Source organism: Anguilla anguilla, chromosome 1 (assembly GCF_013347855.1).
Source record: "Anguilla anguilla isolate fAngAng1 chromosome 1, fAngAng1.pri, whole genome shotgun sequence".
Taxonomy (NCBI): Eukaryota; Metazoa; Chordata; class Actinopteri; order Anguilliformes; family Anguillidae; genus Anguilla; species Anguilla anguilla.
Genome location: NC_049201.1, coordinates 17016918 through 17089006, shown reverse-complemented (window position 1 = coordinate 17089006; position 72089 = coordinate 17016918). Strand labels below are relative to the sequence as shown.

Sequence of the window (72089 nt, the reverse complement as noted above, 5' to 3'; positions counted from 1 at the left end):
CGGGATTAGTGTGCACATAATACTGCCAGCTGTGCGCTCATGAAATGTGCGCCTACCGCGATCGCGGAAGGAGAAACTTAAGATATGTTGACGGAGATTTTCTGTGTTGGATTATGCCAGTCCACGAGCAGAGCAGAAATGCCAGCTGAAGATCTGTCAGCACTCTGTCTGGAAGGAAGCTGAAGAAAACAGCCAGGGATTCGTCAGTGCCCATAATCCCCTTAGTGGGGCTGCAATAACAAACTATGGACACTATTTTTAGTGGAGCGCAAGCTAAGAAAAACAGGATATCCCATACACTGTTTTTTTCGAGTGAGTTTGTGTGAGTGAGATTGTGAGACTACAATGAAACCTTGCCCCAGTTAGATACAGAAATGTGCATCATTTTGCTTGCATTATTGTACTCTATGCAATACTGTACATCATTTTTAAACAAACTCAAAAACAGTTTGGGTCTCATGTGGATCTAAACAGATGACAATTGTTGTCAGTGTATTCATGTAATATACAAACCTTTATCACATGTCTACAAAATATTCTAACACACACAAATCCCCACACACACAGGCACATCCAATAAGAGTACCTACGTGTTGCGAATCATCTGCACCATGGCGAGGTTTAGCGTGGGGGAGGTGGGGTGAGGTGATGGGCCATGAGGTCAGGGCTGTGGTTGCAGCGAGCACAGTCTGTATCGACGCCACACCTCCCCCACATTGTCCCAGCTCTGCGTATGACATTTGGAGGTTTATGTTGAGATACTGCACACAGTGGGTAAATGCTCTTTCTCACCCTCATCCTCTCTCTCTCATTTTCTCCTGCCCTCACACTGCACGATGAGTGAATTGTTATTCTTGGCACGGGGGGGTCATCAGAGAATTCTCAATGCACTTTGAGTTATTGTTTTTGTAGCCCTGTTTTTCAGGGGGGGGGGGGGGGGGGGGGGCGCACTTTACTTCTCCACAGTTTGGCTATCAAGTTACCAGCCCTGAGGAATCAAGTTGAAAAGGGGATCCCCACTGAGACCTGGAGCTGGTGAGAGAGCCACAGCTGGCTCTCCTGAGGTCTGCAAGTGTCCCTTCAATTATACTGGACTCTCGGTGTGTGTGGAGTTTAATCAGACATACATTATTGAAGCTCAGCCCCCAATGTGTCAGTGCCTTTATTGTCCACAGTCAAATGTTCCAGTACAGTGCAGAAAAGTGAGAATATGAGTCCACTGAGTGGTATTGGTTAAGAGAATGTCTGTTTTTATGAGTGGGAAGTGTAACTACATATGTGCTCCCTCACTTTCAACCCCTCCCCCGGCACCCACAATAACCCCCAAGCCCTGCTGTTCACATGACTTCATGACAGATAGTGTTGACAACATTATCTTTCTGACTGTCTTTTCCAACTCTCCCACCTCACTTTCTCATTCTCTTGCAAGTTCTTGAGAGGGCCTGGCTCCACACCTCGCTACCCACCAAGGCTAGTGGCTATCATGCCAGAGTCCCAGGGAACAGCTGATTGAGAAGAGATATCATTCAGTGATGCTGAAACCCTGGCTCCTGTGGCCCCATGATTAAAGATGCCTTGTTTATTTCCCTTCCTGCAATGACATGCTATAGTACCACACTGGAAATACAGAGAAAATAATGTAATTCACAGAACAAACTACCTCCTTGTCAAAACCATGGCCAGACAACCTCAGACTGCAGTCTCTCTTCACAGTTACCAGCCAGCCATGATTTCTTATGCAGAAGGGCTGAAGCTGTAGACTTATCCAGCCAACCTCCCCCTCATCTCCCAACATCCCCCCACACACCTGCCCCCCTCGTGTGCTTATTTTAGAGAGCGGTCCAGGCAGCTGGTTGTCATTACTCATATTTGTGTATGTGTGCCTTTGCTCCTTCTTTGGCTCTTTGTAATTGTTTCTGAGCCATCCAGTATCTCGATATGCGTGGCTGAACCCCCTGGAACTGCACTGTTTACAGGTTTCAACCACAGAGGTTATGGAAGAGCTGTGACTCCCTGTCACATTACCCAGCTGTGACCGTGTATTGAGTGTGCGGTTAAGACCGCTAGGCATTATAGATTTTTACTAGTATGACAAAGGAAAACATTAGACCTAGAGTATGTCCCAGCATTTTCTCTTTTTTGTTATCAGAGGTTATGTTTCATGTTGAGGTAATGTTGCTGACGATGTTTGCTCCCTGCCATAAATGCATACATTACATTTTAATAACCATTGTATCAACCTTTAGTGCAAAGAAAATTGCACAGAATTGTAACACATTCAGTTAACCAAGCAACTGTATAACTGATGCTGTTCTGTCTCATTAAGAAGAAAATAAATTAGACACATAACAGCTGAGAGAATGGCCAGTAAAAGATTTTGTTTAAAAGGGAAGATGAACATATGTCATGTGGTCTTATGGATGCTCTATACCTGCACGCTACACTAAATGGCTTACCATATTGACTAAGCTTGGTTTGCAAAAGAAGTCTGACAAAGAGAGAACTTAAAGCCAAAACACAAGTCAAGCAATTGCACAGCCACAAATTCATTGCCATTTGCTAGGGTCACATTAATTGATTTCCTCTAGGCACTTGCATAAACAATCTTTCCTTTTACAGGGTGTAATTATCCTGATAGCATGATTATTTCAGATAGTGACTCAAGGAGCTGCATCCTCCACACATAATAGGGGTGCAGGGCACCATCAGCTTGTTTACTGTAACTCGGAAAATGAGAGCCAGAATCACAAGAGCGATTACTGAGAAAAAAATATCACTACTTCCTTCTATGACAGACGGCATATCACCCTGACAGAAAGGGAACTGATAGGCATTGAGGTCTATGTGGGCAGTTGAGAGTTCAACAGCTCTGCACTCATCCTTCTGCTGTAAAAGCACAACCACTTGAAGTAAACAAGACTGCCAATGTGAAACACTGTCCCAGTTCCACTTCTACCAAAGTGAAGTGACATGTTTCAGAAATTACTGCTGAATGGTAAACATCCCAGGTTCTCCAGAGAGAAAGAAAAAAGCAGACAAAAAAACAAGTTCTTCAGAGATCTCAGAACACCACACAAATCGCTACACATGGTAGAAAATGACACTAACAAGATTTTTTTTTTTAATGATAAAAATACAGTAAGTATACAAGAAGGTCAAAAACAACTCTCAAGCCGTAAGTACTGCTCTAGAGAGTGTTTCCATGGAAACCGTCTTGATGAGCTGGACTTCACAATAAATTCCAATAATCCAGTCCAGTGAGTATTAAGGCCTCTCGCTGATGCCCAGGTAAGACGTCCACTTTAATTACTTCCATCACAGGTCTCTTGCTGCTCGAAGGAGCTTCTTATCTGGGAAAAAGGTAAAGCTCATAAACAGTCACCCCTGCCACCCCTGGAGGGACTGTGCCTTGAAGCTCAGTCATACTGGGCTGTTTGTTGCATTAGCCTCCTCGCCTGGGGGCAAGCTTACCAGCTGAAGGGCTGCGGTGTGTAGGGGATTTCCAGTCATGGTTTATATTGCCTTCAGAGAGGGTGATGTTGTTAACCCCTTGCTAATGGGTCACAGCATTGTGGCCCTCAGGCCTCAACAACAGTGCATTAAAGTTCTCTGCTGATTGACCATTTGCACCAGCATGATATTTCCTGTGTAATTCTGCCACATACACAACAAATTATCAGTTACCAGGCACCTTACCACAACTACCTCTTTCCCGTAATGAATGACGGTTATTCCCCTGTTTTGGTTTTAAAACACTTGCAACACTCAAACACGGGGAGATGACTTTCAACGGTGGGCAAGCATGCTTTTTGGGAAAGCACCCCCATCTTTGCATCGGGCTCAGAATGACTAATTTCCTATCAGTGATGCGGTGCAAAGGATCAATGGCGGTGCAGCAGCATTGTAGTTCTGTGGGTCACATGGTCTGATTGAGAGCGCGAGGTGTCAGGGCGCGAGAAGCACGTGAGCAGAGACACTGCCGCTGCTGTGTGCGCCCAGAGGCCTGGAAGAGAGAGACTTTTGTTTTCGGGGGGTGCAGCTGCTGCTTCAAACTTTCATTGTTTAACTGCCGCAGCGCGGTCCGCACTTAATGCAGCCAAAACGTAGAGAAGAAAGCAGCAGTATCACTGCCCCCCAATCAGGCTAGCAGTTCCTTCAGCAGCATTGTACTGCCTGCTTGGAAACCATTTTGAAAAAATAACTTGATTAGTATTGAATGCAAACGGAGAGTAAATTCGATTAGCAGTGTCACAGTGTCTCTTTCAGCTGACTTCTATTCTCAGCAGAGAGATTTGTGGTGGGAGTAGGGGAAAGGGGGAGGGAGGACTCTGAAAACACATGCTTACAGACTGTTTGAATTCAATAAATAAGACAAATACTTGGACAGTGGTAGATATTTATGGTTAACAGTCTCGGTTCTTACTTAACCTTTAGTGGTCAGACAATTGTGCACTAAGTTGCTCTGTTATGCACCAAAACACATGGTGCAGAGGCAGGCATCAACAATCAACAGGGCTGAGCCTAACTCAAAATGCTCAAGTGAATAAAAAATGGGTACCTCTCTCTGTGCCTTATACATTTTTCCAGAGTAACCTGGAAATACCAAATCCATACAACTGTTGACTGCAACAAGGCAGTCAGGTAATTACAGGGAGTTACAGACCCACAGTTACAAATACAACAGCTGTACACTTGCCTAAACACGATGCTACTTCATAGTACTGACCTAAAAATAAAATAATAAAACCGCCACTTTAAAAACACCAAAAGCAGTGTAGATACAAGCAAAGCCTATAGCAGCTTATAAGCTACTACATTAAAGACAGTTATTTCAGTGCTTCAGTACCATTAGTCCAAAAACGGAATGAATGCATAAATACATGAATAATAACAGAACCTCTGGCTGGCTTTTGCTCATAACTGTTCTATTGTGGTTGTGGCGTGGGGTTTATTTGGCAGGGTTACACACTGTAATTGATTTGTTGGTGAAGTGATTCTGCGAGGCACTGCTTTCATGGTTTTTTAAAATTATTATTCTGTGACCCTCACTCACTTCTCACTGACTGAAACAGTCACATGAGAGATTGAAACCGGTGATATCTTAAAGCGTTTGCCTCGTGACAAAGGAAACAGCACCTGAAACGTGATCGGCTGCAGTTTGACAGAGAAAATGCGCTCCAGCTGTTGTATCCACTTTTACACTGCGCTGAGATAGATCACGGTCATGGCTTTGACTGCTTGTACAAAATTTGTCCATGTGTTTATTATGTCAATTTCAGTTAGGTCAAATACATTGCATTACTAATTCTGGGGTTTCAGGGTTTATGGGCAACCAATCCAGCTGTAATGCAGAAATAGGAGGGGCTATGAAGGGTTTGGACAAGGACACTGAAAAATACAATATGGGAAAGTCAAGTGTGGGATATAAAAAAGCTGAAGTAGATCTTATTACTATTTGATTATTGGTTATTAGCTTAAACAAAGATAAATTAAACTACAGAGAGAGAGAGAGAGTAGTCCTTTAAAAAATAAGTGTGTATCTTACGTATCAAAAAATATTAGTTTTATCTATTTAAATAGTTGTTTATGCCACTGTCAAAGTTAAAAAGATTTAGCAGTTCTGAGCAACCTTCATTTCAAATGAATTCTTGGAGAACAAGCATAATATGATGACACGGCTGAGCACTGTTGCAGCATAGCTCCAGTTGCTATAGCATTTTGTTTAAATTGTGTCAACAGCACTCAAGTTGTGATGCCATGAAAAATTTGATCTAAGGAAAACCACCAATGACCTGCAGGATAAAGGCAAAAATCACTCTACTGCCAGAAATAGGATGTTCAATACATGGATTATTTCAACAGTTTCACTTGGGCTTTTCTGTTCTCAATTAAAAAGGACAAAAATAGCCATGATGTCATATTGGTTTCTGATAGTCATAGTTATTAAAGGCCACACTTCAGGTTACATATCCAACATCATTTAACAAATTCAAAAGTGCAGTGAATAATGTCTCTTCAAGCATCTTCGTCAATCTGCACTCCTGACTGCATTTGAACACTTGTCTCTTTAAGTCCTGGGTCTTGCTGTGTGTATTTTTCCACCTGCATTGTGAGGACACATTCAGAAAAAAACAGGAGCTATCTGTTATGATTCTAACTTAAGTATCAGGGGGGCAAAGGCTGACCCCTCTACTACCTCCACTACCTATTTACCATTTCAGATTACACACAGGAGTACTAGGAAACTCAGTGTTCCTCAGATGTCCCCCAGAGTGGAAGCCCAGTTGTTGCTAATAAACCCTAGGACGACATTCTTGCTGACTTACTACTATTTACATATCATCCAAGTGAGTCATGGGAACATCACATTTTGTTTTGATCACCTGTAAATCATGTAGCCCTTATAGTTAGCTTTGTTCTCATATTGTAATGCAAGAATAATGGATATATTTCAGGTAAGTAATTGTGCCCTTGAACTTCAAATCAGGTATCTTTAATCAGAAATACAAAATTATAAAGAGATTTTCACTTTGTTTTTCATGTAGACTGGATTCATATTTTGTACAGCTAACAAAATTTTAGACACCTTTAGCATAATGAAACATACGGGAAAGCCATTTGTCTGCCTGATAACCACCATGCCAACAATGGTCACAAAGAAGAAGGTGACCTTTGAGGTCAACTAGAGACTGGGGGAGCATTTATCTGGGATCTGGAGAGACTTTTTTCCATGGCTAGTTGTGAATCAATATCCATGTTCTCAAGGGTGAAAGGGAGGGAAAGGGCCTGGGATGGATGCTTTCAGTGAACTGCCATGATCCCCCTGAAGGGAGGGCACTCTAAAAAGGTCAAGGAGACACACACAGCTCAGTTTGACCTCTGACCTTCAGAGCTCAGCTGCTACGGTGCCCCCAATGGATGAACACAGCTGGGACTTGGAGGAGGGGAGTGTGACAATGGAGAGCACATGTGGCTCACAGGTGCGTGGGAGAACGTTAATGAGCCTTTCCAAACATGTGGAGATAACAGCAGGGGAGAAGGAAGCTGTAATAAACAGTAATTGCATTGTGGCACCATTCCGAACCATCCGACCGCGAAGAGCACTAATCTTGCAAAACTATACCTGATTTCATGATGAATGAATTACATCAATATACACAAAGCATATGCAATATTTTTGTTATTAGTAAAGCTTGTTCCATTCATTAGTACAAACCATACAACCAGGCCAAGGAAACAATGTGGATTATCCTCATCTCATAGACCTTATACACATATCTAAGCCACTGCTTTCACCAGCTAAACCCCAGAATTCTCAAAAACATTCACATAAGCGCTAGAGGAGTCAAAATGACTTCTACTGGAAACATCTTTGTTTAGGTGTTCCGTCTTCATCTTTACCTTCAACCTAATGCATTAAATTATGCATTGACCACTACCACAGCTGCTTACTTTTGAACACTTAAAAACAAACATACTCATGAAAATGTAAAATACATCATGGAAGTTGTTTTATGAACCGACTATAACTGGTTTTTCTTTCATCTGTGTGTGTATTTGTCTTTGTGTCACTGCAATTTCATAACAAGTAAGTATCTAACCAAGTCAACGTGTTTCTTTCTTATATGTATCACATGTGAAAAATAGTCTTGCAGGGTTCATATGCAGACAGGTGACAATTGGAGTGCTGATATTGTAGTCATGCCAGTTGCCAAATGAATTCCTGCTAGTAAATATGGCGAGGGTCAAAGGTTCTGCTGAAGCTCCCTCTTTGACTCCTCATACAAAGTCTTGAGGTAGTAATGCAAAAACATCATGTTCTTAAAAAGTATGAAAGAGTTATGAAGTTAACATTTATTGGGGTCACAAAACAACATATTTCAGGAATTCATGGAATATTAAAAGATGAAATGTGTTCTTTTTAATAAAGTTTTTCAAAACAACCACCATGGGTGGTCATTTCGACCCCTCTCATGCCTTCTAGGGTTAAATCATTTTGACAATAATACATTGCTAAAGCACTTCATAAACAACAATCCATTAAAATAAGCTTCATATTTAGGATTTGTTTGACAGTTATCATATATACTGTGTGTTTAAAAAATAAAAACTGTAAAAACACCATTGGATACAGACTGCTGATAATGTGTTGTGAATTACAGAAGAAAAGGATTCGGAGTCTTGACAAATATAACAATGAAAAAACTCAAGGGACCTATATTTGCAGTTTATTTTCGAATATTCAAATAAATAATTTTGCACTGATGAGACAAGGCAATTGATCCACCTTGATTTATCATTTGCCAACTGTATATCTGAAATAGCAACCATATATACTGTATGCATATGCTTGCGTTAGACATAAAAACGTCATAATTAATATTGAAGTTGTACACACAGTCCCCAGTACTACCTTCATACACTTAAAATCATCTAAATGAGTTCAGTAGATTCTTAAATCTAGTATTTCACTGGAAGCCAGTTATGCAGCAGTGTGTTTTTCCAGGTGCTGGATTTCTGATAAAAGAAGAAAAAAGCAACCATGGGATAACTTTGATTCTGTTAAGGGTGGCTGCCATCTTTAAGGAAACTTGTTACAATTTGAATGTATTTTAATGCTTGGACCTTTCTCTACTCAGGCTATGGAACCTAATGATGTTTGATACAAAAGCCAGATGTCTCACTCCTTGGAGGTAGGCCAGTTTTCCTTGGGCCAAGGAGTGAGAATAAAATGGGATATCGCAGCTTTCCATGGAGTTCTAAGCAAAACATCACCACTTATATTTGCAACTGGGTTGAGAGTTCATGGTCATACCCGTGTAGTTCACTATGTTGTTAACTACATGACGCCACTTTGCCAACCACCTCTGGTTTGGGGTGACTGACCATGATACGTTCACCATAAAACTGAAGGCCTCAGGCAGTTCAGCCCAAGTTCACGGGCTGTATTCCTAAGAAGGGGTATGATGTGTAGTAACACAGAGAACCTTCAGAACCTGCCAAACCAATCTGTGAAAACTAAGTTCAAGTTGTCGAAGGTCCAAGTTGTTAAGATTTCATTATTATAAACATCCCCTCTCTTCAAACTATGGAGGAAGCACTAAAGAGCTAGCCACAGGTTGTGTTTTTCATGACGTTTAGAGTCATAAAACATTAACAAATAAAAACACAAAATATAACAAAACTTGTAAAGCTGGGCAAATGTTGTACTGTATATTGGGATCATTTACTTATAGAAATGTAATCTGTAGCAAAAATGTTTCCGTACATGCCATCACATGTGCAATTTGACACTGTGATGGTAATTGAGTTGGCTTTTTATTTACTGCCAGATGAAAAAAGTGTGACACCACTAAAACTCAGCTCTTCTAACATTTAATGATGTATTGGAATGATGCAATTTGTTTTAAAGCACTTATTCATAACAGCATTAGGGCAGGGCTTGTAGATCTTGAGTTCACTTCACAAGTGTATACTTTGCACTGTATATACTTTTATACTGAATGAAGAGTAGCATGGTAAACAATCTCTCATCATAAGGGACTGAAAATGTGTGAGATATTCAAGCATTCTGTATATCGAAAGCATATGTGAATGTCAGGTAACCCACAAGAAGGCAAGAGATTTTGAGATAGAAGCAGTTTGCACGGGTGATATGCTGACCACATGCAGACATTGCATGAGTCTGGCATATGACAAGAGTCTGGCGTATGGAACAGATACAATGCAGATCTTAAACTTTAGCAATGCCTGTTTCCCTTAGAGGTGACAATTTATTGGCCTTCGTTCTAAATGGTGGAAGAAAATATGAACCAGATCTACAGGGGGTCAGTGGCACATTTTGGTACTGATACGGTACGTATATAGACATAATCTGCTAACTAACCATTCATTTGTAGATATATGCTCTGGCATGTTTGAGACTTAAAAAATAAAGAAATGAGTTATCCACCCTGAAAGAATATCTTAGGAAGAAGCAATTGAATTACTCAATTGAAAGATTCCCACCATGTACAACATATTTTGGGGGAAAAAACAATGCAGACCATATTCAACTCTTGTTGGCTGCATTATGCAAACATTCACCAAAATCTGTCATTGACAACGTTATATTTGGGGATGTTTAAGGAGACTCTTTGGGTGCTTGTCAGGTCTCCATCTTTACCCTGTCTTGTATAAGTGCTACTCCTAAATAAACATAACATTTGGGCTTTATATAGCAATCTGTTAGTGATGCTTGGGTGGAACACAGTCTCATGCTATAAGTATAATCACATTACATGCAGACCAGTGGCTAGCTGCCCACCCAGCCGAAAGAATGCAACAGTTTGTACAGAAAGCAGGCAATAAAACCTTCCTTCATCAAAGTTGACCTACTGTACACACAACTTGCTACGACATATAGTTTTATTATATTAGAAGTAACATTCCTCTCAGAAACAAAGGTTCAATGGTCCTCAGGTCATAAATGAGCAATCATTCTCATTAATGTTCCATGTTGGGGTTTTTTTTTCATGTCATTACCTATTTCCAAACAATCATCTTAGTTTTATGTGGACCATCTTTCAGTCATCTCAGGCTAGGAGAGATAACTTATACTATATGTATGAGTATTGCCGCACAAGTTTAATTGGCTAGTTTTCCCACTCTGAAAACAATTAAATATCCTGCCATGTATTCAGCACCATTCTCAATTTAAGTCCATGAGAGCTCTGTTGAGTCATACAAAAGGGCATGCATCCATGAAGAGACGGCCTCTTCAGCAAGCATTTTGCCCCTGATCTCAGACTGCCTTGGTCCCTCCCCCAGCTCCATTAATCACATCTCAGATGGTGTCAAGATGGTGCCCAACAAGAGCCCTTATCAGGGCACAGTACATAGCCTGCCACCCGAGCGGAGATGCACCCATGAAAATCTCTTTGTTGTAGCGGCATGGCCTGCACTGGCCTCTGAACAGAGGGCCAGACACCGGCTCAACAGGTAAGTCTTGTTCAGGCAACCCTCCCATTTATATGCCCGTAAGGTTACACAATTCTCAGAAAGGCAAGGCCATACTGTAAAGAGCTGGTTTGGCTGGTTTTTTGCTTTGACGATGTTGTTACACTTCCAGTAATGGTGAAAGAATATACCAGTCAATACAGCTCTATCACCATCACATAATAAGCCAGTAGGGTAATACTTTCGGTCAAAGGCTTTTTTTTTTTTACAAATATAATTACCTTGGTTAAGTGTCATATGTAATTGCTAGTTCTTACAAGAATTTAGTCTAATTGCTTCAAGTGTCTAGGATGTCACAATTTGAGATACATTTGTTTTCCTGCTCTTTTTATTGAGACAATCTTGTTATTTCTTACAAAGTTAAAATTTCTGAATTTTAAATGTACTGTAAATGCAAATGAAAATAACCTGTCACCCAATCTATGCATGTATTTCCTGCGTGTTACTGGAAAGGTCAGTGGTGATATTTAAACAAATATAACAGCAAACCCTATGGCCAGTCTTGGGGGAGTATTTTTAGCAGTTGTTGTGTCCCTTAGCCCTGCAAGCTTCTAGCCCTAGCAGTCAGCCAGTCTGAAAAAGCTTTCGCAACTACCACCAAATTATTTAACATTGAATGATTCCCCCCCCCCCACTCTTTTATCATTGTTCACAGAGAAGTTTAAATGTTTCAGAGAGCAGTTGAAGTCGTTTTTTAAACCAAAAATGCTCAGCCAAGGGGTGGGAAATAGGGTCCACAAACTATTGTTGCCTGATCAGCATAAACAATGATTGTGCACATGTTCTAATGTTCTAACAGGTGGAAAGAGCTACTTTTGGTCCGGTAGAAATACACATTATTACTAATGATGCTGTGATATATTTTCCAACTCTTTTTAAAAGCAGGACTTGTAATTCAGAGTAAGAGCAGTGCAATAAACCTTTCAGTGATTATCGCTGTGCAACAATCTGCAAGCCATTTGTCTGTGCTGTAACTGAACAGCCAGGGGATATAGTGGCTGTCGCCAGGGCTCTGGCAGTTCATTCCACGGCTGCCTCCGGACAGCTTCGTCTGGGAACAGCCTTGGTGACCTGTCTCTGTCCACCAGAGAGCTGTGCATTTGAAAGCCAGTGGCATGTTATTTCGGTCCTTTAGCCATGTGGTTGGAACCGTAATGATGGCCTTGCCTCTACAAAACGGCTGCCACTGGGTAAGCTTCGGGTTGCGATTTCTCTGGGCCTCTGCCACCGCTTGGCCAGTGGTGTAGGCTGCTGTAATCAGACCTGGGGTCAAGTATAATTCAAGCCACCACACAATTACTGGAGCTTTTAGGGGCTGAGTTACATTTACAATTAATGGGGCTAAATCCTCACCGCATGGTGCTGGTAAGTGATTCGCAATTAGACAGTTACTCCGATTACCATTTGTACAGGTGCACAGAGATCTGGCTGTGAGGCTAGCGAAAAGATAGGCGCATTCACATGCAAAAAGAATGATTGGCTTTAAGCACACCTGGTGTAATATCTCATCAAATGCTGTCAGTGTTAATGGCCCGAAGACTCCCACAGTGAGTGCTCATGCATGTGCTGGCATAAAGTTTCCACTCAACTGTCCCAAACGTGTGAAGGAGAACATTGTTGGCACACACTGGATCTGCACATAAACAAGCATGCCATGTGACACACAGTCATCTCCTAGGTCCCTCCCTCTCAATTGTGTGTCACTGTTGTCATGATTATCTAAAAATACTACCAAGTAGCAAAGGCCTGTCACCCAGAATGAGAAGCATGAAGGCACAAATCAATAACTAAAAAAAGTTTGTGTAGTGGTTTGAACAGACTTTATTCCATCTTAGTTTTTTGGGTCCACAGGAGCATGGTGGAGAGGTCATGTTAGTTGAGGACATTAGAAGCTCATTAGGATGTTGTAGGAACATACAACATCACCGCGTCCCTTTCTCTTTAATCTTGAAACTCTGCCAGGGCAGCATGCCAAGGACAGTCACACTCTATTAATCAGACTCCCTGCTCCAGTAAACCCAATGTAAGGGCTATTGTCTGGAGTTTTGAAAGAGTAGTTCATTTCACATGTGCCCTGAATTTACAATTTAGAATTTCAGTTAGTTTGTTTGTTTGTTTCAGGTTTTTTTAAAAAGTACTGGTTTAGGGAGTAGCTCAGTGTGGCCTCCCTAAATTATCCTGGGACTAATGGAGGGATCAGTGAGTTCAGTCAGTTATCAGCAGAGCAGGTAATGGGAGCCAGTAGTACAGTGCTATGGACTCAGGCTGTGGACACTGCACATGGTGCAGACCCTGGTGTTTACACAAGACTTTATCACTCCACTAGAGAGTAGGTTTTTTGATTTTCCAACCTTCTGCGCTTTGGCATAGATCGCTATGGAGACCATCTGCTATAACACTATACTTCTGCTCCTTGCCAGGACTTTTTGGTAAAAGGTTTTACACTCACAGTGGTGGAGAAAATTAAGTCCCTCTGCCAAGACAAACTGTCCACAGTAAACATTACTCCCCACCCTAACCATTCCCTGTCTGTTTGAGACAAAAGTCAAGCTTAGGACATACAGTAGGATTGTAAGCTTTTTTTGTAAGTTTAGCTGTCACATTTTGAGTTATACTCTGTGGAATCCCTGGAGTTATCATGGGTTATACTCTGTAGAATCCCTGGAGTTATCGTGGGTTATACTCTGTCAAATCATTGGAGTTATCATGGGTTATACTCTGTGGAATCCCTGGAGTTATCATGGGTTATACTCTGTTGAATCCTTGGAGTTATCATGGGTTATACTCTGTGGAGTCCCTGAAGTTGTGGGAATAAACTATTAAAGTTTCGCTGATTACCTTTTTAACTATGTCTGTTTTTAAGATATTTGAGTGTATCCAGACACCAGATTTCAGAGATGGAAAACCACAATGACTACATTGCACTGTGCTGTAAAAAAGAAGAAAAAAAGACTCAACTGGTGACACCTGTGATGCTTCTTGAATAAAATACAAACCAAAAACAAAATCATATGTGGAGGGAGAGAGCTCTTCCTGTTTCCTATCACAAGCTAACACGTCTGATGTGATTTCATGTGATTTTCTTCAAGACTGACTCCCTTTGTCAACACCTGAATTAATGCTCCAGAGAATTCTTTCTCAGAGCCTAGAGATTTAGAGTTCAAACTAAGTGTTTGTTGTTGTTGTGTTCATAAGGGACAGTCCGTAATCTCCTTTACTTGAAATGTGCTTTGTATATACTATATACCGCAGCCAGCAGGGAGGAAGTGTGTAAAGAAAGTATTATCATACCAGGAGTAAATGCAACAAAGGTATTATTTTAATGATCAGTAATTACATGTATGTGGTTATCAGAGTCTCTCTCATCTGTCTCATAGGAATTGCCAGGAACAGTAAAACTGTCTGTATAGTAGACCATCGTGGCAGCTGGTAAACTGAAAACAGAATAGAATCCTTCCCTTTGAGCCAACAATCTGCTTCCTTTTACTTTTTCTGATTAATCGAGCAATTTATTAGCAAAATCACCAAACCCAATAGGTATGGCCGATTATTTCCAATTTTTGTTGTTTTTGTTTACATCACAAAATAAAATATCTTCCCACAGATTATGTGAAAATAATGATGGATACACAATTGATAGTATTTTCCAAAATACAAGGAATATTTACTGTATGGATATATGTTAATCTGATATATATGAACACAGCAATTTAAATGCTCATGTAAAAGCACAAAGTTTTCACCAAACTGAAGTTTATGTGTGAGCATTTATTGCACATTGCAGTCGAAGCAATAATTATCTACAGTTTACAGATTTATGTTAAAAGTACATTCTTTAGAATTGTTTGGTTCATTTTACCAAATCAAACCTCTCTTTCTTACATTCTTTAAAGAAACTCTAATATGAGAAAGAAAAAGTATTTTATAATGGATTATTGAGATGATTTTGTATCAGGCAAAATAAATTAAAACAGGTTAACCGGTTTAAAGATAAGGTTTCTGCTTCCCGTCTCAAGCTCACAAGGTCAGGCTTTTCTGACACTGCTTCAATCTTAGTTTTGAATAGGATTTTTATTAAGGATTTTTGCAATGTAAAGAGGAAAATCCATATTATGTTCCCTATGCACCATAAATGTATATAATGTTTTTTGACATAACGCAAGCGCGACAATAACATGTTGTAGTAAAAATATTTTCAAGAATGCTATTTATTTTATTGTATTTTTATTGAATGTCCCTTGCAGCGTAGGTTTCAGCATAGTAGACCATATGGTTCTTCCAATTAACACCAGAGCCTCATGTCAAAAATGAATTGTTGGGTCTTAAGAGGATATGACCTTTCAGGCCCAGTGTACTAAAATGAGATAATACAGCATGGATCGCATTTCCCTCATGTCTAATGGAATACGATTTTGAGGTTGTTGGAGGTAGGTATCCGGTGCAAACATTGTCCTTTCTATAATTTTTCGGCAATGGATGAGATGCCCCACTCTTATATATGTCTATATATTCACAGGTAAAAGAGCATGCATGTTGTATACATTTTATGAGTATCATCTACATACAAATTTCAGCAAAGCGATTTCTCACACATACAAAGGCTCTGCAGGTCTGTGCAAACACAATTCCTTTTATACATGGAATTTGTAATGTACTTGTTATAGACATTGACAGTGTGACAGTCAGGTGCAAGGTCATTAATCATTAGTTGCCCATTGCTCGCTTGCATACTAGTTGAAAACATCTGAAAGGCTCAGTTATACAGCGTACCAGATCATCTCGATTTAATGTACTGATTGTGGTAATGTTATAGGAGGCTGTTCTTACTGACTGAGATTATTGCTGGTGATTTACCATGTGTTTGTATATGTATTTGGTTTAAGGGCAATTGAAATAAGCTTGTGAGCTGCTTTTGTTTGAAAGGAATGTTAACCTCTGTGGATATTGCAGTCCTTGAATAGTATGATAATTTCACTTTCATTAAAAATGGAGTAAGCTTTAAGAATGAATGACAATTGGCCTGGAAAAATCAAACAGGAATATAACAAGATAAAGAACAAACGCAAAATAAATGAATATGTTTTTGGCTTGTGAAGTATCTGAGTTCTGTCTTTTTACATGTGTCCTGTCCTGTTACTCTGCTTGTACTGTAGCAGGTATCCTCACATATTGGGATGGCAGATGGTATACCTGCCATCCCAATATGTGAGGATACGTGCCACAAGCAGAGTAACAGCCAGGCCTCAGTATACTATAATACTGTACTTTAATATACACCTTTGAGAGTTTTTTTCTGTTCAAGATGTTTTCTGCACAAGCAAATACATTCAAGATTTTCATAACAAACTCTATATATACTCTCTATATATATATACTCTAATATAGCATATATTTAAAATGGAAAAACTTTTTTTAGCCACTAGTGAATAAAAAGAGACAAGAACACCAGAGAAAGGGAGAGAAAAACTAATGCATCAGTATCTGCAGATAGGCAATTCTGACCCCCTGAGTTACATTCCAGTGGAGATTTATATCCCTTCCTAATCCCTACAGAATATAGTGAACACGTGGTCATTTGGAGTAATCAAGCCTTATAATAGACCTGATAAAGTAATTAAGGCATTCAATTAAACAGAGCTGAAATGATGAAGGAGCTCATTTTAGTGGTCTCCTGATGCTCTTGTGATTCATGTGGGTTTCAGTCACCCACCTATGACAAATAAACTCCCAGACCCCATAGCTCTCTCCCCAGCCTCACAGGGACCAGGAGAGAGCCACACCCCTCTGGCCTAGCTAGCTTCACACCACCACTTGCAAAGACAGACAGTTTTGCAATGGGTTGCAGACAGAAATGGCATTAAGTGAATTTTAAATGCTTTATTTCCTGAGTTTGAAAGGTATTGTGAATCGGTTATGATTTTAACTAAGGAGGAAGCAAACGGAAGAAGTGAAAACAATCTGAGTGCACTGTTTATAGCCCACGTTCCCCAGGCACCATTCTGCTTCCTCTGTTTAATTGTTATTAGTTTTGTTGTGGTTAAAATAATGGAACAAAATGCCTTTCGTGCAGAAAAACTGAATGATGAACATATGTGTGCGAGAGTTCAGTGGTGGAACACATGACAGGTATTCCCAACTGGAGTACTAACACACTGGATCAAACAAGAATGAAAACAAAAACAAATGATAAAACAATAAACTGGGAATCAACCCCTAAAAAAATTCTGTCAGGCTGTCTAAATTCTAAACATCCTGAAACTAAATTCTAAAGGCCCTGAAACTTTCTCTTCCACCACCTCTAACCACTTTAAAATTATGTTGTCTTATCCTATTTTTGGTGGGGTTCCTTTAACTGAGTAAGAGGCACTACCCTGCTATGTTAAGGGTATTTTTACATTTTGGTTTTACCATGTAAAACTCTCTTTAAAAATAGACCCCCCCTATTTTAGAGAACCATAATGTTTGGGACAAAGAGCTTCACACGTGCTTCTGATTAGTCAGGTGTGTTACGTTGCTTCCTTAGAGCAGGCGTAAGAGAGCTTTCAGAATCTAGCCTTGATTCTAGGATTTTGGTTGTCTTTGGAGTCTAATTGGTGTTTGTCAATTTGAGGACCAGAGTTGTGCCAATGAAAGCCAACAAAGCCATTTTGAGGCTGAGAAATAAGAAAAAAACTGTCAGCGACATAGGCTAAACCTTAAGCTTACCAAAATCAACTGTTTGGAACATAATTAAGAAGAAAGAGAGTGCTGGTGAGTGCAGTAATTACAAAGGGCCTGGCAGGCCAAGGAAGAACTCTATAGTTGATGTCTGAAAAAGTCTTGTCATAATGAATAAACACCCCCAAACACAGATGTGTGCAGATCAGAAAAAACTATTCAGGAGGCAGGCGTGGATGTGTCACTGACTCCACAGAAGACAAACAGAACTACAGAAGCTACACTGCAAGATGCATACTAATAGTTTTGCTGCAAAAACAGGATGGTTAGGTTACAGTCTGCCAAGAAGTACCTAAAAGAGTGTGCAGAGTTTTGGAAAAAGGTCTTGCGAACAGATGAGACCAAGATTCACTTGTTTCAGAGTGATGGCAAGAACAAAGTTTGGAGGCTAAGAGGAACAGCCCAAGCTCCAAATCTGCTCCATCACCTGTGAAACACGGTGGTGGGAGTGGTATGTTTTTGGCATGTATGACTACCACAGTTATTAGCTGACTTGTCTTCAGTGATGATGTAATTGCTGATAGCTCAAGTTCAACCAAATGCCACCAAACCCATTGGATGGCACTTCATCCTACAACAAGACAATGATCCTCAAAACATACTGTTAAAGCAACAAAAGAGTTTTTCAAAGCCAAAAACTAGAAAATTCTTAACAGGCTAAGTCTTTCACCCAATCTGAATCTAACTGAACATGTGTTTCACAGGTTGAAGAGAAAACTTGGAGGCAACCAGCCTCCAAAACAAGCAAGAGCTGAAGATGGCTGCAGTACAGGCCTGGCAGAGCATCACAGAGAAGATACTCAGCACCTGGTGATGTCTATGGGTCAGAGGCTTCAAGCAGTCTTTGCATGAAAAATGGTACATGACAAAGTACTAAACAACTTTTATTTACATAACATTAATATGTCCCAAACATTATGGTTCCCTGAAATGAGTGGGGATGATATATGGTATATGATGGTATAAGCAGTGCTGTAATTTCCACATGGTGAAACCAGTGTATAGAAATGCCCTTAAAGAAAAGTAAAAGAGTACAGAACCAAAAATATGCCTTCGTCCCAAAGGTTATTGAGCTCACTGCATGTATATGTAAAAAGTTAAGGACCCTAAATGTGGACTTGAAAGGTATAGGTGATCCTAACAACTGTAAATGCTGTTGACTCTGCAGCTCTCTCTAGGTGCTTTACCTCACCTTTAATGTGAAATTTATATGTAAACCACTGAACTTCACAGAAACCACGATCAGACCAGAGCTGAGATCAGAGAGAGTGAGAGAGGGGTGAGAAAGTTCATACAGTTTCATATTGTGTATTCTCATTAAAAACTCAACAGGTTATTTTGCCTGTTTTGTAATAGCAAGGGGCTTTAAACCCCACTATCCCCCCATGGATTATGTCCTTGGTTTGTATGATAAATCAAATAATTTCTCCCTGGATTCATCAGATTTATTTCTTTTGGAATTTTCATTGCTATTTTGTATTGCTTTGGTAATCCCAGATTTGGTCTCTGCACATCAAGCTGTCTATAGGTGTCGAGACAGCTCGTAAGATTTGCTCAGTGTACCGTATCAATTGATACGGACCATACATAGCCTGAAGTCGTTCCTAGAGATTCCACGTGTTTAATCTTGGTCAGCTTTCCGCAGAGGGCAGGAGGGTGCACCTTGAGGATCATTTCAGCCTCTATATGATGTAAACTCTGGCAGAAAGAGTCACAGGCAGAGCTGCCACCATTCATTACCTAAAAATACAAGGAAACAAATGTGAGCCATTCTATCTTGACAAAAATTTGTTTAAACTTATTCGTAAACACTCAAATATAATTATGTGCAGATGGTTAATGGCTCATATTTTAAATGATGCGAGTATTTCAAAAACTAAACTGTATTTGAAATTATACCAATAAATTGTTCCTGCTAATTTTTTTAAAATTCCCTGCACCATTTGGCCTTCCCCAAAATTGAAGTTACATATTTTTTTTGTAGAATATGTTTAAACACAGCCTTTTTTATTTAATTCTTGATTGTGAAGCTGATATCAAAAATACTATTTCATTGCTGCTAAAGTTGCCCCTCCAATGTGTCCTGGCTTGTCTTATTCCATAAGAAATGGTAAGTAGTCCTGAGAAATCCCCCATTCTGGCAAGATGCCTTGAAGCATTGATGCTATAAAACTGATGTTAAGTTGGATCTTGATTAGGATCCAACTTAACATATTGGCTCAGCTCACTCAATTTCACACCTCAACATGGATCCCCACCGACTTACTGCTGACCTAGGTCAAAACGCCTTTGGGACAGGGTCATCAGAGGGATGTATTCCAGTTTATGTTTACCTGTCCTTACAGGGGAGAGCTGACCCAGGTCAATCCAAGTCAAAACTAATACTTTCAAAATGTTTCATAGATTGCTGATTTAAAATTAATTGAACAGTCATATAAATCAGCAATGAGTCAGTAGTTGATGTCTCCAGATAAGACTCATGACATGTGGTTGATAAACAGAAACCAAAGTGGTTTTCTGATGTTCACCTCATAATCTTCAGGTTTTGGCTAAGATGACTGCAAAATTTTTAAATCATTGAATAAATGTTACCCCTGTTCATCTGTATTCAGTGTTGAGCTCATGCTCCAGCAATGACCGGACATTTTTAAAAGAACAATGCGAGGCTTGATAATGTAATAGAGAAAGTTCATTACCTTTCACTAACTTGGCCATAAGACTCAGAGGCCTATTCCTCAGCATGTGAGTGACAGTGTGCAACCCATAGTTTAACCAAACCTTGTCCTGGCAGTGTTCCCTGGATCTCTCCAGGGCTTGAGAGATTTCCAGAGCCAGATAATTCCTGATTTATTTGCTCAATACATCAAGTAAATTAATATTTAACTTATTGCTTTGTGCAGAGCCTGTTTGCGATTGGAACCGGCAGTGAGTTGGTGAGTTGTGTCAGCTTTTGATTGCTTTTTGAAAGGAGTTCAAGAGCCATTTCCTGGATCTGTACCTTTCCAAATAACTAATGCAAGGCTGTTTTATGAACAACAGTTACAATTAACATGTTTTCAGGTGGTATTGACAAAGCTTTGCTAATGCTGAGGCTGTATCAGCATTGACTTGGTGCAACCCAGTATAGTATTCCATATCCTTGAAATGATAACCATTATGCTTGAAACGTGATACACAACAATCAACTATCCAAGCAGCCAGATAGATGGATGCCTTTCCCGAAAGTTTTAATGAGACACAATTGTTCTTTTTTTTTGAGGAGCATATTAATGTCTTCCCATGGTGCAATGGTACCACAAGATTAAACACAAAAGACAATTTTGTGTTGATGAGGCTGGCTTTGATTGGGTCAGGGCCCTTGTGGTTTTGTAGCCAGATGTCTTTGTATGTTAACTTTAGAGAAGCCAGGGTTCAGAAGCTTACTCTGGGTCCATTGGGTAATGAAGTTAACTGTCTGCCTTTAAGACTTGTGACAGGTGGTGGGGGAGTGAGAGGAGGTCAGACTGATGGGCTTGAATGGTGCAGTGACTGGAGGAGTGATCTCAGCAAGTTAATGACAACGGAGGCAAGCTCATCAGCACCCACTAATAGTCAGCGACACAACTGAACCTTGAGCGAACCCTATAAAAACTACATCCTTAATTTATGCTTTCAAATCAGCCCATCAACTTGCACACTGCAGTAAGAGGAAAAGGTTATGTCATGTGCCCTGCCTGTCTGTCATGCAAGCCATTATGCAGTAGACCTAACATTACATGGCGTGAGAGACAGCCTAATAAGATTAGCTGATTGCATCGGTATGTCACATCATAATTATTTGGTTCTTCATAAAGCACAGTAATTAATTATGCTGCAAATAAATCGGAGGTAACTTATTTTAAGGAGTGCTTGCAGTCTAACCCATGTGTAGACTATGGGCATGGTTATGCCAGGGATAAAGTCATTGTAGTAATGACAACAAATAAATAGCAACCAGAATAAAGAGCAGTGATTTTGCACCACGAACACTGGAACCTTAAGGGTTAAGAGTGCAGAGCCTACTATTTTGTTTATTGCTGTCGAAACTTGGCTCCAATGGCTTGGCAGCTCATGCAATTGTTTGAGATGAGCTGGCAGTCTGCCAAGCCTAGAATAAATCAGCAATGTCACTCAGCAACTACTACCACAGCAGAGAGAGGAAGGGGGGGGGGCAGAGAAACAGAGAAGAGAGAAAAGGAGAGACAGGAAAATAGTGATTGAGAGAAGGAAAGAGAGAGAGATAGTTAAAGACAAGGGAGTCAGAGGAAGAGTGATATGAAGAGTGATATTTGTTGTTGTGAAACACTGACATTTTTACATTACATTACATTACAGGCATTTGGCAGACGCTCTTATCCAGAGCGACGTACAACAAAGTGTATAACCATAACCAGGAACAAGTATGTACATTTCCCTCAACTTGTAGACTTCAACCCTTTTCTGAATATTTTTGCAGTGTTCAATAATGAAAGTAAACACACATACATGTACACACACACACACACACACACACACAAACACCAGCCATTTGTTTTCGCTTTTGTCCATTCCATTTTTTATCTGGGTGGTGGACACTAACAAGGCGTTTTGTCTTATCCTGGCTACTTTCCAACTCACTCAATAAAGTGTACTCACTGAGCTTTCCAGTAATTTGCCAGAGGGGTTTACCATCTTTGTTATCTTATGCTTTTAAAGAGACTAGTTTTCTCACAGCAAGAGTCTGTCTTGAAAAGGGGAATCAGTGGAGATTTTTCTCATTATATTTCACCACATACAGGGAAAATACTAAACACAAAATTCAGTTTCCTAGAAAAAAATGTCTTATATAAACCATTTACTGCCATTAGTACGCTTTTCAAACTGTTTTATGTGTACTCTGTGGCACCCAGTGCAATGTCTTGCCTTTGTTTGGGCTAATTCTGAGGTGCACGTATGAGGATGGCAGAGAATTCAGTCTTTTCCTCAGGGAGATGTTCTGCATTAATTCCGGTTCCAATTAACCAAAAATCTTATTGTACCATTTTAAGTGCAACATACGGCATACTGCAATCTAAAATCTGTTTGATTATATGGTCCATTAAGAATAAAATATCATCAGTGTAAGTTTTAATTATACTTTTATAAGTTATTTTACTTATAAAAGTATAATAACACAATAGAATAATAATTTAGGTTAAAGGACAGAGAGTTCACTGGGTTTGCGTGCTATGCCTGGAAGGTTTTGTACTCCTCCCCCTTGACCACAGGATACTGCAAGCTGTGCCTCTGTGTGCATGAGTACGGTGTGTGTGCGTGGGTGCATATGTGCGCGTGTGTGTGTGTGTGTGTGTGTGTGTGTGTGTGCGGTGTATGTTGTGTGTGTGTGCATGTGTGTGTGTATGCGTGTGTGTGTGCATGTGCATGTTACAGACAAGGGGCTGGGAGTGTGATAGTCTCACAAACACCTCCACACTGAGCAGAGTTCTGCTCCCTGTAAACAAGACAGCACACAGTAGCAAAGATTGCACAATAGCACAAGAGGCAGGACGCTTCTGAGCAAGAAAGATAAGGCATCCCAGGCTGCCAAAGGCTAGTCAAAAAAAACCTGCAGTTGAAGAACCAAGCCTGATGCAAAGCATCCGAGTCATCAGAGAAATGGCCAAGAAGCACTAAAATTAAGCTGAATGGCTCTTGCAAGCCCCAGCATCAGGTGTAATGACAAGACTTGTGAATTGTTGCCTCGGGCTCTGTCATAGATGTCCTTGTATGTACCTGGTGCCTCAGGGTTCTATTCAACCTAAAGTTTCACACCAGCAGAAAAAAAGATGTTGCCTCTATCAGAAAATTAATGAAAAAAAGGAATCAGTGTAGAACTGATACAAACTGCTGAACAAACTATTAAAAAGGCAGGTTAGCATGTGCTACACTCCATTTACTTCATCACCTATTTTTCCTTCTCAATATTGTTGGTACAGGCAAAGAAACGGTTTGTCTTACTCAGACAGATTGTCTACATCAATTATGTCTCTGTGGAGTGGCTTGGTGCAGTTGGGGGAGGGGGGCTGCCAAGGAAACCAGAAAAGGCTATTAATACATTTTCCCCCACCTTCAAGTGAGAGGCCAGCACTCTGTAGAAGGCAAGCAGAGAAGATCCTAAGGTCTTCCTTCAGAATACAGTTGCTTTACTTTGTGTGTCTTCTTTGTTGTAGACTATCTGAAGAACTACAGTACAGTACAACCCTCTTAAATACACAAACTGAAGCAAAAGTGACTTCAAGAAGTTTATTTTGGATAGGCAGGCAGTGGGTTGGACTCTAGCCTGCTGAAACCAGTTATAGCCCTATACTATATAATAATTAAATCACGTATATGTTGGCTAGCCAGATGTCTCCCCAGTGCAGTATGTTGTGAAGTGAGGTTTCAAGCTTTACAGCTGCTTACTATAGTACTGATCCCCCTGTGGTTTATAGATCAGCGATAATGTTACGATCTGAAAAGGGTTTATGGGTATTTGCAGTGTAGAGTGGATCTTAGAGGAGATATTGTCAGGTCAGTTTACACGACATGTGGCTCAAATAGAAAGGGTGGGGGGAGGGGAGGGTGAGGCAAACACTACCCACCCTTCCTTTATTAGACATAAAGTGTTTTCACACAGATCCAGAATCAACAGATATTCTGGGTAACTCCTACACACTTTGTGACTTTAATGAAACAGGGTTTCTATTCTGTGGCCCGATGGCCTGAGCCTGTGGAGCTTCATTAGGCCTGTGATGCCATGGAGACAATGTTTAGTGAGGTCAGCTGTGTCTGAAGTGAGCGCAAACATGGGGAGCCATACCCCTATCTCTGCCCTTGTCCCTCTCTCCATCTCCCAGCCAGGACCCAGGCTCACCCCCTCCACACCCTCTCTGCATGTGGCCATATTTGCTTAGCTGTTGTTTCCATGAGGAGACTGTAAGTTCATCTGGTGCCAAATGTTTACAAGACGAGTGCAGGGGAGGAGTACAGATAGAGAGCTCTGGTTTTAGCCTCTTTACTTCAAATCCATATTCTGTGACGGCTACAGCTCTGCTGAAAATGATTTGTGAGCTATCGACTATCCTCAGGAGCAGAACAGAGATAATTTTGACATTCCTGCTGGTTGGACACTGTGGTGTCACCCTTATCGTATTCTCCCCCCAGCCTGAAAGAGAAAGCTCATAACTTTCACTACTGCTGGCAGCATTGCCTTGGCTGCCAGGCAACAAAGCACCTCTCACAGCATGGGGTGGGAGGAGAAGAAGGGTTAGGTGGGGGCAGAGGGGCAGGGAGAGTGTTAGGGAGGGGAGTAAAAAGATTCTTTTGGTAGTTACAAACTGCAATATAGTTTCAATAAACAGCTATCTAGAAGCTGCTAATTTGACTGACCAAATAAACATTGGGAAAGTGTGGGGTTTTTTTAAAGTCCCCACCTGATCCCTTCAAACATTAATGAATAATTCATTCATGGCCTGAGAAGGGACATCTGACACAGAAAACTTTTGAGGTTAAGTGAAATGAAGCCTCTCTTGGACAAGCTGGATTGGATGTAATAAAGGGGTAGTATTGTCACATTTATTTTCAAACATACTGTATATACAAATGTAGAAATACTATGTGGGGGTCCAAGTTCATTCTCATATTTCCATTGTTTGCTAAATGTATTTATTACACCTGATGTGCCACAGATATTGCAAGAGCGTTTCTTCACAGTTATTTTGAACTCAGTGGGAAGTGGTGCTGCACAGTCAGCGTACGTGGACGTGGACGTTGTCACGATGTAACCACCAGAGCAAGGTCTTCCAGAGGTACTCTGTTGAGTTCATGTTGGGTGAATACTGTGGTCAGTTAATCACATGTGCTTTGATCCATGCCAGTCTGACAAATACTTGCAACACATAATGTGCATTGTCATGCACAATTTGAGGGCAGTATTTTACACAATGTGAAGTACTGTGTATGAATCCACAATATTGCTTCATTGGTCATCAAATAAACAAACATTTAGGCCTGAAATGAATCAGCATAGCTTAACTTCGACTCACAATTAAATGCAAATGTAAAATTGTTTTCCTTTATAAAGAAATTTGAATATGACCAAAGTGAATTGAAGTAAATGTGCTTGCACAGGGGGAAAAGTACAACATTAGAAGTATTTATTGATAAGTTAAATACAAGGATGATTGCATGCTGATTGTATAATAAATGTTATGCAGGACACATGAATAAAAGTATGAACTTAAATTCCAGTGATGGATACAGGCTTGGCAGTTTACAAGGAATCAAAAAGCTAAGTCCTCTTTCACAAGTACAGAAACTTAGTTATTTTGTTTCTTTGCTGCTTGCAGTATTGTATGTAATTTACATTAACAAACATGCAGTGTGCTCATTGGATGTGATTAATAGGTACTGTTGTGAATACTGCTTATATGTTTTCAGTCTTTATTGCCATCTGTAATCAATTAAACAGCATTTCCTGCAAATGCATGCCCTCTTCCTTGAAGGGTCCACTCCCCCAGTAAAGAGTCCTCACAAACAACAGCTCAATTAAATGGTGAGTCTTCATGCAAGGAGCCCCCCAGGCACATCTACATACCCTGCAACAATCCCAAATGTTTTTACGTTTTATGGTCCTGATAGAGCTCCTACTTCATTTCATGTGGGGAGAGGCATTCATGAGTGCAGTCACGCAAGAGCTGTATCAGTCTGGCTTTTTCATAACACAGGATTAGTGAAATTCACATTTAAGCAAGGTCCTGTCTGCCAGTCAGCTCTTTGTGAGATCGGAGCTGTAGTTTTTCATATTGTGCTTCAGGCAAACATCACACAAATGGTCACAGAATGTTTGCTTCAAACTCACATAATATATTGCTTTTATTGGGAACTTTTTATACATTTATTTGACAGAAGCTGAGCCACTGACCAATGAATAGCGAGCTGGTGACCTCCTCAGCAATGGTTGTCATACTTACTGCTAATTACCCTGCTTGTGAGAAATTGTTTGTGTGATATAGCTTGGTAATGTTCTGTGGTAGAGAACATGTGAGATAACAAGGCACCTGTCAGTGCTAATTTACTTATGTTTCTTTGGCTGATGACTATTTTGCCCATTTAATGATTGAGTGCCTGCAAACTGTACTTAACATCATTGAACAAATATTTTAACAGGAAATGTACAAGTATAAAATTCCAGTTAAGTTTATCCACTAATATGCCCTTTTTTGCCTGGCTTATGCACACATTCACATCAAGTCACACGCATTGTCTTATACCCACACGCATATATTTTCCTGCTTTTATTTCCAATGTTTGAGGCCATCTGACATAAATTCACAGGGCAGATCACCACAACAGCAATTTCTTTTATTAAATTTCAAATTGCCTTCATATCCTATTTCATTTCACAAATTATTTTCCTCTTGTTTTTGTTGAAATGCAAAAGAAAAATACTTCAGTATTCTTTAGAACTGACAAATGTATTGATGTAATTTCAGGAGGGAGAACAAATAGCATATAATGTAACATACAACCATTCAGAGAAGAGGCAAGCACATGGACTGCTACTTTAAGTGTAACATTTCAAGGTTCAGCAGGATTAAGTGTTGAGCCCAGTTTTTTTTTTCAGAAAGGGTTTGAAATGCATATAGTAAGTACATACTGCAGGGCTGTAGCTCTGACATGCTATTTTCTTTTGTTGAACATCCTAATGCACAAGCTATGAAATTCCAGCTGATGCTAAGAGAGAAAAAAATCTGTTCTCCTGCAAGAGAAAAAATTCTCATGCAAGTCAACCAAAAACACAACAGCAGGTGAAACGATTCCGGGAACCAAGAAGTACACACAACCACGTGTTGGCTTCCCAGTCTCTTGTTAAGACCAAAACTCTCTCTGGACTCCAGCCACACATGGGTTAACCACAGAGGCTGCTGTGTTTTGATTGACTTCACAGACGTAAACAAGAGACGCACTTGTCAGTGACCCTTGGGCCTGACCTTAGAGATTGACAGTCCTGCTAATGGGTGTCTCTTTCAGCGAGCAGCGCAGAAACAGAGGGGCCATTGTCTAGGACCAGGGATGTCGGGCCTCAGCCCGAAAAACTGCTGAGCCAAGCAACCCAGGAAACAGCCCTTGCAGCTCCTGCAAACTCAGCCCCGGGAGATGAAAAAAAAAAAAACACAGGCAGGATTACCATCTCTTCTCTCAGCGCTGTTCAAACGCAGGACAATAACTGCACAGATAACACCCTGGCTGACAAAAATACATGCAAGGGCTTGGTCACTCCCATCTGCTGTAATTTTCCCCTTTTGTATGGTTGCAGTGCCAGAAGAATGGAGCAAAACCCCAAGCACTGGCTTTACCTTCATGGAAAAAACATCTGTTTATGTGCTTATCGAGATTTCTTGCAAGCTCCAAAGCGTAAAACCATGTGCTTTCAAGACTTTGTATTTCAAACAACCATCAGGGTGACAACAAACTAACATTAGCCTACTCAATTTGAATTTGCAACAGCTGGGCCGATTGAATTTGTCCCTAAATACAACACAAAACCAGTCCAAACAACAGCAACAGAAATATCTACTGGCTGTGATATTAGTCCATTATTCATGTTTGATGTATAATTAAGCAATAATTAAATAATTTAATTAAATAGCAATTAATTTTGTATTCACTCTTCACATATGGCGACTTAAGAGCATGCCAAATTCAAACTGAACTGAAATCACCGTGGAAAAACAAATGGTGTTGTGTTTTTATTTTGTGTGTTGGTCCACCGTACTCTCAGTCCAGCAGTTATAACATTTTATCTTTTTGTGGGTACAGCAGTGGAGCTGCAAGCTCTCTGGGGAAAGTAGTTGGCCAGCTTGGTTGTTTTGTAAAAAAGGTACCAAAGGGAACTTGCGGACTAGTCTTAAGCACCCAGTTAGGTTATTCATATGATCACATGTTGACTTTGACTTTGGACGAAAACAGTACCAATTATCTTGTAGCACCTTTAATTAAACATTTCTATGCAAAGTTGTAATAGCTAAGGTCCGTAATCAAGTTGTCTTCGGTCTTAGGCTTCACTTGTAGCATAAAAAAATATGCCCTTTTGAAATCTTAACCTAATCAAGATTTAAATGGAAGGCCATTTCTGCATATTGCATAAGAATTCCATACTACACAGTGAAACAGGTACACATTATGATGAGCTAATTGATGATATTATGATGATCATTTCTGTCTTTATGTAATGATGATCTTAGGCCACGCTTGTGTGACCTAGTATTTTTTTATATACAATATTATGCAACATGAACTGCACTACACATTTTCTATTGGAATGTATTCATACAGTATTTCTGAATTCCTTCTGATTCCAGGGAGTAACTTTTCCCCACTATTGTTTAAATAGTATTATTGGTTTCTTTAGCTCTAGGTTTGGCAGTACTTTCAACTATCACATACAAACTGTTTGTTCTAGATACCTCATTCCATGCACATAAGAATCAATGACAAAGAACACAGATGTCAGGTTGTTGACACATGATTCTACTGTCTAGACCTTCAGCTCACCTGAACAACCTGTGACACCACTGCATCCAGAACAGTGCCCAAGGGAACCATTTTCTCAGCTTGGAAGTGGTAGAACAGGTGACTCAAGTTGATCGCAGTTTGCATGAAGTCTTAAATCATACCAAGCAACAGTATCTATGAAACCTGCAGGTGTGATGAGTCAGTCTTACCTCAGGGCAGTACACAGTGCATTGCTTAAGCCACTCATTATTTTACCTGATGTTTACTTCTATCACATGAATGTGGTTATATGAGACTGCAATTTATACATTTAAAAGGCTCCAGAAATCTTGATAATCCAGTGTATCAATACTATGGACTCTTAAATGTTCAGATATAAAAACAGGCCTTCTTAAATAAGTAAAAGCTGTCCATAGATGTTTAAAATAGTTATCAAAATAAAACTATAAAGGGATAACTTACGCAGATGAATACTCTTATTGCCTTGACTTGCAAGATTAAATGTTATTATTTAAATGGGAGTATTATTTTCTCTTGGCTTATTTATTACACCTGTATTTGGTGTCATGGTTTGATCTCATTAAAACAGGTATTAGTCAATTGACATATTAATCAGGTAGCAGATGATGTGCTATTCTAGATAAAATATGCAATTCAATGTATGGAGACATTGTTTTCTTCAAAACAGGGAATTCATATTCCTTCCATAAAGTAGCATTACATTGAACAGAAAGAAATGACAACATCATGAATCACAGTTTTTTTCTTATTAGTAATTATAACACTTATTTCACACTGAAATACTATAGTGGCAAAACTATTAGCAACTAATTTCATAGTCAGTGCATGTTTTGTTTCATACATATTCTCTGCCTTTTGGTGAGGATGGGCTTGGTAAACTGTACCCTTCATTATACGCATGAGCACGTTGTCAAAGTGACAAGTAGCCTCATTTTGGGTATGATGACAAGATCAAGGTCTCGCTCTATAGTGCTGTGTGTGTGCACGCTGACAGTGTACATAACCTATATGGGTGTGAGATGAATCCGCTGCACTGGCGCTTGTTGATTTAGTCTATAAATGGAGACAGTATGAGGCCTGACGGGGTGCCACAGAGGACGCGAGCGCGGGTCACTCCTGGTGCACATCTCGTGCGTCGCCTTTCTCTCGCCGCTCCGGGCTGCGTGCACAGACAGGCCGTCGTTAGTTCAGGCAGCGAACACGATCGGTCCCAGTAAATGAACGACCTCGCAGCAGGAGGGGAGCAAGCGGGCACCGCGGTTACCGAACGCCTGGCTAGTTTCAAAATGCCTCATTTCATAAGGATGCGCTCAGAAAAAGGAGGAATTGCACTGCTTTTTTCAATCCGCTCTGCCCCTGCAAAGTTTGTGTTTAAGATGAGCACTCTTGACAACCGTCTGTTTACCAAGATGACTTGATTTGACCTTTCCCTCTAAGCTGATGTGCCACCAGCATTCAGAGTGTCTATCTTTGATTCTCTGAATGTTCTACATTGAAAGTCTATCATTTAGATGTTTTTTAAAAAGATTAATTTGGCTCCCATATGTATATTCACACACTTAAAGTTTAAAAATAATTCCATACTACTATCACCTTTTTCTAACAAACTCCATGAAGATGGGAGCTCTGGGAGTTTGGCATCAGAGCCTAATATACACATTGGCATGGTAATGAGGATCCACAGCAGACCAATACCAGGTGTCTGGGTACAAAGGCATTGCATTTGCAACAGAAAACTTTTTTTTTTAAATAGCAGTGTAATGTCATGCTCACTGGAGAGTTATGAACCTCTAGACTAACCCTTGCTAGGGGTGTTGCCAATGTACACTTTCTGAGCTGCATTAAGCACTTATCGCCAAGTGGAAAATTATGTCTCATAAAGGCGTAACACTCTAGTCATGTTGATGCCAGGTCAACTGTGACCACTGATAGCAGTAAATGGAGGAAAAGTGAGAGAATGAAATTGCTTATTAGAAAAAAAATGACCCTCTCATTAATGTACTTTGATTTGATCACGACTTTAATTACATTACTCCAACATTATGCGCAATTCCATTTCTCTGCATACCTAAGGAGTAAAGCTATAATGCCATCAGAATGTACTGATAATTGTTCGCTCATTCAATTATTTATTTTTTTTACTTTTTTGTGCAATGAGCAAATAACTTTCAGTGTATACTCACACCGTTCTCTTTGTTAGTGTCAACTTCTTGCTCACAAAAAGAAATCATATAAGTAATATTCAGGCTTAAGTCACAGAGAAGGAATTTCACTTTTGTTAATCTTGCACATGTAATCTATTTTAGTAGAAAAGGAAAGAGAGGACCACTTAACACCTTTAAACTTTCTTAAATTTTTATTGAAAAAACAAAAAACAATGTACCAATTTTTCAATTTAAACAACAACAAAAAAAGATTTGTAGAGCCAAGCTCTTATGTACAGCATATTGCACTATAAAATGAACCTCCCCTACCTCCATACTGTATTTATAAAACATAAAAAAGGCTAATGAGTGCACAGTACAGTCTCGAAGACACACAGTCAATGTTTACAAAAATGCTACATTTTCGCTGGGTCTCATTTAATGGGGTACAGAGAGTGTGTGATCCTCAAGACATCTTTGAAACCAGAGTAAATTAAAGGCAATTTCCAGGGTTTCTGAAGTAAATGTACAGTACATGGGACAGAAGGTATTGGGTTCTTCACTTGCTGATTTCATTTCAAATTTCAATAAAAATACATCACTGCTTATTGGCTGCCATTTCAATTTGGGTACATTACATTTAATGATAAAAGCAGAAATATTAGGAATGTCTCGAAATGTTTTATTTCATACAAAAAGCCCTTAATCAGAGACATTGGACTTCATAAAAAAGCAACTGAAAAAAAAATGTCAATGTCAAAAGTTTTTCTCTTCTAAAATTTCTTCTTTTATAAAAGTAGACCTTTTCCAAGAAACTCAAATTCAATCAAAAAGTTAAGAGAAAAAAAAGGAAGCAAATGCCATTTTTCCATCAAATACAGTGAACAGCAGTAAACAGGACGAACCCTTTCTCAGAAATTGATTAAAAATTGATTAAAAATTCAAGACACTGACGGTTTACACAACACAAAAGTTCCACTCCAGGGGTCTAGGTTTACTTGCGCCTTATAGAAGATTAACTAGGGAACCCTTAGCCACTTCTCTGCACAACCCATAGAACCCCTCAAACAAATGATACTGGGCACAGTGGTGGTTTGTTTCCCTTGTATTACCAATCTAAAATCCTGTTTTATGCCAGAAAAAAGCCAGTAAGTACCAAAATCCAGTTGTACTTAATAAATCCAGCACGACAGATTGAGAGAGAACAATCCAGAGAATATGACACCAGAAATGACACTCAGAGAAACACAACATACATATACAAATACAACTTACTTTCCAGTGCATGTTGATTACAAACAGCCTTCTAACTTGAATGATTTCGTGTTAGTTAAAAAAAAAAATTTAATTAAAAATCTTTAAGGAAAAAACATATACCCAGAGTGTGAGCATGCTCAGCAACTTCAAGTGAGAGTCACAATTAGGCAGAAAAAATCTGAGCATAAGTGGCATCAAAATAATGGGCACCATTTTGATTGTGCTCATCATTACCTTCCTTTGGTTGACTCTTTAACCGTGTTTTCAAGCTGTTTCCATTAGGGTGATACAAGAGATTCTCTCACACTTACATAATTAAGTTGCCGGACCATTTCACACATTGGTTTTGTGCTGGAAGTGAACAGGGCCAGGACTGAGAGTGAAAAGTCTGCAGGTATCAGTAATGTGTGCTACATTCACCACATTCCCTGAGGAACCCCTCTGACACCATCACTGAAATTAGTGGAATGTTTTTCAGATCAAATGAATCTTTACACACTCCTGATATCAAGCACCTCTCTCAATATTCTTCAGTATGTGAAATGCAGCAAAATGCTTGATGACAATGAAGAGAATGGATACTAGGCCTACTATTTTAATGTTGAAGGCAATTAGATGACCCTCAGAGACCAGCCAGACACAATGCTGACCCCACCACTCAGCACAGAATTAAACAAATATATACATATCAAAAACTACAAAATTGCACACAGAAAAATCTATACAGTAGCAATGGACAAATATACACAAAATAAATAAAATTAAAATAAATTACAAAAAAAAAAAAAAAAAAACAACTGAACAAAGCTTTGAAAACTAATTTCCTTATAAGAAGATAAGTCAGGAACAGCAGGCATGTAGAAGGAATCTGGTGAACACGTAGACAGACAGGACAGGCCACAGAGAGGCAGGGGATTACTTAAACTGGCTCAGCGTTCAAGATTTGCAGGAAACAAACTTTCGGTGCATCTTATGCTGTATCACATGCTTTAGAAGTAGCCCCGGCTTCAGTGGAATTTCTTTGTCAATGTCTTGAATTGAGACGAAATGGATCTTTAATTTGGATCTCTTAGCTCATGCAGTTGTGTTGGATCCATCAGAAACCAGGAGGCAAAGTCTCCATGGGAAGGCACAGCCAAAGATTTTACTGGGGGTACATGGAAGCACCAGTCCTCCATGCAGTATGATATCTTTATATCAAGCAGACTATCTTTGCTTTTGTATATGGGAATTTGCATGGTTTTTCTGGTGATAAAATGTAACCTAGCTGAAGCTTAAAAAGAAAGATAAAGAGGTAGAGAACCGCCTTTCTTTCCCTGGCTACAGTACATCCGACTCCAACTCACTAAATGGGTGTTAGATAAGACTAAACGCAGCTAGATCAAGATTAAATATGCGTGCAACTGTCGCTTGGATGTTTGGGGACTTTGCAACTGTTGAATTATGTCAAAATGCTGACTAATAGGGAAAAGGGGAGATTAGAATCAGGCATAAATAAACCTTAAGTAGGGATTTCTCTAACTTAACTTTCCATTTGGCACGCTATTCCTTCCTGTTGGGTATTGTGAGGCTGAAGAGATTACTTTTCCTTGATATCAATGAACAGAATTTCTGATTCTATTAAAACCAACCTATCGAAACGTTTTTTTGAGACGGTATTACCTCCAAACTGCATTTATGGTTGTAATGCCAGTGTTACCAGGGTGCTTTCATATGTACACTGCTTCCTGACACCAGAATGTCAAAAGGAACGAAAAATACAAAAATGAAACAAACAATACGCAACAATAAAAACGCATCAGTGTCTTCAAACATATTCATATTTTCAATTTTAACAATGATTAACATTTTTCTTTCAAAACATCTTTAAAACAAATCATAGTTTCGGACTCTTTCCTCTGGTACTGTACAAAACCTTGTGTGGGAATTCAGTGGTAATTTCTATCAAAACTCCATTTCATAGTCACCTCAGTTCCAAAAGCCCAGACCATTATTTAAGAGATGAAATTTGCAGTTGTTGCACAGGTTTCTTTTCAGATTATTTAATTTGTGCTCCTTAGAAACCTAGTGGTCCGTTGGCAGTGGGCGTGTTAGGAAAGTACACTTTATCACAGATCTAAAAATTCCAATTTATCACGTTAAGTTGTGCGAGCCAACAAGTCGACAAGCACACTTTCTTATCAAAATGAAGGTGTATTTTTAGTTCCAATAACAAATTTTATTCAGTCAGTGCCCAAGGTGAAAACAGCTACCAGTTCAGATAACTACAAAGTGAAAAAGGCCAAACATGTATCTATAAAGAGATTAATTTCAATGTGAGATATTGGACGTTCAACAACCTTCATTGAATATTGAACAGCCTGCCTTGTAAAAAAAATACAATAGAACTTCTCCTCTGCAAACATGGGCATCACATTAATAATGTGATTTTAAATGCAATGCATCCCACCACGGTTTTACATGTTGCCTTTGACTGGCTACAGTATCAGTCCAACAGGGGCAGTCTTGAGCTCTGCACTATCCATTGCCTGTCCACAACTGACTAGCACTAGTGCAAATACCATAGATATAGGGCGACTTATTAAGGGTTGGCTAGTCATAACTACTCACCAGGTCTAATAAATTATGCAGGCTGATGAAAAAATTGCAAATAAAACGATGTAGCATCCAGATACAAAGAATGAGTCAACAGATTACACGTATACTTGCATTTATGGTCTTTCAAGAGCTTTTTCAGTGATGGAGACCCACTAGTATACACTGCCTTCACACTGACCTGTAATGGTATGCAAAACTATGTACCTGAAATGGACAGTGAATGCATCATCCCAGTTTACAGGGCAGACCCTTCTCCAAATGGTCTTTCAGTACACGTTCATCTTACTTCATTAGACCCTCAATGGCATGACACCAAATCAAAGACTGCAGTACGTTGCCTAAGAAAGCCATTGAAGGCAATGCATCTTTAACGATGGCTGACAGCATTTTATCATTTGTTTTTTTGTGTTTTTTTTCTCCTTTGTACAAAATACACTTAAAACATGTTAAGAATACAATAAAAGTTGACTCATTGAAACATACTGGAAGAACAAATCATATTCAACAATTAGGAAACAGTAAAAAAAATAAACAAACAAGAAACAATAAGGAATAGTACGACTTGAGGTGCAAAAAAAGTTTTGTTCTGAGAAACTGCCTCTTTGGAAATTTGTTGTCAAGTTGATCGGTTACCTGGGAAACTTCAGAACATAACCCCTGAAAAACAGTTTTGAGATTAACATACCTGCCTGTTTGTACCCCAGCCCTATGCCTGAACCCTTGTCCCATTTTCCCTCAATTGTTTCAATAGTCCTTCCACTGTGGCAGGAGCAAATAAGGCATTCCCAGGACAAATAGAGGTCGTTCAAGATGTACATGTACGCAAGTGCAAAAAAAGAAGGAAAAAAATCAAATAAGCAAGAACACCATAATATCATACTGTACAAAATACTATTTTACACTTATGAAAATAGGGACATGTTCTTGTAGACAAATCTCATGAACAGCATGGCTTCCATTTGGAAAAAAAATCTCGTAAAAAAAATGCAGTCTCCGGCCCGCGGCGACCTTTGTTTTTTTTCTCGTTATTTTCCCCCCGAAAACCCGTGTTCAACTTTACAGTGCCAGCTAAAGCTCGGGCCTTCTTCAAGGCAGGGTGGGAGTGGAAGCTGAGGGGGACCCAGCTTTCTCACCTCAGGTCAGCTTGCCGTCGTCTAATGACACCCTCTCTTTCGAACAGAAATGTGTACAAAGCTATCGCCAGGCGCCACCATGCTGGACGCTGGATCCTTTGGTTTCTGTGGTACTGCAACGAAAGACAAACAGAGAGAGAGAGCAAGTCAGACAACCAGCAGATGGCAAACATCAGGAAGACAAATGTGGAGCACCAGCATGACTTCATTTATTTACCATCGGCGACCAGTTTGGGGCTTTTATTTGTTTTTTTGTGTAACGTAGCAAATTACATCGTTGTTTCTTAATTTTACAGAGTGAACGGGAGTGAACCTGGATAAGCTAGACAACAACACAACACAGATATTTTCACAACAGTCTGTGTTTGCCCCCAACAAAACTGTCATGCCGTCTGTCCCACCGTCTCCCCTAATGCCCAGACCAAGGGATTTGCTTCAGACTTTGATGACATCAACATTCACCGTCATCTCTTTATGTAACCTGGTTTCGCTTTGTAGTGGCACAAATCAACTGCCAACGATAACCAAGGCATCCAAAACCTGAGCACTCAAAATCAGATGTGTAAATGAGAGAGGTCTGATTACAAATACTTTAAAAAATAAATCCAAGCACTGTAATTTCCTTAATATCAGGGGACAGAGTTGTTTTGAAACTTCCACCAGCACAGCAAGCAGTAAATGTGAGGGGCAGAAGAACAGGTCATGTGTGTCTGAGAGCGAGATAAACTCATCATGCAAATTCTAATCGACATGTCTGATCACAACAAGCTCACAAAAAGCAATGAAGAAGACATCTAATGTTTCTCACAGGCTATTTGTATGCAGAAAATAGGAATAGAGAAGTCATATACTGGGGTAGTAAGTTATGTCCACTTAATATACACACACACACACACACACACACACACACACACACACACATGCAAAGGAAGCATTGATCAGCTGCCCAGAAGCCTGCAGTAAAAGGGAACCAGAGAGGTTGACAAGAGGGCAACAATTTCTCAAGAGTCCTGGCAGCTGGCGTTCCTCTAAAGGCATGCCGAGTACCTGCCATGTCGCCAGTTTCCAGGAGCTACCGCCTTGCCCTGTGGCAGAGGCTTCCTTCCTCTTAACCCTCGGGGAGGTGGCACAAGTCCCGTGCCCCTGAATTTTACACCGCTGCCCATAGCAGCGGTGCATGCCAACCCTAGCCCAGCTGTCGAGAGAAACTATTTCGAAACACAGAGCAGACGCCTGAAATCAACACGGTACGGCAAGCAAAACAACAAACTGACACAGCACAGGACACAAAATACAACGCCATGAACAAGTGGCTTCACCGTAACACATTCAAAAACCACCGAGACACACAACTAGGCTACATACCACTTCAAGTACAGGTAATGAACTACAGGCTGCCTCGATGCCAAGGTTATTTAAAACCGGCTCTGGAGCATCTCAGACTACCTGCTCTTAAAGTCTTGTATCTCCAGGCGTCTGATAACATTTGAGGGAAAAAAGGGCTGTTGATGCTGGCTTTCTTTTCTGACAGTGGACCCAATGGGATTTTCAACTATTTTGAGGATAATGATATCAGTCCCATTGAGAAGGGGAGATAAGATAATTGCACTAAATAGGATTAGGGAGCTCTGGAGGCAGGACTGTGACTGGCTTGAAACGATATCTTCACGCGAGTCAAGGCCCTCCTCTCTGAAGAGCCCCATCCATACACTGCATGTAGAGAAACAACAGGGCCAGATAAAATTTGGCCTGTGTTACTACAGGGGAGGACACAGAATATTAAAAATACGGCAGGTTAAGAAAATCTGCTGTGGGTGACACCTATATAAAACTGCTTGGAACAGATTTTTTGCATGAGGAATGTTTTCGGATCTGTTTTACGGCACAGTATAAAGTATTCACAAAGTCACAGGATTCCTTGGTTATCAGACAGAAATATACTAAAAACGTGCACACAGATAACGCACAATGAGCTGTTTACCTTAAGTTTTTTTCCCCCCCCTCTATATTTACGAGCTGTGCGTTTCTATTGGCTTTCAGCTGAGCACAGTGAAAAATTGCACTTCGTTGCATAAGCCCTGCTAGCTTCAAGCAGTCTCCAGCACGTTCTCCACAGACCGGTTTTGTGCTTCGTCCCTCTAAAAATCAGGAGCCGCCATCAGCTGTCTGAAGTGCCCTTGAGAATTTTAATAGCTCTACTTTTCTGTTGTAGCATTTTTTAAACAGTACCCTAGGATATTTTGACAAGTACCTCGTCAGACATATGGTAGTTTAGTTTCTCCGTTTTTCCCCCCACCCTCCAAAGGGCTGTTTAATGGCACAAGAGAACACACAAAGATGGCGCGGGGTGGACAATGTCTGAGTTTACCCAGAACAGATGCGTGGGGTATTTGCCCATTGGATTTTGAGCAGGAACAATGCCCCCTTTACTGGCAGCACTTAGTAACCAAATACAGTAATGACCCAGGCACCTCTCCATGCAAACCTGATAAGAACCAGACGGCAAATAGCACCCAGTTTCCCTGGTTACCAATTTAAACAGGTACACACACTGGGCAGTCAAACCCAGACACACAGGTCTGCAAACAAATGTGGAGATTATGTCTGGAGACGTCAGCCTCATCCCGGACACAAGGACACTGTTACTACGGCATTAACAAGTAATCTCTGGAGTTTAATTTTCCAACGCAGATTTGCATGATGTGACAGCTCAAAGTGTCGCAACAGTTCCTCAAAAGCTGTGCAAACACATATGTGTATTCACAAAGGATTCTGGGAAGCCATGAAGATGGGAGCCCGTGCAATTCTACAATGATCTACCATAGTGAGTTTAGTCAAACCCTTATAACCTCATAACTATGCAAATCCATCTCATTGAACTTACTTAGTCTATTTTTCTAAACCATGTCCTCAACTGAAATGAACACAAATGCAAAGGATTGTAATGCCAACTGGGTGGTGGTTTCAAACAGAGAACTGTGTCAGAAAGTCCCTGCGAGTGACCTTTATGAGAGTCGAGTCAGTCAGGTGAACACGGCATTGTGGGTAAGAGTCACATTACTGGCTGCCGAATGTGACTCAGAGGCTAAATTTAGACGCAGATATAAACAGAGCGCGGAGTTTACCCAGACACACACACACAAGACACAGCGCGCTCTGGCTCACGCACTGTTCTGCCGAGTCTTATCTGCGCCTTGCTCTGCCTCTTTCTCAGCGCTACCGCTCCAGATAGGCTCGGCTTATCGGCCGAGCACGCCGCATTCGTCAACGTCCCCCACAGCCTGGTGTGCATTCGAAAGGCACCGGACTGATTCCGCCACACGTTTTCGGGGGTTCCAGGCGGGGGGTGTTAAAAAGAGAGGGGCGTGTTTTCCTTGCTGAGCTGCAGGCACAGGGCGGCGGGGCAGATGGGAGATAAGGAACGCGGGTCCCGATACCGCACACGGCAGACACGGCGGACATTTAATCTGCTTTCAGCGCTCACACTGACAGCACCTGAAGGCATTCGCTCGGGCTGTAGGACGGATGAATTTCAGACCCCTTTTTTTTTTTTTTTTTTTTTTTTTTTTTTTTTAATAAAGCCCGTAACCCGACTCTGCCCCCGCTACACTTCATCTGCAAAGATTATGGCTGCCATCCCATAATTGTCGCCATCACCGGTGCCACGGGTGACACCAGCTCCCCTATTCACTCCACCTTTGCCTCAGGTACTTTAGCATCCCTTTTAGACCAAAGAGCAATTTACCTTTCAGCAAGACCACATTCTCATACGGGCTAAAGTAACTCCATGCCAAGCCATAGGCGCAGTGTTATTAAAGGGCAGAAAAAGCAAAAGGGGTAGGAGGGGCCCATCTGATTCGGTCAAAGATAAACAGACTTTTTAGGACCAGCTTAAAGAATCAAAATACCGAGATGTCTGGGTCTGCTGTGTTAATGGATTCTAATGAAATGCTACTGCATGAATCATCAAAACAAAAATCATATAAGAAAGGAATAAACACAGTGTCAAAGTCCATTTTCTGAACTCCAATTAAATCATCCAGGAACACACGTCCCAGAACACATGCCAAAAGCAAGTCAGAGTATTGTTGTGGGAGCACTCAGACTTGCCTTCTCCTTTGAAAAACAATCCTTGTCAATCGTATAAGAGCAGGAAAAAAACAAACAAAAACAAACAGCTATTTGTCTCTCTTTGTTTTCGGTTTTCAGCAAGATGGAAGAAAGTCTTTCCTCACCCACAGGCCTGCCAATCTAGCAGTTATCAACCAACTGCACGCAAAGGTATCTCAAGGTCTGAGTGATGAGTCACTCAGCTAGGTTTTAGTGGAGCCCATGCATCACAAAATAACAATGACACACGGCAGTCACCTGGAGCATTCGCCGGGCTGCGAAAACAGATCAGCTCAGGCAGAGACAGGGCTGCTCAGTATTCTGTTGCCCGAGGCGTCTTACCTGCCTTGTGGCTGACAACTTAATTTCACAGCTTGTACTGTCAAGCTGTCTCGCTAAGAATAGCAACTTCTGGGAAAGCGGGGGGATCACGCATCCCAAAATCACACAAATCTGTCTGGTTTTCTCTCCTCCATGATCTGACCTCAGCAGAACGCCGCTGGAGCCTCCCGTTATTATGGTGGCCCCATGTTTTCCCCCAATTATAGACTCTTATATTTAGAACCAGTTTAATGGGAACCACACTCGCTCCACGACAGCCTCAACACTCAGAGTCATTGTATCACATTTTACTGTATGAAGCAGCAGGCTAAGCTTAAAAACCCCCATTCGACAATAAATTGTTTACTATGCAGTACAAGTTCTCAAACGATATTGCAAGAAGTTGCAGAAGATAATGGAGGTGTACAATCAACTGCCCTGCCCCACAATGATGCCCACTTCGTACCGCACGTTCTGTTCCTTGGCTTGTTTAGTTTGGATTCTGGGTGGCTTTTTATCATCTTTTTGTCAGGCTAAATGAAAAGTTACCATATCAGCCCAGCCTGCTGTCGTAAAGGACGCTGGCCAAATTTACAGAACTGGCACGCTGTATCCACCTCGCTGGCACAACAAATTGAGAATATAAACACAGGTGCTGCTTCAAATCAAGAGGAAAAACAATTGAAACCCCGCCCTTGTTGTTGTTTTATTTGGTTTCCAGCCCCGCCCACCAAGACGTAGAACTTTCCAAACGTAGGTGACGTGATATACTAAACCATGCTAAGTTACACAGTTCAGGCACAGCTGGCATGAACAAGAGGATACGTCACAGCTCGTTTACCCCTTATCTTAATTACCCTGCCTAGTGTGTGAGCTTTGGCCACACACCTCATTGTCTTTCATGCACCTCTGGTCCTTTCCACGCCCCACTACAGCGTCATCTCTCTACCTTCACGGTAGACAGCACAGCATGTTCTAGTGAAACTACAGTTTAGTTTCAAGCCCATCAGTATCCACAAGAAAATGCAGCAATATAATCTTACTTCAGAATGTAATGAACAATTCTAAGTCGGAGAAATCGGATGCCTTGTCCTCCCACTAAATCCAATAGGTAATTCATGGTGTTAAAGGCTCCAAAAAAAGATCCCAAATAAATGTGCCATGGTGTGCAAGAAAAGTTTAATGGCTTAGAAAGGAGTACTCTTTAGTTTGTTTTTAAACAGAGCTGCAAGATGAGCTCTGGTCTGTGTGGGTGTGGGAGAACGCAAATGCTCCTAAACTAAACCCCTCAGGCGGACCAGTGTGGTAGTCAGGGCCTCCCTCTTTACATACCCTGCCCCGAGCCCCCAGCCCCCAACCTCAGCCCCAGCCCCAGCACCAACCTCAGCTCCCAGCCCCAACTCCAACCCCCAACCCACAGCCAGCAGCCCCCAGCTCCAACACCAACCCAAGTCCCCAGCCCCAACCTCAAGCCCCCAGCCCCAGCCACCAGCCACATGCCCCAGCCCCCAGCCACCAGCCCCAACCCCAACCCCAGCCCCAGCCCCAGCCCGCACTCACAGCCCTAGTTGCCTCCGGCCCAGCAGGGAGTAAGCAGGGACTCTTATTTGGGTGTCTCCTGTGGGCCCTCCCAGCAGCTGGCAGGACTCGCTGGAGACTCCCTAACCACAGCCGCTCCCGAGGCTCACGAGTTTGGCTTCGGGTTACAACATGTTTATCTTGTCCAGCCACTTCTTCTTTTCTTGGAGTGTGTGTGTGCGCGTTCCTTCCTTTTCTTTTGTAACACGCATACGCATACACACACGCTGCCGTGCGTACGCAGACACACACACGTGTCTATGTTGCAATAATTTTCCGCAAAGATGCTGAACAAAAAAACTACACAGCGTGTCTTCAGTCGCGCTAATTACCTATTGCTGAAACACTCAGACATTATAAATCCTTTAAGGGAAGCCAGATCAAGAGCCAATGCAGTTCAGGTGAGTTCAAAACCTTATTGCAGTTCAGTATTATGAGGCATAATTCCTTAACAAAAGTGTGCATGAACGTCACGTTGACCATTTCCCCAGCACCTGCGGGGGCAGGCTTCAGGGGAATGAGGAAAAACAGGAAGTTCAAAAGGAGAGGGTCTTGGGGTGGGGGGGGGGGTGGGGGGTGGGGAGTGGGGAAGGGAGGGAGAGTGGGGAGGGGAGGGGGTCTGAGGGCACAGCTGTGTCTTCGGGTTGGACGGGAGGTCACGACACTCGGTCAATACTTGAGAAAAAGGCTGGCCCCAATCCAGCCCAGAAAATGGAAATTTGGCCTCTCTGAATGCCTCTATAGAAATGCATGGCTGTTCGTTTCCCATAATAGCTTCTATATTCACTGTAGAGCATCAAAACCACAGGGGGGAAATGGCCTCAGTGTCTAATAACTCTGAGCTTGACATATAAAAACGCAAGAACTTTTTTCCTTCCACAGAAGCAAGCACACCTACGAACTGGCCATTAAAGGCAGTTGTCATCGGTTTCATGACCGTTTTGGAGAATCATGGAAGGCACTGGCTCTCCTCACCAGATGGAGGTGGTCTTGGTGGAACTGGTCTCCGATCATCTGGAGCTTCTGGCCGATCTGGACCTCAGCGCTCAGCGCCGCAGGCCGCTCCTCCAGCCGTTCCGCCGCCCCGAACTCCTCCTCTTCCTCCGCTCGCTCCTGCTCTCCACCGTGCTCAAACAGCGCCGGGAAGTGCAGCCGAAAGCCCGCGTTACCTGGACAAAGGGACAGGTGGAATTTGCTCGGCTTTCAATGAACCAAAATATTAGACCGCCACCCTCCTCCCACCTACATTTCATTAAGTAATCCGAGACGCACAGGGACTGACCGCAAGCGTGCAACTGTATCATTTCTCCTTTACCGTTGACATAACTGTCTTTTACCTGGTACTTGTGAGCACAACGTGACACACAAAAACAACCTAACAAGAAATGCGCAGACAACAGCTTTAAGCCATTTCACAACGAGCTTATCTTTGGTTTTATAAACACGCCATCTCTCCTAGTCTCGTGAGAGCATGACTGCTCTTGATTTACCGCTGGGGGTGTATGACCCAGACATAACAACCCATTTTCCTAAGAAAACTGGCATGTGCTCTATTTACTGTGTGATATGGTAACTCTGTATCGCTGTCAGAAACACAAAACTGGTTGTATCAGATTTGGCCAGACTACTGATTTTTCAAATAATATGGTATAACATTATTTTCTTCAAACAAAGTGACAAAAGGGGAAGCCAGTCAAAAGGGCTGAATCGAAAACATGACAAAGGAAAAAAAAAAAAAAAAAAAAAAAAAAACCACACACACACAATACCATATAGCTAACGGTGATCTGAGATGTAGTATTTGGCACACATTGTATAGCACACCAGCTTTCTACTACTACACTCCAGTGTTTTTTTTTTTTTTTTGTAATCCTATACTTCAAATTCTGAGCATAAGCGAAAAATATAGTTCAAAAGTGGACAGAGACACAGAAAGCTAGAGTTCACAGAAACAGCCGTTTCTAGTTGTATTTGGCAGAATTCTATGGGATTCTACAGGCACGTCCAAAGTCAGCTGACTGTGGAGATGACGGCTGTCGGCGAGAGCTTGTTTTGAGACAGGGTCACGCACGTGGACTCCCGTTTGTGCGGGAGGTATCCGGTGACAGCTACAGCCGCGCCTTTTTACGGCTGGGGCGCGCAACACGGACGGCCGTCGCCTCTCCGGCGCTCCGGAGAGCGGCCAGACAAAGGGACCACTGAGAGGAGCGCTGCGCGTGGTGGTGGGGGGGGGGGGGGGGACTGCAGCTCAGCTCAGCTCAGCAGACACCATACACCGGGGACTGGGGACACTATCCATAAGCAGTCTCCTCATCTGGTCTGTGGTACCTCTCCGACAAGCACAGTGTCTTTAGGAGCAGTTGCGGAACAGGGTCGGGATGACCTCATCTTCAGCAGAACTTTCTGAAGAGCCCGACTGTTTCTCAGACACTCAGTCAGATGATGTCTACGTCCCCTGCCCTTACTTCTCAGACTTACACAGATACACACATGTGCAATGAGACTTTGTCCCCTCCCCCCATACCATAGAACAATCTCCGAGGCTCGTGGGCCACGCCGCAGGGTAGCATGCTGTCGTCTTGTCCCAGGGCAGGGCTGGGCGTCTGCGTACCCCTGTCCTCGTACTTTATCTCTCGGAAGGTGGTGTTCCATCTGAGAATGGGCTGGAACACGTCGTCTTCATCATCGTCCATCAGAAGCCTCAGTGATAATCTGCCTGGAGTTAGAGAGAGACAGAAAGAGAGAGAGAGAGAGAGAGCAACAGAGAGAGAAAAAGAGAGAGAGAGTATCACTACCTCAACTAGGCCCAGGTTCAGCCCATTTCCTGTAGGTCACTGACTGTAGGTCACTCAAACAATCATGGAATATCTAGGCTATAGTCCAAGTAATTCTGTCCTTTAACCTCGGTACATTTGAAACAAACTCAATAAGGCATTCATCTCACTTGAGTTCCTCTCGTTCTCAGAAAACTTCACCTCTAAAAGCATTTGTACCCGCATTTCTATGCCGATGGCACTAGCCTAAATTCTTATGCATTAAGTATTGTGGCATAATAAACAATTACTCAAAGTCAGAGTGACCTAAAAGAAAGGTGAGCTTCTGTCCCTCCCAATATTCATTGCAAAAGTTTTAAAAATCACAGAAAGTGAGGTGTTGCCTGATTGGCAGATAAGCATCCAGCTCTGTATGACAAGCACTGACAACAGCCAATTAGGCCTGCGTTTCTGAGGACTCACAGCAGCCTACCACTCCATTGCCCATAAACCTACGCTTTTCAAACATCTGAAGGACAGTCATAAGTAAGCACTCAGAAGATGGCCAACATTTTACACCAAGGAGCACTCACTCTCAGTGATTACACAAACACAGTATCCTCTAGCTATCCCATTCATTTTTTCCAGCTCATTTAATCCTCGAGTATAGATACCCACTCTGACTGAGGAGGCTTCAACATGCAGGTTTGTGAAAGAAACAGCCCATGAAAACAAGGTGAAGTTCTAGCCTACATGGAGGAGTAAACCACCCAATCTCCCATTGGTCATTTTGATGATGACATGAGTGAAGGATTGAAGAGATTTGGATACTATTTTTGCTGACAAAGGTATGCCTCAGCAAAATAAAGCAGGATTAGGGTTTTAGAAAAATACCATCACTCACAGAAAGGTAAGAACCGTCTTTTCTCACAGCACAGCCTTGGAAGAAACAACGGCGCAACAGGAACAGTTTCCACAGACTAATGAAATCCCAAAGAAAAACCAGGAAAAAACCAAACAACATCATATCCACTGAAAGAGCATGTGAAAACTGTGGTTCCATATTCTGGCCCAAATGTTCGACATCCCTGCCTTTATTGACTCTGGAGGATCTCAATGTGTGCATTCCCTGTGATGGTCAATCTCTGAGAAGCACATAGGGAAACAGAAACACTGAGTCAGGACAATATTCCCTGGGGGAACCATACTATACAAACAAGGGTGACAGCTGTACAGTAAGAATGGGGGAGGGGTTGCTTTGAGAGAGCAAATAAACAGGTTGCAAACTAGCATTTTACAGGAAGAATATGTAGCGTGCATGTACGATTAGATCCCCTTGAAGTGGATTACATCAACCCAGCTTAACTCTTGAAGAAAGGTAGGTTTATAACTATTGCAAGCTCAGACTAACCAACCAGCGACAGCCAACTTGTCTCCCCTAATCTTTGGGCACAAAATCTACTTACACTTCCAGCTATATGATACACATGTCACAAAAATGCTTACAACAAAAAACAACCCATATTACTGCATGGATATATACAAGCCATAGAAAGCAGTCAAATCTGATTTGTAGAAGCTCTCTCTCACGCACACACATGCATGCTCATATGAGCATGCACAAACACAGACACAAAAAAGAAGGCATTGACCCTTCAGTGGAAAAGTGGTCTTTTCTTTCCTTCTGAGAATGTTCCTCCCAGGCAGTTCTCCATTGGGCCGGTGTTTGAAAACGCGTAATAATAAAAAATCTAAGTGCAGATTACTGTAGTTCTTGTGGGAAGCCCAGCTCTCATTTAGATAAATGGTTGAGTTTGTCACAGTGATGGAACCGCACTGTTGGCTGTGGTTAGACGGCTTGTTTGCTAAATTTATCAAAATGGAGGTTTGGCGGGTTAGGGCGGGAAGCCCTGTTTTCCTCTCCATTTTACTCACCGTTTGCGCTGCCGACTCTTTCGATCGTGGCTCCAGCGTTGCCTCGGGGCCAAGAGCTACCTAAATCTAGTGGTGTCACCAATTATAGACGTTCCCACCAACAGTGGCTAAGCTTGACTAAAGACTGAGCAAAGAAAAGCTTCCCGCTAATCGTGAGCCCTTTGTTACAGAGACCAATAAAAATTGTACGAGTCTTCAACGCTACAGATCCACTTTAATGAGAAGAACTGCTGAGGTCTCCCATGGTGAGGCATTGCTGTCATCTTCAAGTGTTAATTCTCTGCCAATCCGTTAGATGTAAAAGCGAGTCTTTCACAGTAACATGGTGAAATATTAATGGTGTTCCTTCTCGGCTACAGGCTGAAGCTCACTTTGCTCAGATGTGACTGTCAGCCTCGGGCAGAGTCAGGTCAGCACTGCCTGAGAATCAGCAAGCTGAAGCCCACGCCCCTCCCTCACCTTTCACAAGCACAGACACATCCACAAACCAGAGGTACAGGGCCTCATTACAAACCAAATGGAAATTTCTGAGTATGTTTTGCCACCCTGTCTGGATCAAAATCCCCTGCTGGCAATGGTGCTTTCACAGTGCGTAGTTTCTGACCAGACTAGCGAATTATGCATTACTCGACACTTGAGCTGAACAGTGGCACCATCACCTTAGGTGCACTTCACCATTACTCCACCACAAACCCAGTGTCATTACAATAAAAACAGATCTTCTAACAAAAGCCCAATGCAAATGGATAATTAGGCAAAAAAAATTGTGAAACCACGGTCCTTTCCACACACCTGCCATCAAGCCAGCATTTAAAGATTTTATTTTCAGTCTATTTTTAACAGTGAGCACAGTGTTTTTTTCATTTTGTTTTGTTTTGAATGCTGCTTGGCACAACAAGTAACAATGAAGCTTTCCATACAGTGGGTCATTGCCTGTTACACACAGAAATGATGAAAAGCTGTCAACATGTTATGTTTCTCACAGAAAGGAGGTTTCCTTCATTTCATCAAAATTAAATGATATGCACAGACAACTGAGAAGAGGCAATCATGCACAAATATGATTATGATGGGTTCTCAGATGTGAGATATGAGGCTGGATGGCCAATGCCCTGTCAGTAAGTGACTGTGTTAGACTAGACTGTACATAGCCTAATAAAGGGCAGCATGCACAGACAGGGAGCTCAGTGTTTGCTCTACCAAGGCCACATTAGTACAAAACTACTTTAATTATGAGTGTATCAGGCTGTTCTCTGCTGCAAGAGCGAAGAAAGCAAACGGCTGTACAGGCACAAGTACAAGTAAAGATGAAACGAGGCGAAACGTGGTCAGGGGAACACGCGTGCTGGGGGGGGCACATCCTAGGGTTGGCGAGCCGTGCGTGGCACGTGCACCTGCCCTGTCTTTCAGAGACGCAGCGCGCGGCAGGCCGCTCTGCGCGGGTGACGGGCAGGCAGGCAAGCCTCCCGGCAGAGGCAGAGTGTCAGCGCACAGCTCCCTCTGCTGCATCAGCCCACGTCGAGCTCCCGCCGCTCTCTGAGCCCCGTGAAGTCAGCGCTCTCGTCCTCACCCCGCTCACGCGGCGCACACCGCCACCTGACAGATTATAAGGAGGCCTGGAACCATCTCAGGGGCCCACCTAAAATGCTATAAGTGGGCCTAGACCCGTCTCAGGGGCCCACTGAATAGGTGATAGGGAGCCCTGAAACCCTCACAAAGGCCCCACAGACAGGCTACTTGGGAGGACTTAAACCCTCTGTGGCTCACGTGATAAGATTATAGGAGGCCTGGAACACTCACAAAAGCCCAAGTGCACAGAAGAACTGATGACTCCCTCATGTCTGTCACGCAACAGCACAGCAACAATCCCAGATTTGGGCATTGAGCTGTTTTGCCATTTTTAAAAAAGCACCTTGTTCGGATTTTTTATCCAAAAAAATTTTACAGCACAAATCTAAGAGACAGCACCTTTAGAAATGCAATTACTTTCAAGCGGCATTGGGTGACCCCAAAAACCCAAATTATCAAAACCTTCAATTCTGCATTTCTTAAATAAAACTAAACACATTTATAATCAATTAAATTAGTTGTCATCGCTTGTTATTAAAAAAATTCAATAAAGAAAACAACCAGTACCTATTATGAATAATGATGACCCCAATCATTTTTCAGTGACTTGCTAAAATAACTGTCAATCTTGTTAAACAATCAGACATGAGAAGGGCAGCCCAGAACTTCCTTTTTCTTGCAGCACTATTTGGTTCAAATAAACATGTTCAGAGCTGAAGGAAACAAAACTATAAACAGACTTCTTAAATTTCACTATAATTAATTAGATTGCTCCAATTTACCACCTGCTTTCAGTTTAATAGTTTGGTATACGAGTCAAATTAGGTACTTTTCCATACTAAAGAAAGTCCCTCTGAACCAACCTGTGATAAAGAGAAAGGGAGGGCAAACAAAAATGAGAATTGGCTGCGGGACTACAGTGGTGCAATGCTGGCATAATTACCTGAAGGGTGAAGCTCACTGCATCAAACCGGACGCTCTACACAAAAATTTAAACTTTTTTTTGGAAGTGGGAAAAATGTTTGTTTAGGACCCAGCAGAAATAACTGAGGGCATCTCCTTTTCTCACTCAACACATAAACCATGTTGCATCATTTCTTGAATCCCATACATTCACAAAACGGTTTAATTAAACAGCCTGCAGAGAGGCGGCATTTCTGCCAAGAGCACCAAACCTTTAACGGCGGAGGTGGATTATTACACCTGTTGAAAAGTTATATATTCACCGTTTCATATTTCGGTTTCTGATGTTAATATTAACCATACCATGTATCCGTTTATTTAATCGTCTACTCTTCGGAGTGCTCTAAACCACATTTTCCAGCCAACCGTCAGAGGAAAAAAAAAGGGGTGGAAATGGGCTGTGTTCTCTTCATCACCCGCACAGAAGATAGAGCTAGAGGGCGGTGACCGTTACTGTGAATGACTATAGTCAGTGAACAGTGAATAGTAGGGCGAGACCGTTTCAGCAGACCGGGGTAGGACGGCGAATCACGAACTCTTCACTTTTCTATGCAATATAATTTAGATGTAGCTATTGAGACTATACAGTATTTTTGGAACTATAGCATATCAGACTACATCATTTGCAGTTTGTTTTACAGATGGCTAATTTAATTTCTATTCAATAACAAAAGTTGCAATGCACCGAGCGCAGCTCCGAGGGGAAAAAAATAATTAGCATAACACGTTAGCATTAGCTCGCTAATGTTACCACTTTCTTTGCAACCGCGACAGTAACATAACTTACGTAGCTAATGTCAGCTGCTGGGTTAACTAAGTCTATTTGTATTTGAAAGATTTAGCGAGAACAGATAACAACCTTAACTTAGGATAACGCTCTAGCTTTCTACTTCATACCAAGCTGTTCTCGACATTCATGCGGTAACGTTAGATGGGCAGCGCCAAGTTACGTTTTTGCGAATGCGAATGTCGACAAAAACGATGGAAACGCATTCTCAGCATTCGGGTAGGATGGCGGTAACATTGGCGCAAACTCCGCGAAATCTGCAGTGACTCGCGTCGCAAGCGAAATGGGCTAAATGTATCATAATTCCAGGTTACTATACGCCTAGGCTAGTATAGCTAGCGTTAGCTAATTAAAAAGGATTAATGACGTTAGTTTTTTATTTATTATAAATATTCACCCTTGTGATTAATATATACAGAGATGACACTATGAAATTAGTCAAATTAGTTGTGACGTTTTAACGTTGATTTAACAACCGCAATTCTTGTTTTGATTATCAGTGGTTGCACAGAAACGCCTTGTCCCCCACTAGAGTACTAGGACTGCATGTCCTTTCATGTTCCACCAGCGGAAAAAAAAAACAAGAAAAAGAAAAACCGGCTAAAACCCCGGTGCATTCTGCTACATTCAGTGTATTTGCTTCCTTGCTTCAACCACCATATAATACATCGAAGCCACATCTGTGCATAGATTGCATGTAAACGGTTTCCAGTTAGGTGTCGAAAGCGTACTTGGATTAAAACAATATGCAAGCTGAATACTTTGGCACTGTGCAAATCTCAAAATGTGTATGTCTGGAAGCAAGACTAAAACCAAAACAAAGTTAGGTAGGCTAGTTAGCTAACGATACATAGTTCCCGAAATCTATATCACCAGTAACGGCTACCTTTACTAGCAAGTTCACAAAGTTCACAATATGTCATTCCTGCGTTCCGTGGTCTTTGCTACAAAATAAGCAGCCGGCTTGCAAAGTAGCAGTTGGCTAGCTCCTAACTACTGGCTGGCTTGGCGAGCTCCTAACTACTGGCTGACTTTAATATGCCATCACTTTCTATACTAACGACGAGACAACAGTAGCAATATGTGATCCAGTCAGTTTTGAGTTGCTAATGTTAGCTAGCTGCTATGCGTATTTTGGGACTGACATGTAATCTACCTTGTTAATAATCAGTATCGGAAGATGCGCATTTGGTGAGCGTTACAAATGAATAGCCTACATCAGATTGTTTTGCTATCGTTAACTACATAATTAGACAGTTGGGCAAACATGTTTGTCACATAGCTTCATCTTGTATTTTAACGTTACATATTGTGTTTTAGTTTAACTAACAAGCAGCGACAATTTCAATGGCTCGCTAACTAGTTAGCTGCACCGGCAGGCTGGCTAGCTAGTTCCTGCTACAGTTCGGTAGTACACAATACAAGCTGCAAATATAGCTAACGTTAGCTCTCTAGGGGTAAAACCTTAGCATGCATCACAATCTAAATAGCCATTTTAAAATGGCATGTCGCTGTTCTGATAAATCACGATCGGGTGTTTTGGTTTCAGAAGTTAACTTTTTGTTCAACGTAGCTAAATAATTGTATTGGTCTGATTACACGTGGGTTAAAGTTAGCTAACTAACATGTAATTTGCTGACTAGACAGCGGAATCGACCATCAAATTTACTTGTATGTTGAAGAAAGAAGTTAAAATGCTCACCGCCAGCTGATATGTCCTTCGACGTAACTAATTGCTGTTATCTTGCCTCGAATGTAGTCGGTCGCTTTCTGTCTTCAAAGTAAGTCTTGTCCTTATCCCTCCACGACAACTTTCGTACTGAAAGACATTCAGCAACAAGCTGATTTCATTTTCTGAGACGTCAGCCTCAAATTATTCCGCCCCTTGAAAATGAACGTCACGCAAGGAAAGTAAATAAATTCTCTTAAAGTGACAGTGAAGTGATATTTATTCTGTAGCCCACAGGGAGATATGACATTTATAGAATTATTCATTCCGTTTATTTCCAAAAAATGTACATTATATTCTGCAGTTAATAGATTTGAACAATTCTACCTTTCATTTTTGTTAACACAAAATATATGTTTTATGCTTGCTCCATTTTTTTCGGATTTCCTAACAGCTTCAGTGCTAGTTATTTACAGCAGTGCAAGTACAAAAAATCGTTTTTGCTTTACAGAATGGGCGGTATTCCCTTGTAAAATATACAATAACAATTTTATTGATAAAATAAATAAACGTGTTAACGAATAACATGATGGTAATTTTCCGTGATGGTAATGTACTGAATTAAAACAGGTCGACCTACGTTAATGGTGTCTGTGCCTTTAAAAAAAAAAAGTCCTAGTTTTCTTTCTGCTCGTCCGGCATGGTAAACCAATCAAATGTTTTGTTTTGATCCCGCCTTCTGTGTGGCGTATTTTGACACGTGGATGGGAAATTCCCTATAGCCAGCGTTTCCCTCTAAACTGGGGTAGAAAGCAGGTAGTTACATTTTGCCGCGCTTTTTACTCAGCTGACAAACCCATATATTGTACTCCTCTGCTCGATTGAAATCATTTCTTAGCAAAATAAAATTATTTGGATAACATTGTGTGTGTGACATGCGAATTCAGGATGTTTTTTCTGCTTCCAAGATGTGGACAACATTTGTTTAAATATAGTTTGGTAATATCAAACTATGACACAAATCAAACAACTATGACACAAATATCCAACTATGACACAAAATGTAAAGCATTGATTTTTAAATATAATTTGATAATATCAAACTATGACACAAAATGCAATGCGAAATGCAGTGGATTTGAATTATTTTAATTGTATGTTTAAAATGTATTGTATCACTATTACAGCCACACTGTCATTACAGATGTTGCTATGTCTTTTATGTAATTAAAGTTTTCTGAATTGCAGTATTATCTAGAGAAACACTGACATGTAGAAAAGTTATCGGCTTTTGGTTTTCTGTCCGATATAGGACTTCACAAACACTTAGCAAGCACAGGTTGAATGTATTCCTTCTCACATATTTGAGAGATACCAATTTTAGACAGATTGAGACTATCACAATTAAGAAAAAAATCACTTTATACAAAATGTATACATGGTGTACTTACTATATAATCTTTTTTTTTTTTTTTTTACAATATAATCTTTCAAATAATGGAAGGGGTATTATTTATATATTTTTAGGGGTATGTGTTACTCAGCAGTAACTTTTTTTCTTTCAGTCACTGGATTTTGACGTGGTTGTTTTTGGGCTGTGGGTGTCTTTTGCATGGCTTCCATATTTCCATAGCACTTGAGGCCTGGGTATCCAAAAAGATGTAGTGAGAAACATACCAGTGTTCACTGACAAAATGTGCAGTCCGTGGTTGGGATTGTTGCACTGGGTTTGTTCTGGCAGTGCAAAGGCACAGAAGTGTTCCGGATAGGCATTTTACTGGCGAGAGAAGGGGGTCTGCTGCCATGTTTGCGTCCCCTCTGCCCCCTGAGGGCAGATATTTGAACACAAGGGCTTTCTGACACCGTCTAACAAAGATACAAACGAGAAACCGGACTGGCCACCTCTGCAGCAGAATGAGCACCAGCAGGGACACTTATTTGTAAGTTTCGTGATACATGTCAACCCCCTTCATAATTCCACTAATCCTACTTTGCCCGGGGACATTGAAATGTAAATGGGCCTGACAAGCAGACACTGGGATCAAGTTACCCTGATATTGGTGTCAGTAGAAAATAACAAGTTCTTGGTTAATGAAACAAGCAAGGTGGTGGGTTATTCAAGTGAAAGGGGAATATTCAGTCTAGAAGGATTAATCTACTTAAATGCAGATTTATCTGTGTCTCAAATCTTGAAAGCTTTCTGCAAGTAGGCTACTCTTTTCATTAGGCATACACTTGTAAATACAGCCAGGTCCACAATTATTGGCAACCTTGATGAAGGACAGGAGGGTGTATACAATAAACATCACAGATAATAAGCTATATTTTATGCTCAAACATATGGAAAACAGAACTTGTATTGAACTTGTATTGTAATACAATTATTTATTGTTTTATTGTGTTGCAAAAATGATGTTGAACGCCCCAATGCTAAGTGTCAATCATAGATGAAACTACATAGTTTCAACCACTTGATGAGTGAGTTACTCCTCATTTGGTTAATTATAGCTCTTATATGTTTGCTCTTAAAGTTTCGATTCAGTTAATCACAATTAAATTCAACCCAATTCAAACCCTATTTGTGGTTGACAGGATCCAATCATGTGGCCCTGGAATCTGATTCAGTCAGGCCTAGTTTGGGGGACAGGCCTAGTTTGGGTGGCTTTTGTGATTATTTTCTCTCACACCCCCAGGGTTTGATTAATCAATAAACACAGGGACAGCTGGACCTTAGAGCCATCCTGCATTCCCTGACTGAAGACAGTTTCCCTCTCCCCTCCCTCTGTAGCTCCTGAATTGGGACATTCCTGCAGTCAGCAGAATGAGCAGCCTTAGTGCGCTATTCCGTGCACAAGAAGTGGTGGAAATGTGTGGGGAGTGCTATGTCTTATCACTGCAATATGCGCAGGTGCAGACGAACACATGTGAATCGGTGAGGGTGGGGACGAGGGGGACCTCAGTGAGCCACTAGAAATGGGAATCGAACATGCACGACAGAGGACAGAAAAAAAACAAAGCAAACTCCACTGACTTGACATGAGCTTCCTTCTTTCTTAAGTGTACTAAAAGCAAAGCCACACACATTGTGATTACTGCACTACAAATGGAAAATTAGTTCCTGTCAACTTTTTATGTGGGTATTCTTCAATGGGAAATCACAATATAGAGTCATCTTACATAATTGAATGTTTTTATTCCACCCGCTCTTTGTAACTAGATGAACGTCTCTTACTCAGCTGGTGATTATAGGTGTGAAGACAGGTACTTACACCCTCGAGTCACTAATGTCAGGGAATCCCTTTGAAGAGAGTGAGTCATGACCTGGAAATGGTTTGTATATTTTTCTGTGCCTCTCACACCTTTGTACATTATTGGAAGAATATCATATTACATTTTCCTGGTCAATTGTAAATACAAAATTATACCATTTGGCATCTTCCTCTTAAAATCATTACTGCTATTAATGTGCTTGCAGTGTTTTTAATTAAGTCATTTGCACACTTTCTCTGAACTCTTTAAAATCTCTAAGGACATTAAAGAGGGAAAAGCTCTAGATAAACATCCTACAGACATTCATTTGCTACTTCTTTTCAGAGGAAGAATACTGTTATAAGCTGTAATGAGTCCATGGTGGGTCTCATTTGATTAACAAACAAGATTTTTATTTTATTTTTTTATAGTAGGAGATACATACAAGACTTTAAGCTTGGATGTGTCTCCTAGTTAAGCCATAATTTTCTCACTAGTGACTATATTATGAGTATTCCTAGAAAAGGTCAGATGTAAAGTTTAAGTCCCAATTTGCAGGGTGTGAAAGGAGACATTATAAATGAAAACATCCTTGTTTGCAAAAAAAAGAGAAGCTGAGCAAGCTCTTAAAATCAACATCAGTACTCAGACTCTCATTCCATACTGATTGGAGGACAGGACTGAGGGACATCTCAAACAAGAAAGTTCCGTTGGTTTGGGGATGGACGTGTTTAATGCGGTGGTGTCATCTTTTCTGTCTGACTGCTTGATGCTTTCTGCTTAACCTTCATTAACAAAAAGTATTGTATTTCTATACTCAAAGATTTTTGTGTAATTGTACTCAAGCACAGAAATGAGGATAAATAAACAGCATAAATAATATTGTATGTTGCTTATAGTGACCCAGAGTAAATTATAAACTGTTGTGAAAACATGATATCCTCTGAAGTATTATTTATTGATTAGTTCTTTATGGGGAGTATTTTTCATCAGTTGAGAACATTGTTAACTACCTTGGAATATGTTATTCTATTCCTACCACAGCCTTTTAAATGACTGTTGACTCTGGACTGGTATGACTGATATTTCAAACGGCCAATACTCAGACTGACAAGAGAATTTTATGATGACGAGCTTGTAATCTTGCATCTTTGTTCCCAGCGTCATATAAGCTTTGGATTTGGCTTTGATGGTTTTGCCGGTACTGAACGTCCAGTATATTGGGTAGATAATGCACAAGTGATTTGTGTTTAAAAAAGATGCATAATGAGTGTCACTAACCTACTACCTCATTAAGGAAACAATCGGCGTACTGTCATTAAACTGTAAAATAGCCTAGTATAAAATATGTAGCATTTATTATTAAATGTGTCTTATTGGCACATTGACTGTGACCACTGTCCACTGATACTTTACGGTGAGCATTTATCTTCACATCTGCTTTAGCTCAGAATCAATTTTACCAGAACACCATGCATCATATGGTAAGGCTTAGAAAACTAAGTGCTGTGAGCATGGTAACTTTCCATAATGCGTAAGCTGCATTTAGTTAACTCCTGTCAACTAGCTCTTGAATTATTTGCCAGCTAATTGATAATAGCTCAGTTTTTATTCTCCCACTGTCCCACATTTTAATATCAAGGCCATTTGTCAATATAAATTATGAACATCTTTGCATGGATGTCTGTGCTTCTTCACATTCTCTGGTTAAGCAGTGTGCACATGTATTCTAGAAATAGAGAAATTGACAATGAAGGTATAATTTTTATGTTCAAGTATTTTTTTTTAAATATCAAAACATAAATCCAACTCCCCTAACATAAAGAGTTATTCTGCTGAAAATGTGTCTGGTGTTTCTTTCTGTGAGAATCATGCACAGAGACAGCACCAGAGTTCACTCCAGGTGCACTGGAATCCAACCAATCAATTACTTTCTTACCAAGTTCATTCAAAGGTCACCTGCATTCTGTATCTCTGTCAAAAGTGGCAGGAAAGGCACAAAAATAACTGGCTTTCATTAGCAGGCTGTATGCGATGTCTCCCCACCTTTTTGATCTGCAGTTTACTCATCTGGTAAATAATCACTGGATTGAATTTGAAATCTGCTTAATGGTGTGTGTGTGTGTGTGTGTGTGTGTGTGCGTGCATGCGTGCGTACTATATCCTCCTGAGATCCAGCAATTCATTTTTTTCCCTGTAAGGAACAAGAGTCTGGTTTTAGTCTCAAGAACCATATATTCAACTGTGCTGAAACTGAAATTACAAGAGACAGTCAATTAAATATGTTTTTAAAAAATATATCTTCACTGTTTATATTATGTAAAAAAAAAATATATATATATATATTTGGCCTTTCTTACTCCAGTCCTGGTGTCCTGTTGTTTCCTTTATATATTCATCTCATCTCACAAACCAACCTCATCACATTATACAGAACATCAGATAAAGCAAATCAACACTGGATCATGCGCTAACTAACTGAAAAGCATAATTGGGCCAATATGTATAAATCATATTCATGAAAAACAACATGTCTATGCTATAAATCAATAGCTACTGTTTAAAAGAGGCGACTGAGTTCTAGTTTTATTGGTCTGACTGCTACTGCAGCAGACACTATTTGGCTTGTCATGGATCTCTTGGAATGTCTCCATTTTAAATTGTCTTCCAAGTGGTTTGTGGCTTGTCTGCACTCCAGACAGTGGATCACCTGGTTAAGTGCTTTTTGGCTGAAAGTTTCTGTAAACTCAGCTGGTAGGTATAGTTTTCTGTAGACGACTAAGGTTGCATGGTTTCATAAAGTACGCTCCACAAATTACTTCAACAATGTAACTTTTTATGTTTATGTTTTATGTTGTGTTAAATAGTTGTGATTTTGGAGGAGGTTTCAAAGTGTATCCATAATCCATCTGATCTATCTCCATGTGGTCTGCTGTTAAGACATTCCAAAACCTGATCTGTGAGTTGGTGGTTTCTGTTGTGTCATTGCGTTATTCAGGGTCAATTGGGAGAACATGTGAATAAAGATAATGGTATTGAATAGTTCAATGCTCTTACTGAGTGAGAAATGCATAGATCTGCCATGAATGATGTGTGCCTGCAAGGAACCTCTCTTCAATTTGACACTATAAATTCTGCATTTGTCATAACATTTTAATCACTGAGCTTGGTTTGCAAATTGATTTCTCCCCTGCACAATTCGTACCATCATTTTGTTCACTGATATAAGCCATGTAACATGAAAAAAAGATGAATCATTTATAAAAATAGACAAGGGTACGGTTTTAAATAGAGAGACAGAGTTGCCCTGTTTCTACGGTAACTGTGGATGGGGAGGTGCCAGGGATGGGAGAGGAGACAAAACAAATGGTTCTCACTGCCTCCTGGCTTCGATGGCAACAGCGCCGCCATTGGCTTATGTTCTCGGTTGGAGGGAGGGGAAAAAATATCAACGACTAGGTCCCCAAGAAGGTAGAGAAGCCAGCGAGATGCCTCCACTGCTTTCTGTTGCATCAGAAAGTCTCTGCAAAGAAGCTGAGAGCAACACACACAAACACACACACACGCACACACAAGTACACACGGCTGCTCAATCACATGCTCCACTTCCCCCAGCACTCACTCACCCCTCCTCACAACCCATCTCATTCTCTCTTTCCCTCTTCCACCAAAACATCCTCAGTGCTTTAATCCTGCCTGGAAACCGAGGGAGGGAATTCTGACTGTTCCGATTGGACGAGCTCCCTAGCAACCACCTATACACAGCCAACCAGTCAGGCGTGGCTGGCGAGGCACACTGACCCAATAGCTGAGATCACCAGCAGACTCCAGCAGGCACAGTGACCTGGTAACAGTCAGACGAGGGATGTTGCCTGGCCAGCGAGAACCCTCTTGGCTCCGCCCTGTCCCCACACCATTGGCTCATCGCTGTCCTACCAGCACCCTGGCTACTCGCTACTCACAAGCGCTTGTTTACTTCCTTATGGATCCATTCAGCCATCTCCTCATTCATTCATTTTACTTGATTTTTTCCCCAGCTCTCAACAAAACAGAACCCATTCTGCACAGAAGGACATCTGCCCCTCAAGGTCAAGAGCCCTTGATGTCAACAAACTCGGATTGGTCCAGAAGAAGCTCGAGCAGAAACCATGTTCCTAGTAACAGGGCTCAGCAGTGCAGCACAGAAAAATCGCTCTACTCTGCATTAAGCTGCTGCAGGATTAGCCCCCTGTCAATAGTCAGTCTTCTAATGCAGTGTTGATTTTTCTAATCTGGACACTGCCTTGAGATTTAAAAAAGCTAAGGATCTTGTCACAGCATAGTGGTTGTTAAAGTACTGTATTTAAGAGTTGGGCAATTGTGATGAATACTGTGTTTTTCCTGCATGTATAACCTGTTGTCATGTTTCAAAAATGTTTGCCAGGAATTTTAAATGAGAGATTTCAGTTACTACAGATGTTTCCGCAACGAATAGCCCAGAAAACTGTACATTTGAGAGGCAATGAGGCTGAGGATGATTCACACTGCCAGGAGCAGTGTTTTGCATGCGTGAGCACTCATGCTTGCTTATGCACCTGTACAAATGACACACTCCCTAGAACTTTCTCAAGGGCTCTCGTGCTACATTGTTATCCCCCTTTAGAATCCGGCTTTCAGATTCACTGTGTGCAGAGCCCTCTGTGACCCACAGTGGCCCCGGGGAAGATGCCTTGCACAGCCACAGTGAGGGTGTGAGGCAAGACATGCCTGCAGAAGGAGCCTTGCTAGAAAGGAGTGAGCCAATTTGGATGAGATATTCATTCTGCAAGTGTTAGACAGGAAGGGGGAAACGAGGGCTGGAGCTTGGTGGAAAAAGTTCCTGCAGACGTTTCTGAGTTCCTATCTCTGGCCTTAGGCCATTTCTGCTGTTGCTAGAGCATATGCTCACCTGTTTTTCCTGGTGCTTTAAATAAGAATTTCACTGTTTCTGTCACATATTGGGTGGCATCAAGGCATAATAGTTAGGGAATGGTGCTTGCAACTCAGAGGTTTACGTGTTCAGTTCCCAGCTGGATTGCTGTTGTACCCTTGGGTAAGGAGCTTAACTTGAATTGCTTCAGCAAATACCCAGCTGTATAAACGGATTTTATGCAGAAAAAATATAGATGTGTAATTATTCTACGTAAGAGTGTCTGCTGAAATGGCTAAAATGTAAATGTCTCGTGTGGGATACACATATACCAGTTGTATTTAATAATTCATCTGCTACAGAAACATAACTGCTTTGTTTAATTAGAACTCTTGATTAACCAGTGATGAAGCGATCAAAAAATATAATAACAACTGATACTTGGTTTGATGAGGAATCTAATTAACCTTTCTCCAAAATCAGCGACTTCCTGTTTGAGATCAGCTAAATCCTAGATTTTCTTAGGTTTGCATGTAAATTGTGACACCTACATATTTATGCATGTGCATGTAATTTTTTTGCATCTTGCAAAGCCATTGAGTTAGATAAGTTGACATTGATCTACTATAGTAGGTATTGATCTAGATGAGCCAAAACAAATATATTTTAATGACCGAAATGCAGGAAATGTTCAGAACAATTGGTGCAATTGTATGAAGTTACAAGAAAAGCTGAGAGAAAAAAAAAAAGTTACAAGATTTTTCAAACAAAAAAAGTTGGGGAAACAAAACAAACGCTATGGGACTGCACAGGAAAGGTTGCAAACACACTCTTCTGCCTCAGTAAAAGGAGGACAGAAAAGTGAGTGAGGGACAGAAGAGGAGACAGAAAAATGACAAGGTGAGAGACAGTCTGCAGCCCCTGCAGGTTGTCTCAGGTGAAGCCGGTGTGAATAATTGAGTAGGCAGTGGGAGAGGTAATTTCGGTTTGACCCCAGCCTCCTTGAGATGGCGAGCTGGTGAAGACGCTCTGATTATTAGGCAATGATACCTGATCACTGGCGGGTAACCGAGAGCCCAGACACAAACAGTCACGTCTTCCTCGTTCTGTCTGGTAAACATACATCCCATGAACCCGATTCATCGCTACGCTCAGTGAAACTGTTATATCAGTCCGTAAGCGTTAACCCAACTAAGACTTCACACTGGTAGTCCTCTGGGCTTTCATTTTGATTAATGTGATATGAATTAACATGAATATTCTGTTGCTCTCAAGATTGAATATTTGAATCATCAAACCTTCATTTTTTCCCCCTCCAGCACTGCATGAGGTTGTGTGCTTCCTGTATAAATAATGACTCATTACAAATATATCTGCTCTTGCCCACACTTTTTAGTGGGAACATTAATAATAGCAGTGAATTATCTTATTAAAGCTTCCCAAGCACTTGATTAATATTAATGAGAAATAATGAAACAGAATTTTTCCTTTTTATTCCTGCTAATTTGCTAGTGTTCCAATATTGAGCTATTGGTCTGTAATGTCATGAATTCATATTTTAAAAATGGAATATTCAGTCTCACTCAGACCAACCCACCTGATTATGTGGGGCCACGACACTGTTCCACCTACAGCTGTAACCCATTGGTTCTAATGTAATACTCAAGACTGGGGTTTTCCATTGCCAGAGCAGTTCTTTCTGGAAGCTATCAAACCCATACCTCTAGCTACATTTTATTTGGGTCAATCTAATGTCTTATGATCACAAACACCCCTCCAATATTTATTAATGGCTAAGAGTTTAGCATGAGATGCAGAGGTGAGTGGGATAAATCTGTGAAAATCTGGCCTCTCTCCTGCCTCTGCCCAAGAAGAATACCTTATGATTTAGTAATGCAGCATTACATCATATCCAAAAAGAGCATTGCATGTAGTAATGAGTTTGTATGGATTACATGTTTGTTTTTATCCCCCACTATGACCTACTGCATTATTACCCTGAAGCAGATTGCCGTGGCTTCTATGAGGCTAATTTAGTGCACCATATACTCTACATCAATCAAACATTATAACAACCTTAGATAATCAATTAGGGATTTATTTATAATCTCTGTATTTATTATTATAATTAAATATGGATTTATTATGTTGCTGAGAAATTCAAATATAATTCTGGCTTGAAGTTAACACTTAAGCAGAGGGACTATCAAGTTATGACGTATAAAACAGGTACTGTACAGTTCTGCATGTGTAGAGGTAAAATCCTAACCAGTCCTGTACTATTATACTGTATTATGGGACTTCTGGTCTGATCAAATGAGCTTCACTGTGACGACCACAGTAGTTGCTATTACTCGTGACTCTCTCCTAGTCTAAACATAACAGCATGGGCTGTGGATGATTCCCACTGAAGTCCACTTCATGTTTTACTTCTCACCTTGGACAGGATTCTAAAGATTCATTTTGATTCGGGGGGGGGGGGGGGGGGGGGGGGTAAAATTGCACCTCAGGTAGTGTTTTGGTGCCACAGCATTAAAATCAATTAAAACAGCTAATCAATATTTAAAGCAGTTCACACAGGTCCCAGATACAGAGGCTGGTGTTTCCCGAGGGGCTGAGGGGTTTTGAAGAGTTTGCGTTGTGCTTAATGAGACCCCCAGTGACAAGCATGCACAGCTCTGATCTGTGCAGCCCTGTGAAGATCTGGAGCGCACCGGAGGTTCGAGTATGACCTGTCACCTCTTCGCTTCAGCGAAGCCCCGTCTGCCCACGCATTAAAGTGCCGCCACCACATGACACGACGTCACGTGACCATTGCAAACAACCGTGGGTCTGACCTCAAGGCCCCAGAGGAAAAGCGGTAGTGTCTTGAGGATCTGAGAGTGCGGGTAACTCCAAGTTCACGCGGCATGAATGGCATAACCTCATGGCAAGGTTATTACAGTAAGCATTATCAAAAGGAATCCAAGTCAATACTTCTCTCTCAGCCCGCCAAAGGCCTGTCTCTTTATGTATCTACCTAGTTATTTCATGGTAGTTATTGTACATTGAGTTCATGAAACTGGCAATAGAAACTCATTTGTATTCTTGTAAATGACTGTGTAAGAATCTAATTTCTGTATATGTACATTTTTTTGGGGTGTCAGGAACAAATGTCGATCAATATGCTGTTGGGTCTGTCTCATAGGAGTTTTCCTGATTTGGCTGTCTCTGCTAGGTGGTTAGGACTTAACTTTAAGTAATGACTCATTCCTATGAAAGCAATTAGAGATTTCTTCATTAGCTCAGGATGCTCGTTATTTAGGTTGCAAGGTGGCAGTGGCCATTTTGAGGGGTTAATGATGCATGGATGGGTTAAACTGGGCCTATGTGAGGGCCTCAGTAAGAGGAAAGCCACGTGGCAGAAAAGCACCATTGATATCGTCTCTCATCAGCTGCTAATTATTCTGCCTGAGCCCAGTGGATCCAGTTTCTGTCTCTGCTCCAGCTACTAAACATTTATCTGCCTCCATTCATATTTAATCATAGGCCATTATCTCACTACAATGTAGGAAGCAGACAGACAGACCCTCACCTGATACCAGACACGGCTGCACACACAGACAAACGCACACAAAATCACAAACAGACACCTGCCCGTAGACATGCTGAGAACCACACACACACCTGCCCAGACAGACACTCGCTCCTGCACACGTACGCCAGCGTTTATTTCACATAAACCACTGGCAATGCGGCACAGTCTTTCACTTTGGCAGGACGCTCCACTTCCAAACAGAAATTGAGATTTCTCCCTTTAACCGCAGGCTTTTAAGCGATAAGCAAGACAGATTTTGATAAGACAAAATCTCTTCAAATGCTGCTTTGTCCTCCCACAAAGGCTCGAGAGGTTTGTGAATGCTTTAGCAGATCAAAGTCACAACAGTGACATGCTCTTCTGAGGTGATTGGCCTCCAAATTTGGAGCCACGGAAACATGGCTGTGGCCTGGACCACCCACCCCAGAGAGAGCAGTCATTCCTTCGTGGGCGAGTTGTGGTGAGCGAGGTGTGTCTGACCTCATTACAGCAGTGAGACTGGGAGTGCACTTTAAAAACACGCCACATCAATTCGCCTATGGAAATCCCCTGACGGCAAAAAAAAGTGTCAGATGAAGTTGTGTTCCAGGGCCATTCTATTCCATTTAGCAAAGATGGCAATAGCAGTTATTCAGCAAAGATAAACAGAGTCAGCCACCATGAGTATCTGATGAGCACCTGACCTTTTTGTAAGTGATAAATGAAAGTTTAACCTCTTGAAACGAGAGAGAGGTGGCAGCAGGGCAGTTGTTGGCACACCTCAGTGCTGATAGGTGTGATTGTGCCTGGGGATCGGTGCCTCCCTGGGGCCTGGGCAAGAGTCAATGGAGGGCCACCTGGGCAACTTCAGCCCACTGCCAGAACCTCACTGACATGCATCAGCAGGTCCTTTCAAGACCCAGGCCAAGCAATTTGTACTTACACCAACCTGGGATATTTATTCCCTGCTTCTCGCTGCAGCTCCAGGACGCCGGCCAACAGTAACCTTACCTGCTCCTGAAAGATGCAGGAGCTATTAAACAAAAACACACACACACACCCCGCCCTCCACAACGGCAGCATATCAATGGCTGACCTTCCTGATTGTGTTTATGTCTATTCTCTCTCTCTCTCTCTCATATTTATTCCTGTGTTAATTGCTGTAGGATTTGGGCAAAAGTGGAAGAGCGGTGATTTGCTGTCAAAATACTACCATCCTGTTTTCAGCTGACTGGCTTTTATAATGGGAGGAATTAACCACCCGTACAGTGTAATCTTAATCTTCAATTTTCATGGAGTTCATGTGATTATAAATACACACACACACACACACAAGACCTCTGACTCAGCATTGACTCAGTCACCCAGATGGTGTCCCTCGCTCTATAAGGCATTGAATTATTCTTGACAGTAGCAACCCCCATTGTACCCATAAAATATCTTCAGGACTCCATTCAGCTGACCTTTGTGAGATGAATCAGCTCACAGCCCATCCTCTGGGACCACCTTCCTCTACACACACACGCACGCACACACACATTGGAACGGGAGGTCATGGTTGGAAGCAAGGGCTGTACCACAGCAGACTTATGATGGAACACAGGATCCTGCTGAATCAGCCAGATCTCCCCTGCGCCAACCAGAAAAACGAACATGTTAACTTACACAACCTAATATAAAGGACTGAAGGACAGTTAAGATATGTGTGTGTGTGTTTGTACAGTTCTAAATTCCTTTTAAAGACTATAAAGAATACTTAATTTTCATTAATCAGACCATGGATTTTTTCAGCACAACAAATTCTGCAATTCAATTACAGCATTGTATCAGCTTGTGCATAACCTTGTGACATTATGGCATTAATAAAATGTCACAGAAATAGTGTGAAAACCTTGTGTGGTGGCAGGGTAGACATCAATTAGTACTGGAAAATATCCACCATTATTTAATTGATACTGCCATGTAATCGTAATTTATGGACTTATTTTCCAGGTGGATTTATATAATCAAATTGACATGACATAGCAACCATGCAATCAGTCACGCAATGAACAGATTTCTCCACCTCCAGCTTGTGATTGCCAATAGGTATAACTGAGGTGGGAAGACTAACCACATACATAACGTCTGAAACTTTTTCTTCTTTCTGGTAACCCTGTAAAGGATTCCGTGTTTAGTTTTTTTTTAAGTAGGTGATCTGGGCTTTCAGGCTTGCTGTAGACAGATTGTGCGGTACTGAAATTGTATTTTGCAGTATGGCTGTTATAGCCATATTTGATCATTCAAAAAAGTTATCTGTATGAATTTGGTGACCATTTGATGACCATTTGACATAACATACAAATAGAAATTCAAGTGCTGTTTTCTTGGCGAAAGTTTGGGTTTCATTACTAATTGTAGGGATTATAACAATAATAATTATGTTTCTTTTTCAGACAACTTTAAATCTGATATTTTGCATAGAATCACATCCCAATCAAGTTCATTGAATATTTCAGAATAAAATAACAATAACAGCAATAAAATATTTTAAATTTTGGTAATTATATGTTGTACAAATAGTTTATGTGATATGTTTCTTTTTAGTTGACTGTTAGTAGACTGACATTAACTGATGTCACATTATCTTGGATTTACTGGCTGTATGCACGGCAGTAAGAACAGTCAGGAATGTAGCATACCTAATCCTTGATAGCATGCTCATGTCATTGTTAAATACAGTAAGGCTTTCGTGACTGATTGCTCTCTTAGTGTGCTACGAGATTATCCACAAGTCTTTAAATCTGGCAAGAACATGAAGGAATTGTTTCATTAGAGCCATGACATATCATGTGTGACGGCTGGATCCAACAGCAGTTTAGACATAGTGTGCAAAAAGCATAATCAGAGATGTTTCCCTAAATGCATTTGTGAAAGCTGCTTTTTGTAACGCTCCATACTAACTCTTATTTACTTAATGAAAGCAGAAATCAGCTATTTTCACCTGGTTACTGGGAGACTAGGAAATACAGCTTGGTTAAAACTTGAGAGCTCCAAGGCCGACACCAACCGGTAATCTATCCAGAGGGTAGTATTCTAGATTTCATCAAAGCTTAAGTGTACAAGTTACTTAAAGCCCTACTTGCACATTTGAAGTAAATTATACAACTTTCTAATAGGGAGTGTGTTCTCACCCTTAAATCAACTATGAAATATTAATTCCTTTTAGGATAAAGTGTTTTTATTTCTGATAAATATCTCAGACCTACATTAATAATACATTTAATAGGTAGGCTGACAAGCATTAATGGAAATATCCATATTCTCTTAAAGGAGTGGTTTTAAACTGACTTAAATCTTCATGAATGTATTGAAAAGCTCACGGTGACTGACAGATTTCTCTTACATATCCAAGAGCACGAGTGCATCCAAGTCAACCGACATGATGAAAGGTCCTTTCACTCCAGAGTGAAGAAAGGAACCGCTGGTTCTCTGTAACCGACATGAAAAGCACTCATTTTTTCCAACCCAAACAATAGGGTGAAAATTGACAAGATGACATGCTGCAGTCACCTTGTGATCTCTTTGAAGGCAGAAGCACAGTCAGGTATAACACTTGATTATTTAATAGTTGTGCAAGCAGTTGTGTCTAGTGTTGTAACTCTGGAACATAGGTTTAAATTTACATCCTGTAATTCTTTGCTGAGTATTGCATTTATTGACGCTTACTGTTAAAACCAAAATTGTCTCAATTAAAAATAGGGGGGGAAAAGAACAATATCATTTAGGTTTTAATTACAGAAAGACTGTTCACACTCAGGTATTTCCACAGACCACATTTGGATTTTTATGTGACTAGACACACAGAGACAATTGTTTATTTTTTAATCACTTTGTGCCATTAACCACATAACTAGTGACATGTGATACAGATGTCATATGTAGCCTATGTATATTGTGAAAAAAGAGATTGGTATCATTTCAAACATCAAAAACTTATAATATCTCCAGCATATGGAAATACACTGCGATGACGTAAAATGGTTCAGATGATGGCATGGATTTAACTATCACTGAGTGACCAACAAGCACCAAATCATTAAGAAGTGTCCTGTTTATTTTTAATAATTTCAATATTTTAAAATAATTTGTTAATAAAAAAAAGTTTTTATTCATTTTTCATTCAATTTTATTCATAATTTCAACTCATTTACAAAAATACATCTCTAAAATGTGTTTCTCATAATCCTTCAAACAGCTATGAAAGTCACGAGACAACCTCACATGTGACACCAGTCAGAAAGTACCCTTTCAATGCCCACCCTGCTAACACCCATTAATATGCAAATAAGGAAACTTTCATTAAACCTCATCAAACACGCAACCCTGTGGCTTTTTACGTCCACTCTTATTGCTTATCTTATAACTTGTGATGGGGTCACTGCCTCCATGGGCATAACTCCATAAAGGGAGTGAATATTACCCCGCTTGGTGCTGTGCTTCTGGCCTCAGATCAAAGGCACATGTGTAAACAACACATTTAAGGGTCATCTGACCCAGCGTGGGGACAGGTAATCAGGGAGTGACCTCAGACGAGACCGGCTCTCATTTCACGCCGAATGACTGTCGCACAGGGGCAGCACCGGAGCAGAGAAAGTCATCTCTGTCTGTCCCCTGCCACCCATGCCATACAAAACCCACCCTGGCAGAGATCTGGTGACAATGCACTGTAAGCAGTGTAACCTCAGTGTGATAGGAAAATTTTGTGTTATTGAAATGAATCTCACATATCGACTTGTAGAATATAAAAAATGGGATTACTATGAAAAGAAGGCCAAGTTACAGTAATGAATATGCTCAAGGTGTTGCTGGCCATAATATTGAATTATTAATTGGAGCAGAGCCCAAACGATAGAAAATCAATCAGTCAATCCTTATTTGATCAAGCGCCGCTCCCCCATGTTACAGGAGAGCCCAGTGAAACACAAGCTGGAGCAAAACAATCATATATCAACCGAAGAATGCCTCTTAATGTATATTCCATTAAAAATTTACACTTTCCAAAAGCAGAAACTCAAACGTAGCCCAAGGTCCCCAAACCGCTTAGAGAGATGTTCTTCTTGGGGTTGTTAAACTGACCTCATGCCATGAGGTCTGAGGAGGGGGGTGGCGGGGGTGGGGTTTTTTTTTTTTTTGTCCACTGTCTGGGCTGCGTGCTGAGGTTTGGCGTCTCGGTGTAATGCAGAAGGAGGGGGTCACATGCGCCAAATGACCTCCAGGCTTGGTTACGTGACCCCCCTTGTGGGCTGAGATGAAGTCAGATTCTCTAATACACGGAAAACAAAAGTGCTGTCAATCAGTCGCGACGGGACATAAACAACGCAGGGGAATTCCAGCATAAGACTCTTAGCACACCTCATAATGTCTGCTTGCCACATGAATGATGAGGAAATGCATGCATGTCTGTGGGGGCAGTGCTTCAGACAAATTATCTTTCTGTGCGTTTGGTCTTTGCATTACAATACAGCATGTGTATTCTCATGTCTTTATTGTGAACTGAGGTATTTACATTAATTTATTTTATTTGGCAATTTGGACAGAGAATTATACCCCTCAAATTAATCTCATTTGTGTGGAGGTCCTGTTGGTAGATAATGTAGTAGTAGAGAAAACATTAACAAATGAAATTTTTAAAAATACAAAATTTAAAACACCCAATAACACATTTAAAAAAACGCATAAATACTGTATCACCTTTTAATAGATTGGAAAAGTATTTAATTACAACTTCCACAAAACCGAAAGCCCTTTCCTCAAATTAATCAGTTGCATTTTGTGAAAATAAAATCCATTTACAACAGCAAATGAGTTACTGTTGTCCTTCATTTAAATGTGATGCATATCCTGGATCTTTGTATGATGCTAAGGTTCCATTTTTTTGTGTTTAAATTTGTTCGTTTTCATTACTGTTTATGGTTCATTCTGAATTAAGTGTAAATTACACATTTTGAGTATGTGTTTTAAGGCATCTGCCCTCTAAATAATATATTTTCAGCACCAACATGCAAATCAAAATCAGTCTGAAGAGTAGCAAGATACGGTGAACATGTCCTTAACGCTGATTTAAATAATAAGCCACCGCCACCGCCACCACCACACAAACCCATAAGTGTAAATAACTAACAATTGGAAAGTAATAATGCAAAAATTAAACCACAGAGTTCACTCCAATTGAACAAATTAATTTCAATTTGAGAAAAAAACTACTTGCTCTTAATTTGTCTTGTAAATTAATATGATGTGGTCAGACATGTACATTTTCATGATCTCTGTACACTTTTTTTGTTTGATGTGGTACAGTTCTGGGCTCTGTGCAGGCCAGTCAAGTTCTTCCCCACCAAACTCAGCAAACTATTTTTTATGGACCTTATTTTGTGCACAGGGGCATTGTCATGCTGAAACAGGAAAGGGCCTTCCCTAAACTGTTTCCACATAGTTGGAAGCGCACAATTTCTAGAATGACATTGTATGCTGTGGCAATAAGATTTATCTTCACTGGATAAGGGGCCTAGCCCAAACCAAGAAAATCAGCTCCAGTCCATTATTCCTCCTCCACCAAACTTTAAAGTTGGCACTATTCAGGCCAGTACAGTTGGCACTATGCATTCCGCCAAACCCAGATTAATTTGTCAGACTGCTAGATAGTGAAGCGTGATTCATCACTCCAGAGAGTCCAATGGCTATGTGGTTTACACCACTCTAGCCAATGATTGGCATTGCGGATGGTGGTCTTAGACTGCTCGGCCATGGACACCCATTTCACGGATGTCTTGACAAAGAGTTCTTGTGTTGACGTTGTTTGCAGAGGTAGTTTGGAACTCTGTAGTGAGTGTTGCAACCGAGGACAGATGAATTTTACGCGCTACACGCTTCAGCATTCTGTGGTCCCGTTCTGTGAGCTTATGTGGCCTGCCGCTTCGCAAGTTGTTCTTTGTATAGAAAAGCAATAGTTGCACTTTTCCATGCTGATAAAAACTCTCCAGCTTATAAGTATAAATAAGGCCGTGGATACATTATTATGTGAACGTCCCTCTCGACTGATTTTCCGTTGGATCATAAACAATTGTGCCACATGGCATAAATACTAAGCTGCAAATATGAAGTTACTATTCCCTCCCTATTTCCTCGTGCCCTAAATGTTCTGAATCAGATTGTCTAACTGTCACTATTTCAATGCCACTCTGAAGGGGGAAATCATTTTTAAACTGCTGACAGGTTTCCTGTTTTAGGAGAGGGAAAAAAGTAAGAATTGGCTAATATACATATAAAAACAACTGTCACACATGTCTAAGAATGAATATATGACTGTAGAGCTTAGAGGAATATTTTTGGCTCTTGTCAGCACTTTGAACATGTATATGTATTCATTCAAGGGGGGTACTCAATGGGGGGGGGGCTGCTCTAAGGACACATCTTGTCTTGGATGCACTCTGAAAAGGGCTGGAGAGCTCCCTCATGATTACAGCCAGCCTGCATGAGCTCACCGGTAGACTCCACCCTGGTAGTTAAGGTACATTTCTGATAGGAGGTTATATTAGTCACCTGAGGCAGCTGAGGGCAAGAGCTTGTGGATGTCCCTCTGGTGCACTGACCGCAACAATCCATCACTGCGCAAGAGGGCAGGGCATTTAACATACCTTCTCTCTGGGTGGACCTTCTAAAAAACCCATTAGTGTGGGAAGAGGCTGTTATACAGAGGTCCCCTGTTTTCATCAAAGGCCTGCTTCTTCTGAAGTTGAAGAATTGATGTAGACTATGTTTCTTCCAGATTCTGTAAGGTCCTAAAAAAAGACACCTTTAAAAACAGGTTAGGAAACCCAACCCAGCTGAAGTATGGAAGTGAATGTTTATTCTGTGTTTGTGCAAGCCAGAGGTGTGCCCATCACAGAAATAGCTAAAGAAATATTACTCTTTTCCCACTCAGTGAGGCAGGTTGGCAGGGTATGTGGTCTATAAATGCATCCTTACATTACTGACATTCAGTAGTCAGTTGTATTTAGAGAAACATTTTTATATAGTATCTATTCATACGGCTGGATATTTACACTGAAGCAATTTAGGAATTACCTTGCTTAACGCTACAATGGCAGTGTCGTCAGCATCGAACCTGCAACCTTTGGGTTCCTTAACCATTACACTTCCACATCGGAGAGACATTTGGGTCACTTGAGTCCCAGCTGCAGGTGTCTCCTAGCCCCCTAACTCACACAAACATTATGTGAGAATGATGTCATCCCAAAACCAGCTGGTCTTTCTCACTCTCGATGAACGT

At 41.0% G+C, this 72089-nt stretch overlaps 1 protein-coding gene across 3 annotated transcripts; it reads right to left on the bottom strand.

Annotated features, from left to right (window-relative positions):
* Positions 1-31601: 31601 nt before the first annotated feature.
* LOC118229480 (bcl-2-modifying factor-like) lies at positions 31602-52275 on the bottom strand. Of its 3 annotated transcripts, XM_035421459.1 has the most exons (5): positions 52119-52275; positions 46067-46307; positions 44934-45125; positions 43385-43578; positions 31602-36513 (listed from the first exon to the last, which is right to left on the bottom strand). In XM_035421459.1, the coding sequence occupies exons 3-5, from the start codon at positions 45100-45102 to the stop codon at positions 36397-36399; spliced, it is 480 nt and encodes a 159-aa protein (XP_035277350.1). In that variant the 5' UTR covers positions 45103-45125; positions 46067-46307; positions 52119-52275; the 3' UTR covers positions 31602-36396. The 3 variants fall into 3 exon arrangements, with proteins under 3 accessions (XP_035277350.1, XP_035277343.1, XP_035277358.1); XM_035421452.1 differs by lacking the exon at positions 46067-46307; XM_035421467.1 differs by lacking the exon at positions 46067-46307 and having other exon boundaries at positions 44934-45121.
* Positions 52276-72089: the final 19814 nt, after the last annotated feature.

What these genes read in the sequence shown, in the direction of transcription:
- LOC118229480 (XM_035421459.1), bottom strand. Translation starts at nt 45,102, where the DNA reads ATGGACGATGATGAAGACGACGTGTTCCAGCCCATTCTCAGATGGAAC. An exon ending in GCCTCGGAGATTGTTCTATG is followed by an intron (nt 43,579 to 44,933) that starts GTATGGGGGGAG and finishes CCCTTTGTCCAG; the next exon opens with GTAACGCGGGCTTTCGGCTG. An exon ending in ACCAAGACCACCTCCATCTG is followed by an intron (nt 36,514 to 43,384) that starts GTGAGGAGAGCC and finishes CTTTCGTTGCAG; the next exon opens with TACCACAGAAACCAAAGGAT.